The 65,909-nt window shown below is 46.1% G+C and overlaps 2 protein-coding genes across 2 annotated transcripts in view; both read left to right on the top strand.

Moving 5' to 3' along the window:
- Window positions 1–18,747: 18,747 nt before the first annotated feature.
- Window positions 18,748–48,938, top strand: HEG1 (heart development protein with EGF like domains 1). Its single transcript, XM_018072717.2, has 22 exons — window positions 18,748–18,999; window positions 19,997–20,227; window positions 20,597–20,881; window positions 21,498–21,686; window positions 22,186–22,488; window positions 22,926–23,216; window positions 23,729–24,061; window positions 24,946–25,251; window positions 25,964–26,281; window positions 26,985–27,284; window positions 27,772–28,113; window positions 29,069–30,424; window positions 32,682–32,801; window positions 34,425–34,519; window positions 35,814–35,872; window positions 36,304–36,464; window positions 38,139–38,273; window positions 43,643–43,685; window positions 43,788–43,825; window positions 44,330–44,417; window positions 45,891–46,065; window positions 47,637–48,938. Exons 1-22 carry the CDS (start codon window positions 18,807–18,809, stop codon window positions 47,784–47,786), a joined length of 5,511 nt encoding a protein of 1,836 aa, XP_017928206.2. The 5' UTR covers window positions 18,748–18,806; the 3' UTR covers window positions 47,787–48,938.
- Window positions 48,939–55,405: 6,467 nt separating this feature from the next.
- Window positions 55,406–65,909, top strand: part of MUC13 (mucin 13, cell surface associated) — a 25,472-nt gene continuing 14,968 nt past the window's right edge. Inside the window, exons 1-4 of the mRNA XM_029959892.1 lie at window positions 55,406–55,412; window positions 62,901–62,963; window positions 64,505–64,567; window positions 65,731–65,793. Coding sequence (XP_029815752.1) covers window positions 55,406–55,412; window positions 62,901–62,963; window positions 64,505–64,567; window positions 65,731–65,793 — 196 coding nt within the window. The remainder of the gene's footprint in view (window positions 55,413–62,900; window positions 62,964–64,504; window positions 64,568–65,730; window positions 65,794–65,909) is intronic.

Raw genomic sequence — 65,909 nt, forward strand, 5'->3', positions numbered from 1 at the left:
CACACCGTGCGGGTCTCTCGTGGCGCGGGACCCCGTGCACCCTCTGCCGCACCGCGACTGCTGAGCATCCCGGCATCACCCAGAGCTGATTCAGCTGCGAAATGTAACACCAGCAGCACCCCACCACTCCCCACACTCCTTTCCCTTTTTAATCTTGCCCAGCTCATCGTGCTACAGTCAACTGCTTCAGTGGGTGAAGGTTTGGGATGGGAGTTGTGGGTGGGAAAGTGTAAACACGTTGTAGCTGCGTGGACTGACTAGGAAGGTGAGTGGTGGAAACTTCACAGAGGAACTTGAGAAAGGTTTTGGGGCATACCAGGATACTGGCAACACTCTCGACCCACCAAAATGCTGACCAGGTGGGAAATTGGTGGTTCTTGTCGGTGGCCTTCAGAGTCTGGCTTGCCTCCTGCTTGTCTCCAGACATGCCCTCATCTCACCTTAGGTGCTGACCCACATCCAGGTGTGGGGACAGATGCTATTAGGTCTCTATAAATACCCTCTCTTTCTATGTCTCCTAGAGACTGTCAGATTAGTCATGTATAAAGTCACATTTTTCTTTGCGTGCTACATCTACAGTGTAGTTATCAGGAACAGTGATTAGTTTCATGCTTTGCAAATTGTGCTGAATTTGGTTTCAGTACAGGACAAACCATATTTTTCCCAGAACAAGCTGGGCTCATTTCAAGTGTCACTGAGTAAACTGGCTCACTGAAAAGGACACATAGCTCTAAGGGTGACTAATTCTCAATGAGTTTGGAAAGTGCTGGGCATCTGCAGGTATGACATATTGTCATAATTTGACATATTATACCACCTGCAGACAATATGTCAAATTAGTCCTACACAGGTTTTAAGTAGGTTTTAGGATTGATCGCCTGCCTGGGCTGGACTGTCAAATTTCATCTTTTAATTATCGTGTTTTGGTACTTGGGGTTAAGTTTAGTTGCATGGGGCTGTACAATTTCAGGAAATGTGACAAATCTACATTTATAACATTTTAGTTTTCTTCACAAACCTAAGGCGTGCCTTTGTTGGATGTATCCACACTAGACAAAATGTACAGTTGAGGATCTCAGCTGGAACGTACCCTGCAGTGGATGAGAAAGCTCTTAACTAGCTGTGTTTGTGTGAGAGCATCTTGGTGACTAGGATATTGCCTCAAAATGAAGGAGATTTGGGTCTGTTCCCAGCACAGCCACTTCTTTGTGCTACTCCAACTATCGGTTTGCCCTCCAAACTGGGAGAGAATAATGCTGTCTTACCTGCTACCAATGTTGTGAAAATAAACTCTGCAACTTGCCAGCAAAGTGCTCACCAATTATTTGATGAGAGCTGCACAAACTCCTCGGTGGACAGAAAAAAATATTTAATTTCATCTCAGCTTTCGATCTGGCATCTTTTCCTGTGACCTTGATGACTCCTGAGAGTCAGCGGAGGAATGCATTTCCTTTGTTAAGAGTCTGAAAAGCTCAACTATCTGTCCACATGCTGGAAAATCCATTTGTCAGGCTACCAGTGTCTGGCTGCCTGGCTCAGTGGTGGAGGCTTTGCTCCGTGCAGCTAGTGCTCAGCAGCTACAGGTGCTCGTGAATTATGTCAACCCCATCCAGAAGGAACGGGGGATGCATCATGAAGGAGTGATAAATAGCCCAGCAGTAGCTCTCTCCCCAGCAAACGGCATCATGAATTACGCTGGGTCCTGACAGCTGCGATTCACTTGCTGTTAGCTCCAGCTCTATGCCTGTCAGTCAAAGGAATTGTTTGGTGTTATGGGGGCAGGCTGGGGAAATCTCCTGAATCACTCTCAGGTTGAGTTCCAGGTGCTTGAGAAATCCCTGTTTGTCTCACCACTGCTCCTGCCCCTCGGAGACATTTTCCGCCTTTGAAAACACTTGCTTGAAGCGGGGGGAGCATTTCTTGTGAACCCATCACCCCAACGCTATGTGGAAATGAAGATTGCATCTCCCTTTGAGACAGTCTGAGACTGGGAGGCAAAAGCCCTTTCTCAGGCAGGGCTTAGCGAGCAGATGGTGAGGCAGTGGGTGTAGAAATGGGGCTTTTGAGTCTCTCACAAAGCGTGAGGCAAGGGAGCAGGGCTGCCCTCAGAGCCTCACTGCCTTCCTGGCCAGCCTGTGCCTCAGTCTGCATCTGCCGCCCTCCCTGTTGGGCAGAGAGATGAGGACAGATGGCTTTTGCCTGTGTTTAAAATACAGTCTGAACCCAGGGAAAGGAACACAGGAAAAAAAAATAGATGAAGTAGGAAGCAAGAAACCTGGTGGTAGTAAAGTTAAAATATTGTCAAAGCCCTGCATGAAATCCCTCCTGGCAACTACTTCACATGGGTGCCAATCAAATGAAAGGGCACTGTCTGCTGCCAGCCTTGGGCAGGTGAGGGTTTGGTTACAATCTCTGTCCTCCTGCAGGTCTCTGTATTCCAGGCTTCCCATCTGTGAAGTGGTAATAATTCCAGCAACACCACAAGGGCACCAGAGGTGGGACTGAGCCCTGAAAAAGTCCCTATGGCTGGGGTCACCCCCTTTTTCTTCAGTGTCCCTTTTCCTGTTACTTCTGACCCACATGGGTGCCCTGCCACTGTGTCCAGCACAGCATGTGGCTGCTGGCAATGGGCTTGCCCTGAGAAGCTGATATGCTTTTCTGCCATCTGTGTCTGTCCTTCTGTCCATTCTCCCTCTCTCCCATGCCAACTGTCACTTTTCTTTGCAGCTCCCCTGGTGACAGCCCCAGAAATAAGGTGTGAAATCACCTGAGAATGAACCATCTTTACTTGCAGCAGAGATTTAGGCTGGCTGCTGGAAGAAACTTTCCAGCCCTCCTAGAGGGGATGAACAATCTGTATTTATTTATGTCTTCTTTAACTTTCTTCTGAAACTTTCTGCGTGAGGAAGAAGCAAATTTAGGCATGAGGGACGAAGATGCTGAGGATGCTTGTTTGCAGAAAAGTGTGTTGCCTCCAAACCTTTCTCACATTTTGCAGTATGTATTTTGTGGCTCCTGGGGGGCAGAAGCCTGGCTCTGCCTGCGGTCACACCGATGCAGAGGAGTATAAGACATTGCTGTCTAGCTTTGATGCAATTTCAGGTGACTGTGGTGCAGGAATGATGCTTCCTACCCCTGAGGTGCAGGGACAAGGAGGGATCACCCCCCACGCCTCCGCATCACTATCAAAAGGCTGCAGGGTTTTCCTGCCTTGGGCATCTTCGCTGCTCCTCTATGAGCTGTAAGTGTATTTGGTTGGTATGCTGTGAACACGAAGTCCCTGGGGTTGTATGGATTTAGCTCTGCTCCTTTGGGGTACATAATTAAAAGCAAAAAAGAAATGAGAAGAAAAAAAGGTATTTCAGAAAAGGAGGGAGATTAGAGATCATCTTTTCTGCCCGTTTCCCATCCCAAGCCCCAGAAGGTAGCAAGGGTTGTGCACTGACCAGCTGGGTTCACATCAATCTGTGGAACCACTTTGCGCAATATTTAAGTGCTAAATGAATATGGTCTGAGAGATAATTGTGTAACCTGGCTGTCAGGGAGCACACAGTGATGCGTATTGATTTACACCTCGCTGCGCAGTGAACGTGCGTGCTAAGCTGTGAGCAGGGCTCAGTGGGTAAGGGGAGAGCTGCTGTAGCTAAAGAGGTATTGGGCTCTCCACGAAGTTTAATTTCCCAGTACCAAACCACCAGCACCAGCCTGTGCCTGTTCAGCAGGTGTTTGCAGTGTGTGCTGCTCCAGAAGCTGTCATCACTTTGAAGGGATAATTTAACTTGCTTTAAGTTTTCCTTGTGGCCAGGAGGACGAGGGATATGGGCAGTTTCTGCCGTGTCTGCAGGGGCTGATGCCATCTTTGCTGGTGCAGGGGTGCCTTCCTCAGCAAATATTCTTTTCAGTATGAAAAGTTGCAGATACTGAGGAGTTTAGGGGAACATGGGGTTTCTGGGACAACTTGTTTCCTTTACCTGCTCTTACAGATACCAGTTTTTGGGCTGGCAGTCAGAAACTCTCTGTGATTGAACTCCCAAGCTGTTCTATGTGCTCCATCCTCCTTTCTCCCTATCCTGCTCTTCTGCAGGGGACATGTCACAGCTGGTGAGGCTGATGGCTCCATCACCATCTCATCTCTCAGAGGTGGCAGAGGATTATGCTTATTTAGCAGAGGGCTGTTGGTCTTGGTTGTTGCAGTGCAAAACAAGCGGATGCTGCTGAGACTGGGACGGTGGCTGTGCAACCAAAATGTAAAATGTAAAACATGAAACTTGGTAGCATCAGCCTAGTTGTGATGGTTTTAGTGAAGCTAATAAAACAACCCCAACAGAATAAAGAACTATGTCAATTAACAAGCTAATCAAGGCAGTAAAATCTCTCAGAATAGTGACAGTTTCAGTGCTGTGGTGTAGAGATTAAGACACCACCAATGTCTGTGTTTCCCAGAGACTCTTCTGGAGTCTCTGCTGGAAAGACTACTGGCTGGCACTGTGTGTTCCCCATTGATGAGCACTATGTACCATTTCCAAAACAAGTATAGTGGCAGGGCTCAGCTGTGGCTCAGCCTGCTGCCTTTTTGCAGCACAGAAATGCTACCTTTCTGCCTCTGTCTGAGCCTTGCCCAGCCCAGCTGCCCCTGACATGCACGGGGTTCTCCAGGCAGGGCTGCAACCTGTGAAATACCTCCAGAGAAAATAGAGCTGGATGGATCATAGATAGCCAGTGTAAACCCTCTGGATTCTGGATTTCCTTTCCCAAGTAGTTTCAAGAGAGTTTCTATGGTGTGGGAGGTGAGGAGGGTCTGAGGGGGTCAGGTTGTCTCTGGGCAGACAAATAGCACTGCTTAAATCTGGGCTGATCCACTCAGATACGCACAGAGCTCTTCTGGAAAGAGTCATGGCCAGATCCTGGCACCTGTTCTGGTATCTTTCTGCTGTTGAAATGGTACAGGGAAACTTTGGGGCAGTTGACCAGCCCCAGTGTGTCAGAAGGTGCTCCAAGCAAATTAAAGGTTGGTTGTTCAAAATATTTCCCTGACAATGTTCGATACAAAATCCATAGTCTGTAGCTTGTGAGCAAACTCGTCACGAGGCCTGAATACCCCAACCACAGGCCTTGTTATTTACATTCAATTGAAGATGTAGGTCATACAATAGGTTTTTTTCTCTTTCCTGAATGGCTGAGCACAGAAGGCAGAATCCAATTTTCAGTGGCAACAGACCTGATTACAAATTCAAATTTTTATTTCTCTGAGCAGTTTTGTGATATTTGCATTGTAATTTGCTGTTTCTGTAAATACGAGAGGTTCATTTGCTGGGATATTCATCTAGAGGAGATGCAAGAGAGCTACAAGCACAGGCATTGTGAAAGAATGAAATCTGTGGGTGCCTATAAGGAGAAAATGATTTTGTCACATCTGACAACCCTTCCCTCTCACCGTTTTCTGCATACATACAGCTGATTTGTGTTTGTGCACCCATCACCATATATTTTTTAATGCCCAGGTGTTATATATATAACATCCTGCTGCTTCAGCAGGGGCACAGTTCATGCAGAGTCCGCGTTCATCCTTTCAGGCTGAAATCATTTGCATCAGAGGACAAGGAGAGAACTTTCCCACCCAAAAGGGAAATGATGTTGCATTACTGAACGACCAGCCCAAGTAATAATATAATCTTAGAAAAATGCAGTTCCCTTGAGTAAAGGAAGCTCTGTAAACTTCAGCTTCTCCAGGCTGTTAGCATAGCTGTTGCCTGTGCTATAGTAACGCTGCTGTCAGACCCAGTCTACTGAAGTGCTCTGGAGAGAACAGGGGGAAAAGGGAATAAGAACCAGTTCCTGCTTAAAATGAGCGCCTCTTGTAGGATCTGAATACTGTGAGGTTTAAAATACAGATTTTGGGATCTTAGGTCACATCCCTCCTTTGCTGTTAATTTGTTTTTTTATCTCAGCTGTGTGCTGGATAGGGTGATGGCCACCCATGGTCCTGAAGAGCTTGGAGAAGGGGCAGGCAGAGCCAAGGTGAACAGAGGAGGGTAAAAGGATGCAAGGTTTCCAATCACTGGCAACAAAAGCCTGGTTGTATAAAACCAGGGGAGAAAGAGGCTCATTTTTGGAGTTGTCAGTGTTTGGGCAAACCCATGGAAGAGAGAGACATTTGAGAAATTTACTCTGTGAACAGTACCTGTGGTTTGTTCTCTTCTGCTTGCCACCAGGGTGGGTGGTGTTAGTGTGTACCATGGTTTATTTTCGACTCTATGGGTGCTAAGTGTGTGTGGGTCCCATGGCCAGGACGTTCACTGAGCCCTTGGTCTGGGTGCAGCAGCTCCCCAAGTCGGACACTCACTAGAGTCTTCTCTAGTAGAGTGCTTGTCTTCACAAAACCTGTAGGAACTTGCTGTCTTGGAAGTTTCTGCCTTCCAGGTTAATTTGTTTCATTGTAGGAGGACAAACAGAACTGTCTCAGGAGCTTCATCTCTTCAGAAACCAATATGAAACGCATGAGGTATAAAAGTATAATTTAAAGAGTGCCTGAAATGCAAAAACAGGGTGTAATATCCTATAAGCTGCTTCTGCTCCCATGCTGCTGCCCCCTGTCCCTCTGTGGCTTTGGATGGAGCAGTTTCCCATTGCCTGTCCTCTGTGCAGGCAGGGCAGTTAAGGAGGATTATATCTGCTTTTGCATCTGCTGTGCCCTTGACTTGGAGTCATTTGATAAATAGTTTTGCAGTTGGTTACTTAAGCATCTCCCAAGCTGCAGTCAGCATCTCAGCTGTGGGCGAGGGAGCATTGCTGCCAAAAGTCAGGATCTGTGTCAAGAGCCTCCTAAGATTTGGCTGTCTTTCCTTAAAACCCCAACTCCTGGAGTTGTCATTACAGGAGAATCACTTAGAGGGGTAGAAAAAGACCTTCTGGCTGTTGAGGTGGTAGATAAAAATGCCTTGGAAACATTAGCTGCAGTTCCAGGAGTCACTCAAGAAGCCCAGGTTGGGTGTATTTAAAAAATACCATTAGCTCAAAGCTGATCTCCAGAGGCTTTTGAGTCCAGACAGAAGAACTGTTTCAGACACCCCTGCCTGCAGGGCTCTGCCCATGCATCTGCAGGAGGAGTGTGACCCTCTCCATTGTCTTGCTTCCCTAGGAGAAGAGAGGGTTTGCAGAGACAGGCAGGGTAACACAACAGGAACACTGGGTGCAAACCCAGTTGCTTTCTGTCCAGCAGTCCAAATACCCTGTGCAAGCACCTTGACTTTGGTAGATTGACTCTCTGCTGGGAGAAGCAAGCTCCATCTGCCTTTTCACTCTTTACAGGAACATGAAGCTAGGACAACCTTTAGAATTGCTTTCACAGCATCCTGACTGTGGTCAGGCCAGTTTAAGCTGTTTGAGGGTGACCGTGTCACTCACAAGGGGACCAAATGCTGCAGGTCCTTTCCTTTACCCTCCTGTGTGAGCACCCCATCTTGGACTGCCAGTTTGGTGCTTGGAAAAAGTCCTCTGGAAATGCCATGACCTTTGCAGTTCTTTTGCCAAGGCAAACATGAAGATGTTTGAGGGACCTTTTACACAGTGGTCTGATGGCAATGAGGACCTCGCAGCTGAAGTTTGGGAGGAAACACCCTTTTCTTTTTAACTCTGAACTAATTTAGCTCTGAGATGAAATCATGAGGAACAGAGTGAGGAGGAATTTTAAGTGGTCTGATAAAAAGGCATGCAAACTGTGCACAAAGGGTTAACTCAGCAGGGTTAGCTGTTGTCCCAGGGGTGCAGCCCAGGCTGGGTTTCCCAGAGGACATCATGTTGCACACACACATTTAGGGCGTTTTTCTCAGCATTTTTCAGCAAGCTGTGATGGCAGAGGTTTTAAAGGCTGTTACAGGATCAGTCTGACCTCTTTCCTCTATAACCAGGCAGACATCATTGTCATTTCTGCTACCAGAACCACCCTTAGATTCCCGCAAGGATCTCCAGACCATGAGAGAAACCCTGTGCAGGCATTTTGGACTGATGGGCAGGGTTCTTTGGTTGCTGGTAGCAAAGGAGGCCTCTTTTTTTCTTGAAGAGCATGCTAAAAGGCACTTCTGCATCTGGAGTGACAAGAGGAATTTAGATCTATAGAGCACAATTATTCACGTCACTGCTTGTTAGGATGCTGGCGTTAACACCCTTCCTCTTGTGGAAAATCTCTTAAGCCCCGAGGACCGATGTGAAACGTCACGCTCTGGTGAACTTTGCTGAAGCAGGGATGAATCACACTAAGTTGAAGATTTGGCTTTAATATATTATCTGAAAGATACCTTCTGTGATAGCCTAGCAGGAGGGTACTGCTGCCCACCCACCCAGGGCATCAGGATCTATTTTAGGGGGAGGAGAGCAGTTTTTGGAGTATGTGTAAGTTGGGGGGTGGAAGCTGGGATTTGGATATTTGATGGGTTTTTCATTTGACCTTGGTTCTGAGTGCTCTATAAAAGCAAAAGGCAGGTCTGGAAGCGATCTCAAGACATCTCCCAAGGGATCTTGAGATGTCTCCCCTTGCAGGATCACCCCAGAAGATATTTATCTAAACACGTTTTTAAAAATGAGAAGAGTTTCACAGCATCTCTGAATAACTGTCCTATTACAGTTGTGCCATTATAGGTAAGAAAACACTTTCTTATCAGGGAAACTGTAGCAGCTGGTAGTTAAACCTTCTGCAAAGAAATATCCCAGACAAATGCTGGCTAGGTTTGACCCTGCATAACTTGTAAGATCTCACAAACTGACAAGGTAATTTAGCAATCTGGGGGGAAAACGCAAAAGATAACCCTGTCTATTGAACTAATTTCTATCCCTGTGATGGGAATGATTTCCAGGAGTGAAAGCATCCACAAACCAACTGCACATGATTTGCTTTCCTTGTCAATTGGAATCAAGGACCCTGATTGTGGAGCATAATACTGCTCTTGTAATTCAGCCTTTATCTTCGTGCCGGAGCTGGGCATAATTGTATCTGTGTCTGAAGGGACAAGGAGAAGGGTTTTAGTAGTTGGTGCTCACAAAGGCATCTTTAGAAAGCTCCCTACCCCTGGTACAAGCTTGGTAGAGCTTAAATGAAAATACCCCTGAGTAGCTTTAGGCGTTTGAACAGTCATCATTGTTTGATTCAGATTTGGTTACAGGGCTAACATCTAAATGTTAATTCTTTTTAGGACATTATCAGCTCTTTCAGCAAATGCAGAATGGGGCTGCAGTATTGGACTGGCAGCCAACCCTGCAGATAAAAGCCTTTTGAAAGGATGTTTCTTAGGAGGGAAACGTAATCAGGGTAAGAATAATCAGAATAATCATAAAGATGGTCTTTTCTTAGGGACACGGAGCAAATATGATGCACGAAGAAAGCCAAATGAGCACCAGGAGGCTTCTGACCTTGGGAATGGGAGTAACAGCAATTTTGTGGTCTCTGAGAACAGTCCACACCATGCAGACAGATCCTCATGATCCTGTCCTGTAAATTGCTGGTAAAACTGGAGATCGTACGGTGCTGGGTAAACTGTGTCACGTGCTGGGTTAAGACTGAAGTTGATGGTCACCTGATGGCATGAACATGCCAGGACAGTTGATGTGAGGTGGCTCTACGCTGAGTAATCTGAGTTGGTGTGTGGGCAGATGGGTTTTGGGTACGGATTTCTGACCTCTTGCTCCTCTTTGCTTCCTTGCTCAGCACACTGTGCCCGTATGCATCAAGGTAGGATGTGACCTGACCCTGACTCCCTGTGAGTCCTCAGTGACAGCTTGGAGGGTGACAGACCAGTTCTGCCCTTCTCTGTCACCCACTTCACTGCTGGCCACACCTGAAAGAAGGTGTCTGTTTTTCAGCCTCCCCAAAACACGTGCAGAAAGGCACTGGAAATGGTAAATCCCTTCCCCCCTGGTTCTCAGAAAGGAAACATGTGACTGCAGAGGCACTGGGAGAGTGGTGCAGGGTAGCAGGAGTCTGCTCCAGCTGCCTCCAGGCATGCTGTTTCTCTGCATGTCAGTAATGACAGGTTGGTGAGTGCCAGTGGGGAAGGACCTGGCTCATCCCCTGGAAGAAGGAGGTCCGGCGCCATCCTGAGCACTGCCACCTCCGCTTCCGGCGTCAGATCGGTGTGGTGTCATCTAGGAAATGCGATTTAGATCATCATCCTTTTGCAGCAGATGGGGGAAGGGAGGTGGGGGCCCTTATCTCTTCTGGGGATTAATTTCTCTTTAAGCTGCTTTATTTTTTTGCCTATTTGCTCTTTTTCTCCATCCCTTCACAAGTCTCACTGTCCCTTGCTGGAAGAGTGGGAGCTATGGGAGCATCCGAGGTTCTCACTATCGTGATATCATGCCCTGCATCCCACCTTCAGCTGGGGGGTGAGAGCTGGGTGTAAGGCTTGGGCTTACTACCAGTTTTCCCCTGGGATGGGATTACATTTTGCTAGTTTACATGGCGGGAGGAATCCAGCAAACCTTTTATCTGTGTGTCACCAAACTGCATCTACCACTTGTGATTCTCCTGCATCCAGGAGAGCTCTTCATCCCTCTCATCCCCACCACGTCCTTGAGAAGTTGCTCAGTTCCGAGGTTGGTCATCATCCCTGGTGTGACTGACAGTCAGCAAACCTCTTTGGCACGTGCTTAATGTTAAGCACAGGGAATAGTTCCCTAGGGAGCAATTCTTAAGTGCATTGCTGGAGTGAGGCTCTGGTCAAGACACCTGGACCAAAGCCCGCCTGCATCAGTGAGCAGCATGGCTCGGCTGGGAGACCAGGGATCCATGGCAGTCCCTGGCTGCTCCCAGTGTTGCCTCTCTTCATGGCAGCACCCCTTTTCCCACTTCTTCCTCCATCCTCCCAGTATTTATTGTCCCCTCCTGGCTGTGGGAAGCAGCTCCTGGGCTCAGACCACTTCGGAGCAGTGACCTGTCATTTTGTTTCCAGAGTCTGACTTGAAAATACCGTCTTGTTTTCTCCTTGGTCTGCAAAGGGCTGAGCTCTTGGCCCCTGGGGCAGATGGCTCCTGCTGCATGTATGCTTCACACTCCCAGGCATCGCTTTTTTGATAGGCATTGAGCTTTTGTGCAGAAAAATCTGTGCTTCGACCCATTGGTCTTATGGCTTTAAGTAAAATCCCAAATAATCACAAATACCAATAGTTTGGGGGTTTTTTCCCTTGAAAGATCTGTTTAAATCAAATACAAGTCACTGAGCTAATACTCGAGTAAATAAGCTACATGGAATGACTTAGGTTATCATGAGGTCAGACAGAATGAGCTAATGCTCCCTTCTGACCCTGAAATTAGACTTTTCAGAAAGCTAAATTTTATCCTGCAGCTTCTAAGTCTCTAGCACCTTTTCTTACAGAGGAGCTCGAACCCCAGGTCTGTGTGGTACTCTGCCCCTCGTGAAGCTGCTCCCCCTCTTATCACTGAAACACAGCCAGGCTTGGAGGCAGGTTTCTTATACTGATATATGCATACAGTTTAAATGACTATGGGCAGCTGCCGGGGTGCATGAGAAAGTCATCCAATGGATTGTGATGCCTGGCTAACACGCAAAGGGCAATTAATCTCTCCATAGCAGCAGCAAATTGCCTCCCCTGGAAATATTGTCCCATGTGAGATTTTCACCAATTGCAAACCTTGCAGACAGATTCCAGGTTTCTGGAATTACTTGTGTGAGAGCTCTGGAGAAAGATCCGTATTAGAAATGAAGTCTCGTGCTTGCAAAAGTGGACAGTGGCATGGTCCTGCTCCCTCCAGCCTCTCCAGCCTGTTTCTTTCCACTTAACCAGCACTGTACACACCACCATGGATTTTTCTTTTTTTTTCCCCCCCTCTCTTTTTTGCAGCCAGGATGTTTTTTCTTGCCTTTTTATTGTTCCAGTGACCTAGCAACTCCACTTTGGTGGAGCCCTGCCAGGAGACTTCCTCCCGAGCCGTCTGACAGTCTCCAGCAGCACTACCCTCGGATGGGAGCAGAAGTTAAAACGACACGGGGCTGGGTCCCTGTGTGGCTTTTGCTCTGGCTTCATGAGTGCTGGTGAGGGCACAACTGCCTTCCCGATGAGAAAAGCTTCCAGGGGACTTTAAAAACCCTGGAAAGCAGAGGGAGAAGCAATGCGTGGGTGATATTTTGTGTAACATTTCTGCAGGACATTACAGAAAAGCCTAGAGGGTTTTAGAAGTGAATTCGGTGGTGCTGGGATTTAGCATTTGGGATCCACGGTGCAGGCAGGGTAGTTGGAGACATTTCAGCATAGTAGGGCAGCAGAAAAGGGATTGGAGAGGAGGTGTGAGTGCTCTGAGAGCTGTGCAGTTTGGGAGATTTATTTTGGCTTAGTTTTACTGATGTTTACTAAAAACAGTGAGAAAGAAATCCCTTTGGTAGTGCTCCTGGGACCCGTCAGCTGGTTCTGCCTTCACCACTCCCAGGACTGCAGGGGCTTTTCCCACATTAACACCAGGAGGCAACCCTGGAGGGACACTTCTGAGGTAGAATATAAACAAGCTGTCAAGCAAGAAAATACAGCTATGTCAGGCTTTCTGCTCAAGAAAGACAGAAAGGACATGGGTCCCGAGGTGCTGGAGGCTCAGTCCCCTCTTCACTGAATGGACAGATGGATGGATGGATGCACGGACTGGGATTTTACTGGAACCTTGGCATGTTTATGTGGTTTTTAGAAGTATGGGTAGTCATGAGGCAGCTTATCGCTGTTGGAAGTGGGCTTGTATTCGAATATATTTTTCAAAGACTCAGTAATAAAACAGGACTTTGTTTTTCTTTTTTTTTAATTCAGTTGCTAAAAAGCCATTTAAAACCAAAAGTTAACGAAAAGAGGTTTAAGGAGTTGCTCTGAGCCCTGGGCTGGTGGTTTTCAGGCAGCACAGGTGGTGCCATGGATCCATGTGGTCCCAGGGATCTGTGGATTGAACCAAACTGTCCAAGAAAGATGAGTAAGAAGCTTAGGATTTCATGGACTTGAGCTGGTGATCCGGGAGCCTGCCGGTCCCCAGGGAAGTGTTTAGGACACCAAAACTAAGAGGATGTAAACCACTTGATAAGCGGAACATTATCCTGTCCCTGCACTGTGCAGGTTTTATCCCCAGTTGTGGGCACTCCATATGCTTGCATCCCGTGCTTTTGGAAAGAACCACAGATATCTGTGTACTCTTTATTTTGGAAAACCTGTTCCCCTGCTTCTGGGTACTGCTTGTAAGAGCTGTAATTGGATCCTTTTTTTTCCTGTGGCATCTCCAAACATTAGGCTCTGGGATAATGATAAAAAGTGTAGGAGGCAAAAATGGCCTTTGGCATCCTCCAATGTCCTGTATGGGAGGTGGTGTGGAAATGCAGAGTGTTTTTGTCTCATAAAGCAGCACTGCAAGCAAAGTGCCATGGCCTGGTACTGGGAGGGGCTGAGGATGATGCCAATGTCCCCACCCTCATGGGCACCCATTGCTGGTAGTGGCCAGGTAGGCAGGAACCACCTGGACCTTGGCACTCAGAGCTCCCAGGGGCTGCTGCTGGCATTAAGCCCCCATCACTTTTCTTGAGCTGACACATTAATGCTCGAGTCACCTTTGATGCCTGCATAAATCCTTCCTATTGTGGTTAAAATGATTTAAAGTCCTGTGAATTGCTGTCCTGCTTTGCTTGGAACCCAGTGGAGAGAGGGCAAGGAGCGGAAGGACCAGACCAGGGCACTGCCAGAGGAAGTGTCTATAGGGTACTGCATCCAAACCAATCCCCACAACAGGGTGAGTGGCTCTGTAAAGGCTTCTTCTTCTCCATACACCCTGTCTTGCCATCTTTCTTAATCCAGCTGGAATAATTCCTTTTCTTGATATCAAAAAAAAAAAAAAAGGCAAAATAGGGCTGACCGCATGTGGCTAAAAACCTCTTGCATTTTTCCCGTGCTTAGTGCACACGAGGGACCTTCCCTGAGCAATATTATCAGTGTGTTTACGCTCAACTGACCCATCTCAAGTATGAATTTTTTTTTAAGCTCCATTTCAGCCCCCCCCGTTCTCCCCCCAACTCGAACTGCTTCTTTCAGAGCAAGAACAAGGAAGGAAATTGAAAATCCCAAAGAGCCCTGGACGGTCCAGATTTAGGGCTTTAGCTTTTGTTCGCACAAACTCACTTGGCTCCTAACCGGCCTCCACCCATGATCCCGACATCCGCAGCAGCCGTTCAAAACAGAGCACAGAGCCCGGCCCCGGCAGGGACCGCAGCCACCCCTGCCACCCGCTGCGGGGCCAGAGCCCCGGCTCTGCTCCCCACTCCTTCTCCCTCCTAGCCTGCCTTTCTTCCTAACCTTTTCCTACAGCCCGCAAGGAGTTTTCCAAGTTGAGATTAGCTTTTTTTTTTTTTCCCCTCTGCGAACCTCGGATGATGTTAAGATTATGCAACGTTAACAGATGTGGGCTTTGCAATTATAGCTGCCTGTCCTCGGGAGGAGCCTGCTTTAGCTTCACGCGCGCACAGCTCTGCATGGGATGCTCCCGGGGTGGCCCATTGCCCTGGCAAAACAGCCGCTGCATGGGCGGCCGTACCGGGAATGCTCCCCAGGGAATCGCCGCCCTCCCCAGGAGGGACTGCTCCGGAGTGAAGGGCTACTCTGGGCAGCCGATCTACTGCTCTTGGCTTTCCTTATGTGCAAAGTCGGATTAAATTTGTGTTCCCCAGGCAAGAAAGCATTTTTCTGCCCTTCGAGGAGAAAAAAATCCCATGTGCAGGAAAGAAGTGGGGCTGGGATAGCTTATGGTGTGCCTTGGCTGGCTGCAGTGCTGCTGCCAGGTACTGTCTGTGGGGATGCTGCTCCCGGGGTGTTAGCAGGATACATCCCTCCTCTCTCCCTGCCCTAAAATATCTGTGTGAGATCACAGTCATGGCAGAAGAATTTTGGTGTTGTGCTGACCCATGGCTGAGTCTTGAGCATCACCACGATGCTGCCCCGGTAGCAGCCACCTCTGGAACAGGGCAGTTCCCGTGCTGCATCAGGAATGGAGTCAAAAAATTGTTGGTCCAAAAGGGAATTTTCAGGAGTCTCACAAGGTAGATATCCAACTGGGCTGCCAGGGGCAAGCCCAAAGCCTCCAGAAATCAGCTGGAACTTGATCTGTTTGTCCTGGCTGAGCTATAACTCAGCTCGCAGCAAGCTGTGGACTTGTTATGCTTGCAAAGAAAAAGTAACTCCGAGCCTCGACCTGTCTGGTGAGCATCACTGCTAGTTTTAACTAGGAAGGAAAACACGGGTGCAGTGGGTGGCAGGAGGGTTTTGTGCTGGAAGTCAAATACTTGTCAATGGCTGTGGTCATGTGGAGTTAAACTGTGGAAAGCAGTTGGCAGCTTAGGATGTGACAAAATTGTTAGTGACAGATCAGCACCTGAGTTAAAGGGCCGCTCTGCTTAAAGCCTTTAATGCATCAGGGGAGGCCAGATGGTCTTGTGTGGATTTTTTTGGAAGAAGTTTGATCTAGTCTATCCGCTCCAGAGGAGGGTTGTCTTTGAAGTCTAATGTCTGCAGGCAAATCAAAAAAGAGATTGTGTTTGTCTTGCACTTCTGGCAGGCTTGATGGATGTGTGATCAGCTGAGATTTCATGTCTATTTTGTTGAACAACCTGATTTTTTGGGGTTTCGTTACTACATGCTGTGGGTTGGATTTTCCAGCATGACTCATGCTCTGCACCCAGTGAACTGGGGAGCTGAGCCCCTGCTGGCACGAAGTTTTCCTCTCTGCACCAGGACCTGGCATACCTTGCATGGCAGAGTTAAAAATGCCAGATGACTCTAAAAAGCCTGTGTAAATAATACCTTCTTATTCAGCCCCTCCACTCCCTGGCTGCACTAAAAGCCAGGTTTGCTGGCGCCCACGATAAGGGGAAGGGTTGTGCTTCAGTTTATTCCCAGCAGCTCTGCAGAGCCAAAAGAGGATAGAGAAAACTCTGAGGTGGATTTCCAGGGCAAACAACCACCAGACAAGAAACCAGCAGTGTTTTACTTTTGAACTAGTTGCATTCAGTCAAGGTTCGTAGCTGAAGGCACTGTTTACCAGCATTTCCAGGGTTACTTTTTAAGAAGGGGCAATGGAATGCCTGCTGTGGTGTCCTGCTATATATTTTAGCCTGCCTATCCAGAGCCCTTGTTGACAAATGACTTGGCAACCTGGGAAAGCAGATTTGCCTCTGTCTATACTCATCCCCTAAGGGTTTCTTTAAGCATCTGCTGCTTTGCCTTCTCTCTGTGCAGCAAAGCTGGCCCCTGAGGTTTTACAGTCAGTACGGGCTGCACAGCTGAAAGCTTTTAGTGAGAGGGGAATGGAGAGAAATTCAGTGTGCTGCCCTCCAGCACGCTCACAGTTTTCAGGGCTGCTATAAATGGACTTGTGGGCTACAATTACAGGCTGGGTATTGGCTTGCAGATGTACATAGCAAGTGTCCCCTGCCACTTTGCATCCTTTTGTCAAGATCGTGAGGACAAGAAGGTTGTTTCATGGGACAGGAGGTGGCTCACAGCGGGCTCTGGGTGGCAGCAGCTGCTTGGTGTGCTCAGCAAGGTGGGCATCACAACCAGTGCTAGGACTGTCAGTAAAGGTACCCCAGTGGCTCTACTCCATTACAGCGCTTCTCTCCTTGGCCCTCTTGGTGCTCAGACTTCCAGGATGAAATACAGACTGTCCCACGTACACCTCTTTTTTTTGGTGAGTTCCCACTGGAGCTGTTGCAGATGGATAGAGGACAGCATTTCGAAAATTACCACTTCAGTCATGGCAGGTGCAGCAACTCCAAAGGAGACATACAAGACAAGGGAGAGGTGTCCCACCGGTGTTTCTCTGAGATACAATTTTTTTATAGAAAATGCTCCGAGGCCAAAAACAGATGCAAAGCTTAGCCTTCAACATCAGAGCTTTTGGGCAGAGATGGTGCCTTTAACTGCTGCTTGTGTATCATCCATAGCCCTGTTGATGCCATGCACATGACATGCAGGACAAGTCCCATAGCCTGGTCTATCTCTGAACTGCAAAGTGGGGAGAGTTCTCCTCCCAAAACTGCAGCTTTCTTAGCCAGGCTCCCATTCTGCCTACTCAGTAAGAAAAGTGTGTGTTGGGCTACTTTAGCCCAGGGGCTGTGTTTTGGTTATAAGGAAGACGGACAAAATTGGGATCTTGTTGTTTCAGATTTGGACTTGCTTTGACTTATTGTGGGCTTTGGAGATCATCTGAGGCTGCAGTGCCAGCCAAGTCTCGGGGCTGTAAAGTAGATGGTGGCTGCTGGTTTTTGTGTGATTGATGTGCAGGGAAATCCTCACACAGCCCTAGGTGGTACCACAGGCTGGAAACCCCAATTCCTCCAGCAAATCTCACAGGAACCACTCAGAGCAGCTGTTACTAGTTGCTCAGCTCCAGGCTGGATGACAGACCCCAGGCTGAAGCTACAGTTACTGCACCAAGTCCTGCTGCTGCTGGCAGTCAGTGTCAATGACTGAGATGAGGAGTTGGCTATCGAGTAACGTCTTCAGTCCTTTCTTAGGACTTATTTGGGGAATATGTTTGTATTCCAGGGATGCACACAGCTACCTGTGTACTTTGGAAGATCCCTTAAAGCATGTAATGCCTGTTGATGCCCCTGTGAGAAGTAATTTTTGGGTCCATGAGATAGAGCTGATAGTAGAAATGCAGAAGAAACTTGTGCAGAGAGGGGAGGAGGTTGCTGCCATTAGACATCACCATGGTGGGGAGCAACTGGAGGCAGAGGAAGAGCTAGCAAAGCTAAAGGGCAGTGGTGGCTTGGGAACCAACATTTATTCCATAAATGTGTTTCCTTCATTTTCTATTGAAAAAGGAAAATTACTATGAATGATGGGAGAGGTGGGGATTTGGAGCAGCCTTGTATCAGGAGCAAGAGAGCAGACTGAAACAAGGTTTATGCAGGGTGAGCAGGGGCTATGGCCATGTTTACTCACAGAAAATGGACATGTAGATGCACAAACTTCGTCTTGTTTCTCATATTCTGATAGACATTACTGTCAGATATGCCAAAATGTCCATCACCTTGGGGTGCTTCAGTGCCTGGATGGGCAGTATAATCCCCACCATACACTGATCTCTTCTGTCCCTGGTCCCTTGTGGTGTCTGGATGGGTTATGCCAACCCTCCTGACTCCCCTACATTTCTCAGACAGCTTCCCACCAGCTCTCTGCAGGTGATGGAATTTGAGGTCAGGTGTGAAACAAACATCGACCAAGTGCTCATTGTGGAAAGAGCTGTGGAGCCCTCTCCTCTCCCATCTTACACTCAGGATGGGGCACATGGGCTGTGCTGGGCTCCAGCTGCCCATCAGCTCAGGAGACCTACATACTCTTCCCATGGACTCTACACTGTGCCTATCTCCATCAGTTATTTGTTTCAGACTTTTCTTTTGCCTCCTTTAAAGATTTATTTCTCCTAACACACGCACACACAAAAAGGTATGAGGGTGCTGAATTGAATTAATCTTGTGCACAAAGGTGGGTTTCGGCATTTGATCCCACAGACCAATCTAATTTCCACAGGTGTCAATCCAAAAATAAATGTCAGGTCTCTGCTTTGATGATGCAAATTTTTTCTGTCGTGTAAGTAATTGAGCTCAGAGCTTGGCCTTGGTGTTACTGCAGTGAGCCGAGCCTGCACATCCAGTGCTGATGGGATCTAAATTCTTTTCTTGTTTTTCCTTTTAGTCATTGAAAGCAGCTATCAGGAGGGAAGAAGTTCAAACACAGGGATAAGGACTCCTGGTGCTCCGGTGGACAGTGTGGAGCTGGTGATGATGCTGGCTGGGAGCAGGGAATGGGCATCACTTCCTGCCAAACACGGAGCGGTGCCAGCGGGGAGCAAGGTCATGGGGCACATTGGTCCTCTGGCTGGCAATGGGGATGTCACCCCACCGGGAGCAGGACCCCCAGACAACCCATCTGCTGGGACAGCAACCCACCTGCCCACCCACAGCCATCCTCCTGGTGAGTTTTATTGATGGGAGGGTCCCGGTTTGCTGTGCCCAGCCCATGGACTGAGCATAGCCAGTGGGTTAGGAGGTGTTCCTGCCCCACGGCTACAAATGCAGACTTTTGGAAGAAATCCAATCTCAGGAAAGCTGATTTTTTTTTGTTTTGTTTAACATTACAACAAAGATGATTCTCAAGAGCTGCCACTGTTTTTCACTACCCAGCAGTACCCACAGAGTCCTGCCCATCCACAGAGCTCAGAGCAGAGACCCCTGGGCATTCCCACACCTCCTTCCCAGGAGGAGCTCAACCCCATCACAAACCCAACCCAGGTTATAAGAGCCCAAGTTAAGGATGCCTGACCAGCTCTGTCATGATTTGTAGCTGAGGTCTTCACATGGAAATCCTGCAAGTGAACACTTCCCTTTGGGCTTGTTCATAATCTTCAGCCATAAGTAAACCAATGTACTCTTCTGAGCACGCACTTAAATCAAAGCCTGTTTCCCACAGTAGCAGAATAAGTCTGTGCTGATCATCCTGTCCTCACCTCAGTTTTTTTTTTCTTAATGTCTCCGTCTGAAATACATGTCTGAGATGTGAGCATAGAGGTTTCCTTTAATTTTTTTAATTCCTTCTTTTTTTTTTTTTTTCTACTTAGAGACTAAAATGTGGAGCTGGCATGCCCAGGCTGCCAGCTGCTGGCTATCCTGGCATCAGCTCCTTACTGCTTTCTGCATTTTTAATGTCTTTAAAAAAAATAAAAAAGTGTTTCTTTTGCCATTCACAAATGAAGACAAAGTTTGAAATGCCATTAATTTTTGGTGGCAGAAACCCTCTGTTCCTGCCAATTCCTCTTGCAATTAAACTGTGCTCTGTTAAGCAGAGGGATGCAGCTGTGACCCTACCTATTGCAGGGTAGGGCTGGGTACCACTGCAGGTGATGCTGCTGCCACCCAGCCAAGACGAAATAACTTTCCAAGGGGAACATGACCCTCTCTGTGTTGCTTTACAGATGCTGGAAGCCATCACCATGCTGTAGGCAGCCAGGAGAGAGGCAAGAGGGCTCTGGATTTTCCCAACAGCCCTGCAGCTTCTGAAAGGACACCACCAGGCTTGGAAACCGTCAGCACTGATTCGGCTGAGGGGACACAGGGTGGGCACCGTGGGGTCTGGAACATGTTGGGGTTTAACAACACGATGAGGACAGTGCTGCTACCTTCATCTTCAGAATCTCATCACCCAGGTGAGCCATCCCAGTTCAGCCTGGGAACACTGAGCAAGTGTTCCAACACCTGGGAAAAAGGTGCTGTTGAGCAACTAGGCATTGGTTAAGCGTCACAGAGCTTTGTGGATCCAGCTCTCCACTATTTGCTCAGGGCAGTTTTCTGACTTGCTTAATGCATGAGGGCAGAGAGAAGTACCCATATGGCTTCTCCTGGCATGGAAAAATATAAATTACTTGGTGCAGCTCCGAAACACAAAGTTGCTGTGAGCATAGTGCAGGCAAGGGCCTGTGGTCTGTGAGGCAGGTGGAGGGTAACAGCAGGGGATGCTGGGTGGGCAGCTAAGCCCATCTCTGGGCTCTCATTTGCTTTCCCCTGTTCTCTTGCAGGCACTGACAGCCCCTCTCGACTGGTGAGCAGCTGGGTGGGCACAGAACTGTCCAGCAGCTCCCCCGTGGACACTGCAGCCACTTCACCCAGCCCCTCCAGGAGCAGTGGGGGAACCAGCCTCGGCACTGCCCTCCGTGGCTCCCTGAGACAGCCCCAATCCTCCCCCCGAGCTTCAAGTACCCAGACTGGTGCAGACCAGGTCTTGCTACACCTCAGGGGTGTCACAGGGAACTCCACAAGCCCTTTGCTCACAGCATCGCCTGCCACTGACAGCGCTTTCAGAGGTGAGCTCTGCTGGCCCACAGCTTTGTTTTATAGATTTAAAAAGCCTTTTTATAGCTTTTGCTTTCTTGAAACAGAGAAGATGCTCTGTTTTGCATGTGCTCTGTTTTTTATTATTTGGATGGTTAGCTGAAATTCCCTGCTGAAAGCAGGAAAAAGCAGTGGAAAAAATAATTTGATCCAAACCCCCAGCACTTTCCACTTAAAAAAAGGTTCTTTGGACCTTATCACAGTGTTTTCTGCAGGGTGGGTGTCTGCAGCTGTGAAATATCTCCACTGGTCCAGTGCCAACTGCAGAGCCAGGGCAGCTCCCAGCCCCACCTGAGCTGTATCTCCCACCCGAGTGGTGCTGGAGTGGGACAGGAGGTTGGGAACCCACACTTATGGCCACACCGAGTGGGTTTGCCCTCAGCTAGACAGGGTGAGATGCCTGTGCTTAACAAATTGGCTTCCCCTCGCTTGCTCTGCAGCAGCCGACTTCTGGAGCTCTCAAAAACAGACTTTGCCCCGCTCCACGTGAACTTACTGAAGACCTGTGTTGCTGAGTCCTTATCCTGTGCCCGGGGCAAGCACATCTCTGGGGTTCTCACAGTGACATGTCCCTTCCCTCTGCCACAGCTGTTGGGAGCAGCACCAGGGCTGCAGAAAAGAAGAGATCTGGTATCCAAAGGACAGCACCTGGCTTCACAGCTCAGCCCCTGGCCTCTGTGCCCTCCTCAGTGGCCCTGGCACAGGGACGTTTCCCTGGGCCTTCCACGGAGCACCAACTTGTCCCTTCTCTCCCAGCTTTGGAAAGCACTGCCACAGGTGAGCTCAGTTAGTCTACAGTTTGTTCTTTTACCCTCTTTTGTGCTTCCTTAAATATTTTTCCCTGTGTCCTATTAAGCCCTGGGATGTGTAGTGAACTGCAGGCTCATATGGCGATGTGGCTGCACTCAAGTTTCCTCCCTTTGCTGTTTGATGCAGTTTTCAAGCCACAAAAAAACCACTAAGAGAGCCTGGGCTGACTTCCACCAGTCTTAGAGCAGAGGTGGGATTTAAAGGCAAGTCTCTGCAGTCCTTTTCCCATGGGGTTTTCTGCTGTCTGAGCCACCCTGCTCTCATGAAGCCTGGCAGCAAGCCCTGAGTTTTGTGCAAGGTCTTCCTGCGGTGAGGGGATTAATGCCTTTCCAAAAGAGCACTTTGTCCAGATTGAAAACTTCCCATGCTTAATATCTGTATGTGTGCTGTAAGCATCTGGGAAGAAAATGGATCCATCTGTTTATAATTTCATATGTATAAATCCAGTTTTTTTATTGTACTGTAGCCGTTGGAAGCAGCTACCAGCCATCCAGCAACTCAGCCACGGAGAGGAGAGCTTCGGATTTCCCTGCCACCAGTACCTCCATTTCCACAACAGCCACCAAGGGTGGAGGGAGGACGTTAAGGTCTCTGCCAGCCAGCACTGGGCTGGTCAGTGTGGCAGAGATTTCCACCTCTGGCACTGAAATCATCAGCTCTTCAGCCCAGACCCCTGGGATGTCTATGGGTGCCCAGGACGGTGATGGCAGAGGTTTCACAGACCCCTTGCTCACAGGCTTGCCACCTGCTTCACAAAACACTTCCACAAGTGAGTTCTGATATAGCTGTATATCTCAGAACGTTATTTAAAGATTTATTATTAACAAAATACATCCTTTTTATTTTAAAGAAAGGAGGAATAATATTGTGTTTGGCGCATTCTGTACATTTAAAAACATTTCACAGAAATGAAAGTATGGATAAATATTATTCCTGTTGGAAGGGGAGGATAGATTTTCCTTGAAAACTTTCAGTGAAATTTTGCTAGCAACAACTTCAGCAGTTCCTATTTAGAGACCATTTTTTCCCCATCTTAATGATTTCCCAGTATTAAATATTTCCGTATTGAACACATATGTTGTCTACATCTACTGATAGTAGATGAAAGGAGGTGAGGGGTAGTAGATGAAGTAGATAGGGATGAAAACTACCCAGGAGTTTTCATTTGTGTGTATGCAGTTTTGTGTTTCTTTTCTCCTTTTTCAGCCTTTAGCAGCAGTTACAAACCCAAGAGTGTCCCAGCTGCAGAAGAGGCGACGCTGCACTCAGGCACACGTGGTGCTGACGTGCCCAGCGTGGCAGTGGGGACTGCAAATGGCCACATAGCTGGGCTGACAAGAGGCTCTGCCACCAGCACCGGCCCCACAAGCTCTTTGGGGGTGACCTCCTCCTCCTTAGGGACTGGGACACATCGTCCCAACAGCTCACGGGAAGCTACTGATCTCCCAGCTCCTCCCAGGGATCCTTTGCTCACAAGCTCTGAAAGCACGTCCAGAGGTAAATCTGTCAGTCTGAAAGCTGTCTGCCTTGGGGCTGGATGAGACTTCACATCCCTGCTCTGTTTTTCTTTGGACACAGCCATTAGTCACTATTGGATACATGGATGTTTTTATTACTGTCTGCACAGGGCTGGCAGCGGAGTGGGTGGGAAGGGGGAGAGTGGATCTCAGCTTTTGGGTGAGAAAGTGAAAAACATCAGCGTTCTCATTGCTAATGAAACTCCTGTGCTGGGAAGAGCATCAGTTAGAAATACATGCACACACTTTTACCATGCCAGAGACACTTGCTGGGGATTTGCAGCTGTCGTCTCATGCTATGTCTGCCGTGCAGGCTGGTCTGTAGGACATGGGGTTTTGATTTTCATGGCTTTTAGTAAGGCACATGTGCTTGAACTTGAGAGATTCACCTCTTCTCAGAGCAACTCAATGAACAGTTTAGAAATGCAAACAGTCACTCAAATGTATATAGCTCTGTATGCATAAATCAAACCCTGGTTTATTGTATCTTAGGTGTCAGAAGCAGCCAACGACCAGTTAACAGCTCAATGGCAGAGAAAAACCCCCTCCTTTCCTCACCCACCAGCGATTCCATTTCAGCCACGGGCAGCAGCAGGGGTGGGAGGACCCCGAGGTCTGCCACGGGCAGCAGCCGGTGGGCAGCAGAAGTCTCCACGTCCAGCAGTGGCACATACAGGGCCTTGGGCACAATCCGATCCTTGTCCACATCTCCTGTGAGAGAGACCTACAGAGTTCACGGGTCCACACAAATGACGGTTTTCACCGAGCGGGTGGTAGACTCTTCCCTAACACACTCTCACTCTCCTTCGGAAGACCCTTCCCCAGGTGAGCTCACATTAGAAAGGAAATACCATTTTTCTTATAAGCCAAAGGAGGATTGTTACTGCAGCTTGCACTTGCCCGACTCTTTTCTGCTGTGCATAATATACTGTTTGGAAGGATGCAGTGTGATTTTGCGTCTGAAATATTTCAGCTCTTGCTTGACTAAAAATATGTGGTTTAAATTTTTTTACAGAAGGGGCACATGTGTGGAAAGTTCCATCACGCCAAGAAAAATAATTAACGTTCAAATAGCAATCCTTTTTTAATATCTCCAGTTGCTATCTCCGTGTTATAGGCAAGAGAACTAAGCAAGTGAGGATTAGATCATGTCCCTGCAGTCTTTGGGATCAGATTTCAGTTCCTACCTTCTGTCTTGCCTCTTGGACCGTGCTGCTTCCCAGAAATTGAACCAGCTCAACAAATTTAGGGCTGCTTTGAATGTGGTCTCTGAGGTCCTTCATGCTGCTTTTGGTCCTTCATACTGTGGTGCTGAAGGGTCTGATCGCCCTGATACTATTTCTTCAGACTTCTCAGCATAGTGCCTTGTCTGAACTGATTGCCAGGCTTTTCTGGGTTGTCACGATATTTGTTCTAGCAGCGTGGAGTGCACTCAGGCACATAATGGTAAAATCAAGTGTACAGCATTAGTATGTCAACAGTTTTTATATAATAGCACTTTTCTCAGCATAAAACTATGTTTTTTAGAAGACAAATTTTTCTAGGAAGGATTTATGTATTTGGAAATTTCCTGTTTTCTCCGGATTGACATCTCATATTTTCTACTTGTGTTTGTACTTGCTGCCTCTGGGTGTTACTGAAAGAAAGTTCATTTTTATTTATAGTTTCATATGTGTAAAAATGTAAATTGTTTCTTTATCACATTTTAGTTCCTGGAAGCAGCCATGTGTCATTCAGCATCCTGTCAACAGAGAGAACCAATTTCCCCACCACTGGCACCTCCGTTTCCGTAACAGGCACCAAGAGTGGAGGGAGGACGTTAAGGTCTCTGCCAGCCAGCACCAGGCTGGCCCAAACGACAGAGATGTCCACCACTGGTACCGAAACCATCAGCTCTCCAGGCCATTCCCAGTCTTCTTTGGGAACCCCGGGTGGTGGAGACAGAGGTGCCACCATGACGTCCACGAATCCATTGCTCACAGGCTCACCATCTGCTTTGGAAAGCTCTTCCCCAGGTGAGCTCTGGCCACGTCTGTGGGGCTTCTGCCTGTAGACATTAGACTTCTGTGGAGAAGTGAGGATATGCTAGAATGTGCTGGACAGTGGTGTTGGACGTTATGGATGAAAATTTCAACTTCCAGGGAAAAATGGAAGTTTCTTATATTTAGTCACCAGAAAAACCCAGCCTTACGGCCAGAGCAGTCTGGCCTCGAGATTTGCTGTGTTTTCAGAGACAGCACAATTTCAAGTCTGCCCCATTGGCTTTGTTTATACAAGCAGAAGCAGCACCAGTCATTCCTGACTCCCACCCTGGGGTGCAAAGGCAGTATATACTGATCCCATACAAGCCTGCCATGCTTTGTTCTGAGTATCAGGAATTTGGGTGCTGCATAATCTCACCTTGCTCATTGCGGGTGCTGAGGTGGCAGTGTGGGCACGTGGTACCCATGGTGGGACTGCGGCACCAGGAGCAGTACTGAAGGGAAGCAGACCCAAAAGTGCTCCCATGACTTGTTTCTAGTACCCTCTTCAGGGTGTCTTCCTGTGAGCAGCACCTCCTTGCACAGAAAGGGGTTGTGTCTTCACAATTAGTGTTTTCTCCAGGTTTGGATCTTCTGACACATTCTATCTGTGCTGTCAGCCTGAGGGCAATGGTGGAAGAGAGCACGCCTGCCTGTTCATAGCTTAGAGCGCATAAATCCATTTTGCTTTGCCCTTTCTCAGCAGAAGGGACCTCAGCAACGGGAGGACACCTGCCTCTCACCAGTACACCCAGTGCAGGGATAATCACCACTGGTCAGGAGAGGAGTGCTGTGCCCATGTTGGACACCCATGGAGCATCCAGTGCAGCAGGGAGTTCTGCTCCCACTCCACCCCGCACCAGCACCTTGGACGTGGTCCTTCTGCTGTCCTCATCAGCAGAAGAGCCTGGGAAACAGAGTGACGTTTCACAGGGTGATGCTGGACTCGGTGAGCTTCCAACAAAGCTGCTGCCTGCATTTTCTCCCAGCATCTCGGTGCCTTCTCCTTCACCAAGTGCTTCAGGTGGGTCTTGTGATTTCCCAGTTTGCTGTGGAGGACATCCCTTCTCCTCACTTGCCTCCCAAGCTCCCACCCTTCCTTTTGTAGCTTTAAACTATATTTGCAGTTTTAGTAAGCCTGGTTTATAGTGAAGGGCATCTGAGCACTGCACGGTTGGTGAGTTACTCACCTCATGGCACTTGAGGCAGAGCTCCCTGTGTCAGGAGCTGGACAGCCAGGCAGCTCTTCTGGGCCACTTGTGAAGGCTGCCATGGAGCCTTGGCCTCAGCCTCAAACCTGGGGAGTCTGGCACGAGATGTGGTGGAGGACTGGTAGACCTTTTGCCTTTCCTTGTATCCCAGTTATTGTATGTTTCAGCCTCAGCTCTGCTGCCAGGGTCCCACAAGAGAATGGTTTGAAACTCACTGATCTGCCCAAGGGAATTTTCTGCAGGACATTCAAGACCATGTTCTACCTCCCTGCCATGATTCTCCTTCAGAAAAACCATGCACCCCAATCTGTTTTATTTTTCTGGTGTAAAGGGGAAAAGTACAGACAATCTGGGAATCCCCCTTAGAAAATAAGTGTTGTTCGTCACCAAGTGTCACCTCTGCTGTGGAGGTTGAAATATTCAGATTTGACTACTGGTAGAGGCCTCAAAGGTATTATTAATACACAATGTGTGTATATATATATATGTATGTATATCTGTGCTTTGCAATTTCAGGGAGAGGCAGAAGAGTTTCTGGTGTTCCTACTGAGACCACGTACATCTCAACCACACTCTCCAGCCACAGGGAGGGGACATCTCAAGCTGCGGCTAGCCACAGCATGTGGAGCACAGAGGCAGAAAGCCTCACACCTCACCTGGACACAGCTGGGGGGACCCGCATCGACCCCCTCCCATCCTCCACAGCTTGGCCTGGGGTGAGACACATGCCATCTGGCCAAGCAGGGTACCCAGAGCCCAAGGTCACCATCTCATCCAGGGTCTTCACCTACTTCTCAGCTGCTGGTGAACCTTCCAGTGAGTTTTTCTGAACTCTGGGATAGTGTTTGACTGCTGTTCCCTTCCCCTCCTCCATGGTGTTGATATGACCACTAGCACCTGTCACAGCTGTTGCAGGTGTCATGGGTAGGATTTATAAATGGTGGTGGTTCTGCCCATTAGTGTTGTATATCCGCAGCTGTTGATGCTCAGCAGGAAAGGCCTCAAGAATGAGACGTAGCTTGTCGCTGTAGGACACATCAACTGCTTGTCTGGGTTGGAGTGATAATTACAAATAACATAAATATACTATTATGACTCTAATGGTACTAGTTGTCCCTCTGGATTTAGTCCTGTTTTTTGGAATAGGCTTTTTGTGTCAAATCCACATTTAAGATAGATAGATATGTGAGATCTACTTCACATGTTTTTAATCTGTGTTTATCTGTGCAATTTTATTAATCTGCATTTCCAAACAGAATTATTGTAGAGCTCACAGGATGCCTGCTTTTTGATCCTATTCCAGCCATTAGCAGCAGCCATCACTCCCTAAGCAACTCAAGTGCTGAGGAAAGGGTGTCCAGCCCCGTCACTGATCCTGTGTACAGTTCATCCACGTCTGCTGGTGGTGAAGAGAGGATACTGCACTCAGCAATGGATGGCACTTTGGCTGGTGGCATGGAGAGATCTTCTTCCTATGCCAAAGCTGCCAGCTCTCCAGGACCAGCTAAGCCAACATCAGTGGAACACGGTGGGACAGCCAACACCTCTACCAACAGTAGGGACTTCACAGACCTTGCAACAGAGACTGTCTTTGTACGTTCTTCCAAGATACCCACTTACTCTTCTTTCCAAAATGATCTCACAAGTAAGTTGATGTTCCCTGCTGTACATTTTGGGGGAATTCATGTTTTCCTGTTTTTATCTATGTTGTACATAAAATTCTTATTCATTACTACATGCAATGCCACCTGTGAGTTCACTCAGGGGGTTATTTTCATCAAAGGACTCAAAGTCAGAACACACATAGATGGGAAACTGTTCCAGAAGTGAAATCACGAACCCTCCTTTTTTGATGGTTGCATTACTTTTTTTGCATCCTAACCAGTCTCTTTTGGATGATGCTTTCAGAAGTGTTTCATGATGACCTAAGTCAATTGTGAAATTAAACCAAATTTTCAATACCTTATTTTTTTTTAGAGATGGCTGTACATTTCTATTATGGGATTGACTTTACCTTTTATGCTAAATAATCTGAATTTTTTGCAGGCGGATGTACTATTCATTTACGATTTCCTAACTGCAAAGTTTTGAATCAATGAGTTTATGATAAGCTGGAAATTAGCATAATGTAATAATTTCATCTTGCAGAGGCATAAGTTCACTGTGTCTAAAAACAAATTGAAGAAGATGGATATTCTGTAGATGGGAATGGAGGATAAAAGGAAGAGGTTATGAGTTTTTTAAATTACGAGTGATAAAGAGAACAGATGGGTTTTCCTGCTTAGCTTGCAACAAATATCATGGAATGTTAAGTGCTCAATCACTTTAGAAAAGCAATACGTGAAGAACAGTGTTTTGGAAAGCTACACGTTTCACTGGAGCCTTGTGTCTGTCAGGGCTCCCCATTTTAGAACCAATTAAAGAGTGCACAAGACCCCTAATTCCATACCCATGCTTGGATGGCGCTCCAAATTTTTAGAAGAGCATGGACCAGTTCACAGACAAGAACATCATCTGTATTTAACAACTGGTTTTAATACAACATCAAATTACTTTCATATTACTCTGTCTTTCTAATATATTTTGTCCTTTTACTCCAGACTTTTCAGGTAGCCATCAGCCAGTCAGTAGCATTGATGCCACTGAGAAAAGGACCTCTGTTTCTCATACGGATGGCACATACATTTCAACCACATATACCAGAGGAGGAGAAAGGACCCTCCTGTCTATCTCCAATAACAGCACCTCTGCTGACTCCTCAGAAAGTTCCACCTTTTTTTCTGAAATTTCCAGCCCTTCTGATGCATCAAAATCTTCTGTGTCTCAGGACAGGTGGACCAATGCATCGAGTGATAGCAGTTTTGTTGAACCATCTACAGAGCCACTACTGGTACACTCTTCCAAACTGTCGACTTCTACAGACAGCATAGAAAATACAACTGTCTTCAACACTGACTCTGATTTGTTGGTCACTAACAGATCATCTCTATCTTCATCAGCATTTCCAGTGTCTTCCTCACTGTCATCGCTGCATCACTCGCTGTCACCAACACCACCACCAAGTCATCTGTTCACACCGTCAGAATCACCTGAGCCACACTTGTCCTCTGTGATGGCATCTTCACCCCCTCTGCAGGCTTTGTCATCCTCCTTGCCCACTTCCTCATTACTTTCCCCATCTTATTCATTAGCATCTTTATTGCCTCTGTTTTCATCACCCTCACCCATCTCACAGTCCAATGACAATGATCAAGCAAGCATCACTGTAGCTACAACGGTGGTCAGGCAGGTGCCCTCCACAGCTGCCACGGCTGGGAGCTCACCCAGAGAGACCAACAAGCACAGTGTCACACACCAGCCCCAAAACAGTACCACCTTCAACTCCACCGTGTCTCCTCTCCCTACGGCACCTATGGAGCTGCTTGGTGGACACACTGTGTCTGTGTCCACTCCTGTCACAGTAACAGAGACTGCCTTGCCTAGAGTTGCCACCACCCAGGAGGGCAGCTCTGAGAAGGCAGCACCACTGCTCACCACAGCCAGTCTTGCTCCACGGGTTGGTCCAACAGCCCTTAGTCCCTCACCAAGTGCAACAAACCACAGCAACATTGACCCTGCAGTGGCACTGACCACGGTCAAACCTCCTGTGCTGACAACACCGGCCAGTCGCCGGCCAACCCCAGGGGAAGCTACCACCACGAAGGACCACAGAGCTCAAACACCCACTGCCACTAAGCACATGTATACCACTGGTGAAAGCACAGAAGCTGTGAATCCCACCACTGCAAAGCCTGGTAAAGTCACCGAGGAAAACATCCCTGTTACAAGTCCTTCTGAAGCCACTCCAACCATCAAGACCACTGTGAGAATTGCAACTACTTTGGCTGCTACCAAACCAACCACTGTTCCTCCATCCAGTAGCACGGCGGGGCTGAGGACATCATCTCCAGCAACAGGTAACGTGTATAATGGCACACTCATCAGTGGTGGGGCAGGGACGAGGAGGGCGGGAACACCTGGGTCCCAATTTTAAGCATCATCAAAGGGTTGTGTACATATGTATGACATGTCTGTTGTCAGCAGGGTTTGAGGGCAAGAACTCTGTCTCCATGTTGGTATTTTTAAGCTAAGGGTTTAGCAATCAAGTTGAACTGCTGGAATAAGGGTGAGCACTTTGGTGAACTTTTATGATAGAGAGGTTAAGCGGAAATTTGACAGTTTTGAGAAAATAAAGCTGACTGGCCTTCCAGGTAAGCATAGGATACATTTTATATTTGATGATAAGTTAACAATATCAATTGATATCAATTAATATCTATCTTATTAATGAGAAAATACAGTTGGCCAGCACTTGGTATTTGTGTTGGAACTGCTTCTGTTATTACAACTTATGGTTGTTTTCTCCCCATCTCACTAAATAATCTCATACTCAAGGGCCCATTGCTTCTCCTGGTAGACTATGTACCATAGTCTTGCTCAGTGGGTCATTAACATCATTTATTACCACTGCCAACCTCCTTATCTTCTCAAGTAAATACATTTACTGAAGTTTTATATGAATGGAAATTGGCTATGTGTTTCAAGTTCAGAGCCTGGCCTTCATGCTGCTGTAGCATATTGTGTGCACTAAAGGTATTAATCTGAGTAAAATACTGGCAATAATATATATGCCATCCAATAATTAAGTATTTAAAGCTTATTTATCAGGCTGATTAGTTTTAATTATAGCTATGGCTTCATGAAAAAAAAAGTCACTGTAGGGGAATGAATTTTTTTTAATTGAAAAATTAAAGTAGTGTATCCTTTTTAGCAACAGATTCACGCTTTTGCCAAATTATTCTTTCCCTTGAATACCGATATTTGCCATTTGTCAGAATACAAAAGAACCTTCTACTGCCTTGGACATGGTGCTTTGTTCATGGGCACTCACTACCACGAGAGAAGAGCTGCCCTAGTCCCTGCAAAAAAAATGTACAAAGCACAAACTGAAGGATGGCCAAGTGAAAGCCATTGTTTTAAAACACACCCACTCATTTCTGGCTGCTTAGATTAGAGACACTAAATGGCCTCTTGCTGATGCTGAGGTAGCTGTGCCAGGCTAGTTGAGGCATGAGATTACATCGAATGGTGTTTCCCACCGCAGAGGTTGCCTTTGGAGTGCTGGTCTGCAGAGCCTGTGTGATACCGTGGTGTACCGCAGTGCCGTCAGAAATGGACACGTGGGTTTGCTCTTGTGCCTCATGCTTTAACCACAGACTCAATCCTTCTTGCCTCTGTTGCAGTACTCAGCAGCAGCCACAAAATAGGTATGAGTGCTGTGTAAGCTGTCTTGTTTGTCTTGTAGCACCTTGTTGCTGACAAGTCCACAGCCCTGCCTGTGGTCTGCCTTTGCACACATGTGTGACATGTGTTGGTGCTCAAGTGAGTGACATGCACAGCAAGAGCCTTTTTGACCAGGACATCTTTTTTTTTTTTTTTGAAGGGAAGTATTGGATATCTTCTCCAGAATTTGCAATTTGAGTTGGCTGATCTGTGAATGATCTGAGACTACGGTCATTAATCCCCTGATACGCCATATATCACAGTGGTCTCTGCTCCCCAAGCCCTTGCTCACCCAGCAGAAAGGGCATTATGAGTGGTGGCACAGACAGGTATCACTGCTGTGCCCATCCCCAGGGTGGCATGGAGGAGCCCTGGAAAAAGAGGTGATAGCAGCCAGGGCTGCCTCCACCGTAACTGGGTAATCTACAGCCTGTATCAGTGTTCAAGCACTAGCTTTGGATCACAGAAACAGGACTTGGATGAAAAGGGCAGGACTTGGTGAAGCAGCCTGTGCTCCCATGTCTAGCTGTGGCTCTCGAGGTTCATTCTTTGGTTTCTCCATCAATAACTGGTGGGTTGTTTGTCTTCAAAAAGAACTCTGAGATCTTCTGATGAGCAGTGCTGTAAACAAGCTGAGTGTTCATATTAACATGGATCCACATTGGACCTCAAGGGCTTTTGAATAAATATTCAAGTGGCTTATATTTATTCTTTCAGCTCCAACAGAATAATTAGAAACAGGGTAAATAGTAAGTGCAAATGATGCAATGAAGCATCTGATAATGCTCAGGGAGTCACAGAAGGAGAGCCGAGCTGATCTTTTTTAGCCCAAAAGTTGATGATTTTTATGATTCAGTAACTGTAACCTGGGATTTTTTTCTGCTTTTGTAGATGTGGATAAATGTCTTTCCAATCCTTGTCCTGCGCTGGCCACCTGCAACAACACCCATGGCTCCTATATCTGTCAGTGTCCTCTTGGATATGAAATGGAAAAAGGAAAGTGCAATTTAGGTAAGAAAACAAAAATGAAAAACCAGGGGAGGACAAGATGGAAATAATTATCTGTAATCTTCTAAAATAAATTAACTTGGGCTCAGACTAGTTCAGGAGCTTAATGTTCCTTCCAGCCACCACTTTTGTCAGAGCCTTTTACTGTTTACCCGAGTATGGTGTCTGATGCCTGTTGTGTTGAGCTGCCCGGGGAGCAGGCGCAGAGATAGCTGAGGGATTCTTGAAAATACAGCAATGGAGCAGTGGGCTCAGGCTTGTTAGTAAGGACAGACGTGTCCCTTCTGTTCCCAATGTGTTTCACAACCCCCCAAAAAGCATTCAGCAGCTTATTGTAGCTCCCAGCCGTGCAAACTTCGGTGACAGCACTTGGCTTGGGAGAAGTGAGCAGGGCTATTGTGTAACCTGGCTTCAGTGGGATCAGCCATGTGCGGAAAATTAAGCAGCCGTGAAAGTCTTTCTAAGATCAAGGTCTTGTCTCATACCTTTAGCATTTTCTTAGAAGCACAGTTATTAGTTGGAACTCAGGTTCTGACCCCCTCCTTTCTATTAGCAGACTCTCAAGGATTTACAATGTCCCATTGTATAGGGGAATTTGTTTTGACAGATTTTCTTCTGACCCTTAATCAACAAGGATTATAGGCATGGAAATTTTACTAGGGAAACATGGGTGAGGTGTCCCTGAAGAGTGTTTTGAAACATTTCTTCGAGTTGGAATGTGTCAGCTTCTAATTTAGAGAGTTGTTTTGATTATGCCTTGAAATGGGATACAGGCAGATTATATAACTACTGTGAAGGTGATTCTCATTTTATTTTTTGTCCAGAGTTGTTATATTAAAGCTGTCTGATATAAAATTTGTGGTGAAGATAGGCTCTGGATGGAAAAAAAATGGGAAAGAATTATAATGTTATCTGCAACCATATTTGTTTTTCTGGTGGAACATAAAGCTGGAGCTCTGAGTTCTCATTTCCACTGAGTATCTCATGACACTTAATACAAGATTTAGGGGTATTATCTCTCCAAGTCTGGACAACTCAGATTATTGCATTCTGCTGCCGTGAATCAAATATGAATCTAAGCACAGAAAAATGCATCTTTTGGACCTCTTTTCAAATGTCATTGCTCATTCTCTCCAACAGTTTGAAAAATAAAAATGTCCTTTCTACGGTGCTTTATTTTGACTTGCTGGTTTGCTTTCCTTCCATCGCAGGGAGGGGTAAGAGATTTGACATGTTTACCCCAAATTATCATAAATAACTTTGGTACCTGTAACTTATTGTCTTGTTACTAATTTTATCAATTTCTCTCTGTGTTCAGGAATCCTTTTAAATTAGTCTGTGTTCCTATATGAAATGTATGAACACTGCAATGAAATGCTGGCTGTTCAGCAGCATTAAGCTCTGGAATTTGACTGGGACTCTGGGAACATTGCAACAACACTTGGGAAAAAACCCAAGGCTGTGACTCTGCTTTACTGGGGCAATGATTCTCAGACGCGAGTTTTCTGTTTGCTGTGTAAAGATATTTTCCATACAAACAGCCTCTCATGTAAGGCAGATGAAACCACATCTACATAAAGCACAGAGACATGTGTTCCAACTATCTTGTCTTGTTTTCCTTTTCAGTGAGAATATTTATTGGCCAGGTCCCCTTGAAACCTAATATCACCCATGGGAAGTATGCAGAGCTCTTCCACGTTGAGAGCGAGATCCTGGCCGTGGTGAGTGTCCTTGCTGGGACTTTGGCAATGCTGGTGGGACAAGTTCCCTTTGCTCCTCTTGTGGTTGTCATGGGAAGCCATGAGTCTGCAGCATGGGTTTAGCCTTTTCAATCATTGAACTACCCTAGTCTGGTGTAAGTAGGACTGGTGAATGTACTCTTTTAAACCCATCATGCTTCTCTCCTCTGCCCTGCCCCAGCTGTCAAGACAGCAGTGGAGAAACCTGGCTCCTATGGGGCTTAAGGCAGCATATCTGCCTGGAAAATCCTGGATCCCTTTTCTTGAAGTGGTGTGCCTGGATACACGCTTCAGTAGCCTCCATCCTCTCCTACTGTCTTCTGGCTTCATTGTTTTTTCCACATCTCAAAAGGGCATCAGTGCTCCTCCGAGGTCAAACATTAAAACAGTAACTCTGGGCCCCACCATTCATTAGTAAATCTCATGGATGCTGGAGCAGGTTGTGCTGCAGCCACCTTGCTCTTAGCAACGCTGTGGGATGAAGCCCAGCAGCAGCACCCACCCAAACATACCTTCCTCTGGGTGGAGTTTTTCAGCCATTTGATTGTAGCCGTGTGACCCTCAGTCAGTTGAGCACAAGCACTGGATGAGCTGTTGGCTGCCCCATAGGCTGAGCCATCAGTTGCTCCAAAAAGACCCCTGGGCTGCGGATAGGTACATCTCTGTACATTTTTTAGCCAGTTCATTGCATGCACAAGTTCATCCTGTTAGCAGTTCCTGGACTGGCTGCACTTTATTCCAGCTCTTTGGAATAGGTGGAGATGCTGCCAAATGAGGGAGGAGTTGGGGGGAGTCACCTTGATGCTGCCCACACAGCTTGCGCTGGGGAGTAAATACAAACAACTGCACAGATCCAGGGTCAGGGAGGCTCCTCGGAAGATGTTCAGTCTCTGAGGTGCTGCTTTGAGATCAGCCTTGCATGGTGCTCTCTCCCTGCTGACATCTGGCTCATCCTTGGCCTTTGTGGTCACTGCCGAGTGGGGCCTCAGGCAGATGCTCATGTCAAAATCCCCAATTCTTTGTTCTTGTCCAAGGCTGCACGATAGTGACTTTGTCCATCTCTTACTGGCAACAGGGCAGTGCATCTTTCTTATAGAGCAAATGAACTGCTGGGATGTACAGAGCCCCCATGGTCTCAGCAGGCACCTCTGGCAAGCACAGGGGATAGAGTCAATGACCCAGCAGGAGGACCATTCCATGCTATGTCCCACTGGGCTGCCTCCCTCCATAATCTTCTGGGGCACTAACAGCTGCTCTCTCCTTCCCTTCCTTGCAGCTCAATGCATCACTGTCAGGCTTGCCGGGGTACCACCACTCCACTGTTAAGGCAAGCAGGTAAGACTAAGGCTACCAGGGGAAGAATGAGAAACTTGAGCATTTGGGATGTTCAGCTTGAGATCCACATTCTCCATTTTGGGTTTGGTGCTGGGCTTGATACAATCTGTCCTGGCAGTGGTACAGGGCATGAGGAATGCCTGACCATCTTGCCTGGTTCTCCTGGCCTGAGCAACGCTGGGACAGGCTTGGGAGCTTCCCAGGAGGGATTTATGGCTGGTTCCAAAGTGAGCTACCAGCATCCCTTCCAGCTCCAAATTTTCTTCTCTGTGTGTAGTTTTTTCCTGTTTTTAAGGTCTGTTACAATGCATGTAATGCTGTGTCTGTGATAAACATGGCTTATGTTAATCAGAGTCCTATGTATAAGGTGCTAATGATGACATCAGAATTACCCATGATACTCAGGGCTGTTTTGTTTTGTTTTCTGTTAGGGAGGCAAATATTGTGCATGTTTCAGTGCAATCCACGTTCTCTTTAGCATCCAACGTGACTTTCTACGATGTTATCAGCAGTGTGAAAAGCTACATTCGAGCTTGCAAATCCCCCACCGAAGCCTGCCAATTCATCTCCAACCTGAAACCACTCCACAGAGGTAAACAGCATCTGGAGAACTATGACAGGAGGAGAAAAGGATGTTTTATTTGGCTTCTTTTATAACAGAGGGAGAAAGATTTGGCATTTGGAAAAGCCCCTATGAATCATTTTATCTTATTTAAATGGGAGTCATCTTAAGAACCTCACAGTACAAAAGGGACCCAGATACCGAGCCTTATCTTTGCCACATGTGTGAGAAATCTGCGTCTCTGTGAAAACATCACACAGCACCGGATTAGAGGCATTGTAGGGCAGCCTTTCATCTCTGGGATGTGACACCGGGCCCAGCCAGATCAAAAAAGCATAAGTCTTAATTCCACCCACATGGTTGGGAGCTGAGAAATGGTGTGAAAGCCAAGAAACAAAACCCCTCCAGTGAAGTCGATTAGAGCTGCTGGAGGCTGCACAGGGAGCTCGTCTCTCCTGCCTGCCCAATTTTAGTGTTGCGGGGTGTAAAGATGGTTCACAATTAAGACCTTTTGATTTCTGTACTGAATCCTCTACCTGCTAAAGGGGAACGTGGATGCAGCACAGAAAGATGTGGAGAAGGACACCAGTGTTGTGCGTGATCTTCTCAGGTGGATCCGGTTGCTGGTTGTGGCTCTGGTTCTCACTTCCTGTGGGACTGATAGAGGAGATTTAGCTTTGAGAGGTACCTCAGGATGCATGGAGTGAGCACCCTTGAAAGATGGTCTCCTGCACGGAAACTGCTGCACGTGGAGCTTTGTGACTTTGGGGTTCAAGGCTTCGAGGTTTGGCTTTAAGGATGAAGGGTGACAGTGTTTAACCTGGCTGTAGAGGGAAACTCCTTGTATCGTTTTGGCAAAGTAAACATGAATATGAGAAGTTTAGTGTGCTTTTATTGTAATGTGCTATATTTTAAAGCCACACTGCACCATGGATTGCATTAAATTGTTTGCTAGACCCACTCAGATTATACCTACACATTACCTCTGATACAATGCTTCTGGTAAAGTCTATTTCTAACTTGAAATAAGCAGAATTAAGTACTTAAAAGTAAGTACTTAAAAAAAAAGATAGAAAAAAAATTGGATCTAGCAGGGAGTGGTCTATATAAGGTGAGTGCCAAATGAGTGACATATTTTCCATAAAATCATATTTCTCACGAATATTTCTTCATTCCATTTAGTCTGACCTCCCAGGAAAAAATGTAAATTTGGTGACAAAATTTCCATCATTTATCCACAGTTTTGCTGAATGCTCGTTGTAACAAATCTGACTTTCTAAAGTAAAACACTGCTTCAAAGTAATGTAAATGAAAGGACAAATTCTTTGTTTGAAAAATGAAAAAATCCAGTGCTTAATATTGAAACGGAAAAAAATTGGTTTGGGCTGAGCAAAATATTTTGCTTGATATAAACTTAAAACCTGATTTTTTGAGTTGTCTCATGGGGTGAATGTGTTTCAGCTTGAGCCAAACCAAATTTTTCATTTTCATTTCCCCTTCTGCCTCAGAGCTGAAACATTTATTATCCACAAGAAATGGTGATATAGGGTAATGTTGCCTCTCTCCTAATGGCGCAAACACTGTTAAAAAAAAAAAAGAGATTAAAGCAGCACATGAGCTGAATGTGATGCCTGGGGAAAGCAAATATGCATAATGGTGGGTTCATAAAGGGCCATGCTGATGTCGGCCACCTCTTCCCAACAGTTGGCAGCTTGTGCGGACAGAAAGACCCTGAATGTGACAAGGAAACTTCGGAATGCACTGACTTCGACGGAGTTGCACTCTGCCGGTGCAAAAGTGGGTACTTCAAATACAACAAGATGGACCACTCCTGCAGAGGTATTGCTCTCTGTGTGGTGCATTTTCCCTGAATTTTGCTTAAACTTTTTGTTCTGGTGGAAATGAGTGTGTGTGCGTAGCCCTGTGCATGCAAGAAGCTCAATATTATGAATAAATATTAGCAGCTCAAGTTTCTTTTATTTAGTTAGGGGGCTTTTCAGCAGACACTGAAGACACAGTCTCTCTCTAGGAATAATATTATCTCTTTCTGGTGCATGCTGTGAGTCACAGCGATTGAGGAGAGGGAGAAAGGGGCCTGGCTGCTTTGGGCTCCAGTTCAGTGGCACAGAGCAGAGATGACGTGTTTCTCTGCCTGTTTTGATTTTGTCTGAACTCTCAGTGAACTTAAGGGAAGTGCTTTAAACTCACAAGCTTATATTAATACATCATCAATATTTAAAAAATTTGTATCCGAAAATGATTACAAATTTATTTTTCAGCTGACTTCCTAGTAGAAATTTTAGGCTTAAATGTTACATTATTTTTTAGCTGCTCCTCAGATCAACAAATCTGGTTTTGCTACATTTTAAACAAGGTCTTTGCATGCCAGTGATCAAAATAACATCTGTAGGATCAGGGTGTCCATTCCCTAGTTTCAGTGTTTGTTGCAGGGCTTCTTAAGAAATGCAGTTTTCTGATGACATATCAATAAGAATTGCAATAGTGGTTATATATTGCTTCTGGCACTGTCTGCTGGGTTGCTGTTGAAATAGGAGGAGATGTTTTGTCAATTCCAAATCTGATCAGAGAGTGAGAAAAATGTGCCTAGAAATAACTCATGTGCTGCAGATTCTGGGATGGACATCTCATAGTCCTACCTCTCCTCCACTCTATGGCTCCATGCAAAATCTTTCTCTTTGTGTTTTCCTTCCTTCCCTTCATCTTGTACGTTGGAGGAAGGATTTCTATTAGGAAATACTGACCATCTCCATTGACCCTAGAGAGTCAGAGAAGGGCATATGTAGTGGCTGGAGAGCTGAGCTGAAACTTGGAAGATTTTTACCCAATTCTTACTCCATCATAGACAATGGGGACACAGGGAAAGTTACTCTATTTGTCTTGTTCATATCTCTTACCAAGCAGTGTTGTGAAGATAAATACCTGAAAGGCTGTGAGGCACTTGGATGCGATGGTTGCAGAGGGCTAAGAGATTTAACATCTTGTACATGTGGTTACTCCCTACTTATGGACCTTGTTTTCCGTGGAAAATATAAAAACCCCACCTGCACACAGTGAGACCTCAGTTCCAGCTTCAGCTCACTGCTGTCAGTAGGAAACATCGTACTGACCGGCTTCAGAGTGTCTGAGTGACAGGTTTGATGTGGGATTTAGGTTGTAGTGCATGAGGATAGTTCCAACTGCATGGTGCCACACTCCGACAAGATACCAGATTTTCGGTATCAGTTGTTCCCATCTGGGTAAGCCAGGGGGTTGGGGTTTCTAAAGGCCTTTCCAGAAGTCAAGCTATGGCCCTCATTTGATATTTAGGGCTATTTTGCTGATGAATATAGCATACAATATGCTAGCCTCTTTGAAAATCTCTGCTCTTCCAGTGCCTAAACAGGAACTGAGGTCTCGTGAGCATCCGACCCTCATTGTGGGTCATGAAAATGCGGTGCAGTAGCTCCAAATATAGCATTTGCAAAGAGGGAAGTGGCTATTGTGCTGCCCTGTCCGGTCTCCCCCGTGGGAAGGCAAGTGTGGCTGGGAGAGCTGCTGGGGCATGGGGAATTGGCTGCCCCAACCCCCAGGTTTTATTCTGTCCTGCTTTGCAGCATCTGTCCTCTGGTTGAAAAAGCATCTCCTGGACCAAGGAAGGGTTGAGTCCCTTGAGTCACAGCAGTTTCAACATGTTGGCCAGGGTACCTCTTGATGTGCAGTTCAGTTGTCTCTGGGTCATTGCTGGTTTTCAACCTTTTAGTGTCTTCAGGGCTATTTCAGTAACAGAGCAACAAACCCAATGTGCCAACTTTTCAAGGACATGCTATTTTTACTAGTACAGAGTGTTTCTGGAATGAAGCAAGGAGCAGCAAAGCAGGTTTCCAAAGAGACCTCTGAGAATCTTTTGGGAAGGCAAAGGAATCCTGAAGAGCACAACTCGATAGCTTTGGTTGGCCCCTTACACTTAGGCCTTTCCTTTGTTCCCTGCTTATGTTTGAAAGCTTGCCAAGTGAGTGTGACAGTGCAAGGTCTCCTGGGGACATGTTCAAAGGAGCAGGAAAGATGCCAAAGGAGAAAGCAAAGTGGCAGGAAAAGGCAGGGTGAGGAAAGGAAAAGACATAAGCACCAAGTTTTTAAGTAAGAGAGAGAAATGAGTATTCAGGATCTTGCTTTTCCTCTTTACTGCCCCTATATCCTCCTGGCCCGAGAAGGGTGTGCCAGTGAGGTCCCAAGGCTGCTCCTGCTCAAGGCACAGCTCCAGCTTTGAGACTGCTCAAGGTGTATGTGCCCCACACATGTTACTGGGCTAGGGCTGAGGTTAGGGTGGCCTCCAGCATCTGCCTGCCCACTCCTGCAGGCCTTCCCAAAACTCCAGCAATGAGCTGGGGCTGGGATACATGGGGCTGCTGTGCTCATTAAAGAAGGCAACTCCAGTGAGTTCTCTCCCTTGCACTGCAGATTTTTTTATTGCCTGATCTTGTAGTTCATTTTGGTAGAGCATTCACTCCATAGTGTTTTCAGTCTGCTTTTGTTAGCAAGTGAAAGGAGTAATCCATCCAGTCATCTTTTGCTAATGCCTCAATGTTATGAATGAGCCCAGCAAGGATCCTTTGGGATTTACTGCCCTTGCCCTGCTGTTTCTTGACTGAGGCTCTTAAGTCTTGCCCAGTTACCTCTGGTCTCTTCCTTCACTTCAAATAAACCATCTTAGAGGGAGAAAAACATACCCAGTACAAAAAGTGTCACGATGAGATGCAGCATGGGGCTGTATAATGAACTTCACCCTACTCATCCCCAGCTATGGCAAAATAAATGTAATGAGGGAGGTAATGAAGGAGTAGTGGGGCTATATGGGGCAAAGAAAAGTGTGCAAGACCAGGTATCATGGGCTTCAGCATCCCATCATTGTTGGTATCAGTGGCTGCAAGTCTATGTCTGCAGATGCAATGTTCATGATGTGAGTGCATCACTCATCTGTGTCCACACATCCTGCAGGGAAAATGGCTGAGTGACATGGGATGCTTTGTAAATGGTATATAGGCAAACAGTTTTTTAATATGGCCACAAGCAAGGCCAAACATCCAAGAGCAGAGTGCCAGGCACACTGTGTGTTGCATCTCCTGGAAAGCAGAGACTTGGGCAGAGCTGCGAAGGGGGTCCGGCAGGTAAAAAAGAGATTCCCAGCTCTGGCTTCCAAGGGTAATATGATGCCAGGGTGCATTTAGGCATTATGGGCAGGCAGAAGATGGGAAATTTTGTTATCCCTGGGCTTTTGACATCTATTTCTGGGAACCGAAATCAAGAGGATCAAAGAGAACTGTTTGGAGAAAAGCTGCAATAATTAGGGAGACTCAAAGATCTCAGTGCCCTTGGCTGTATTCAAGGTAAAGGAGTTATTTGGTGGTGAGGAGGAGAAATGGGAACATATAACCTTTACCAATCTGGTAAGTAATCATCCAAAGTCTGGAATTTGACACTGGGATAATTCAGACCAGAAAGAAGGTGAATGTTTTTAATGGCTGGGGAAATTAACTTTGTGAGCATCTGAACCCAAGGTTGTGGTTGATTGTCTGTCACTGAAAATATTAAAATCAGTCTTGGCTGTTTCTCTGAAATGTAGCTCCAATTCACCTTCTCGATTTGAAACTGGAATTAAATTCAGGGAAGTTCTGTGACCTGTATTACAACGGGGAGGTCACAGTCCCATGCTCACTGCTGGCATCAATATAATTTGTTATTGGTGCTGGAAGAACCATAAATTTCTGAATCCATCCAGAATGCTAGTTCTGTCTTGGTTTACGGTGATTTTACGAACCCATTTTAATAGACAACATTTGTCTGTCTTCTCTCCTTTCCTCCCCTCCTGCCCTTTGGGTTTTTGACAATACAATCACTGGCTGTTCCAGTGGGAAAAGGCATCCGGTGTGCTAGGAGCAGCACAGGAGGGGGAGAGGGCTTTGCTGCAGCTTAGCTGGGACCTCTGCTGGAAGCTTCCTCTTCTCCCTGCTTGCTGGTGTTAGAGAGTGCCAGAGCTTTTGGCTATGGGTTATCCCCACAGTTAGAGAGCAAGGCAGAGGGAGTAGGGCTTGAGAGCTGCTGCCTCACCCGTTTTAAGCACATAGTGTTTGAGGGTGAAAAAAATCCATGAACACTTTTGTTTTCACTTAACAGTTCCCTGTGGAGTGTGATGCAGGGGTTTCCCAGACCTCTGGGTGATGTCTTGGAGACCCCCAGGGGCTGCTGCATGTGCTGGCCCTGGGTTGTCCCTCTGCCCAAAGCAACTGTGTCTGTGTCACTCCTGCTCAGGTCTTTGAGTGACCACCTTCACTGCCTCTGCTCAGGCAGCAGATCTGCAAGAGCTCTGGCAGCATTATTGCTGAGAAAAGCAGTGATCTCATCAGTAGTTTGAATCTTATATTTGTGTGTCCAGTGTATCATCTCCTTTCCTGTTCATCAGAAGGGTAGTATAATTTCCTCAGATAATTCAGTTGATGGGATAGCTGTCCATAAGCACAGAAGTTATTTTATTTTGAAACAATGGTTTCAGTTTTCCATCAACATTTTGCATGTAGCAGTTTTCTGGGTTATTTAGACCTAAGAAATTTAATTTCTATTGTACAATAAAATGTGATATCTCAAAATTTGATTTTGCTGCAAATTTGAAAGATCAGAAAAGAAAGTGACACAAGAAAAAACCATTAGCATACCACTTTGGGTTACCATAACTGTGTTTGCACAACTTTTTGTAGCAATACTAACATTTAAAAGTAATTAATAATGTGCACCAAAGTGCTAAAGTAATACTGTTCAAATGAGGTTTCAAAACAGAAGCTGGAGGCACTTGCAGATTTTTTTACACTGCTATTTTGTGGGAAGCAGTACAAGTGTGCAGTGAGTTTTTATTTGGGCAAGAAGAAGTTCTGCTGGGAATTACATTACCAGCTGCCCACCCTGTGCCAGACTCCAAGCTGGCTCTGCCTGGAAGCCCTGAAATGGTCCTGTCAAAACCAGCGGGAGGTGAATTTAAGTGCACGGTATTTTGCAGAGGACATACTGCATCCCATCAAAGTGCATCGCATTCCTGCTGTGCAGCGGTGCTGCTGCCGGGCCCCAAGGGTGGTTGGGGTGGGGCTGCCGTGGGAAGCAGTGATGGGAAATGCCTCCCTGCACCACTACGTGGTGCTCATGGCCCTTCTCTCTGTTTTTAGCCTGTGAAGATGGATATAAGCTGGAAAATGAAACCTGTGTGAGGTATGGTGACTATTCTGCCCTCCTCCTACCCCACCATCCTTGCTTTGGTGACCTGTCAGCACAACTAAGCCGCTGAAACTCCCTATTGTTTTCTGTTCTCAGCTGCCCATTTGGCTTAGGTGGATTCAACTGTGGAAACCGTGAGTAACAAATTTTCTTTATTTTCCATGGTGTCAGAAATGGGAGATTTGAAATAAATAATTGCAAATGACTATGTCTAAAGTGCAGTAGGTACACACTGCTTTTGTCAGTGTTTTTTGGTTCTTCATTTTCTGTTGAAACTAATTTTGTCGACCTTATTTAACAAAGCTGTCTTAATGCTATGTCTTAAGGAAAGATCTCCTTTCCCTGGATACTCTGTCATGAGTATAGTGGGCACATATAGTGGGCAGTCTTGAAGCAAGATATTCCAAAGTGAATCTATGAAATATAATTTGAATTATTCTGATCTATCAGTGAAGGGAATCCATACTTCCTTCGTCAGGAGATCCCCAACACCATCTGTTTCACTTGAAATTTCAGAGGGAGGGAAGATGGGAAATAGACAGTTAATCCCTTTGCATGAGGACTGTGGATATGTTGACTTTAGTGTTTCAAACCCACACCACTGTTTCTAAGCGAGTCTCTGTCTTTCCTGTCTGCAGCGTATCAGCTCATCACTGTGGTGATTGCGGCTGCAGGAGGGGGACTTCTGCTTATCATGGGCATAGCCCTGATCGTCACCTGCTGCCGGTAGGTACCACCACCAGGCCTGGCTCACCCATGGTGTCCTCTCAGTGGATTACACCACACTTACTGCTCCATGTGTCAACTCTGAAGGACCAAAACATAAGTGAAAGCATAGGGATAGCTAAGCAAGTGGGTTAATCAGAGACACTGAGGTACCACATTGTGCTTTCATTTGGGGCGTATCTTCTTTTTTTTCCAGCACCCAGGCTAAACAACTGAACTGCTTGTCCCTTAATGATACACCTGGAAATCATGTCCTGCAAGGATGGAGAGGCAAAGGAGTCCTTCCCACTCAGAGCTTTAAGGCTCTGAAGCCAGGAAGCAGACTCCAAAAATGCAACCTAAGAGGAAAGGGAGGTTTAGGCAACAGGGGAGGTTATACTTGCCATTTTTCAAGTGCTGTTTGTGTGTATTTATGGCTATTTTCATTTTCCTTCATGGACAAATCCTGCATGTGTTCTTATTCTGTGTGTCTCTCCCTCTCAGACACACACATGCACACATACATAGTTCCAGTACCAACAGGCAGCTTCAATTTGGAGGCAAGATATGTTTGCTGAGGAAGCTCTGCTTCATGATTTATGTATTCTGAAAAGGGATGCCTTGCAGTAGCACCCTCTCCCCACCATTCCAGTTCCCAAATCTAGGATTTCAGAGCTCTCTGATAAAGTTGGCAGCTGGATTTATTGGTAATATAGATGTGGCAGTGGTTTGGTTGGCACAGTGGTGTGCCCCTGTTACCCTGTGTTTTGAGCCAGGGGGACCAGCAAGCCCCATCCAGGAGGTGAGATGGCCAGTACAACTCCAGACCCCACAGTGCAGATCTCTGCAGGGGTGGACTGACCTTCTAATGAGTCCTCACCTTTGGCAGCTTATGTGGCTTCCTGGAGGGTACTCTGCTTTGAACTGGAAGTCCACTCACACAACATGGTACTCATGTAGGGGCATTTGGTGTCATTCAGACAGGGTCCTTGCAAGTCTTCTTTCTTAGGAATTAACATAGTGCCTAGAAGTGCTATAGTTAATCACTTGGAGACTTAAATAGCGTGGGGCCTCCCATACATTTTTCTTCCTCAAGAAAATTGAGGATTCTTTTCATTGACTCAGATGACCACACGCTTTTTTAAGAGACAAGGGGTATAAGCTGGAACAGGAGAGGTTCAAACTGAATGTAGGGGAAAATTCTTTCACCAAGAGGACAGTAAGGCAGTGGAACAGGTCGCTCAGAGAGATTCCCATCTCTGTCTTTGGAGATTTCAAATCCTACTAGACAGTGCTCTGAGTATCATGGTCTGATTTCATATCTGACTTGGCTTCAGAGCAGAAGATTGGACTATAGTCCTTCTGAGGTGACTTTTGTTCCCAGTCAAGTTCATAACACGAAGTGGTGATCTCTCCTGAGATCATGTCAGAAGTGCATACAAGATAGCGGGATAAGTTTTATGTTTTCACTTTCCCTCATTCTTTTATAAACAGGAAGAATAAAAATGACATAAGTAAACTGATTTTCAAGAGTGGGGATTTCCAGATGTCACCTTATGCTGAATATCCGAAGAATCCCCGGGCACAGGAGTGGGGCAGAGAGACCATCGAGATGCAGGAGAATGGAAGCACCAAGAACCTGTTGCAGATGACAGATGTGTATTATTCGGTATCTATCCATAGCTTAACTATTAACTCTTTCTGCCTGATACAGGAAAGAGATATTCCTTTATTTTTGAAAGTACAGATCCCTTTCCTGCAAGATAAAAGGGCAAAGCAAATGTCTTCCATAGACAGCAAGGCATCAGGAGTCCTATGGGCTCTAACTATTATCTGTGCTGAATATCACAAAGAGATGTCATTAGGAAGAATGGTAGAGAAATGTCTAGGAACATGTTGTTAGAATGCCCAAAAAGCCCAGTCCTAGAGAGAGAAGGACAGTTAAGGGTTTTGGATAGACTGCTGGGATTCACTGTAGGTAGTTTTCTCCCGTCCACCCTCACTGATGATGTGGAAGGTTGAGACCCCTGACTGGGGAACTTCACCCCAAAATGGGAAGATGCTGGTCACTGAGGAGCCCTCTTTTCTTCTACTCCTTCCCTCTCCAGGGTACAAAAAGAGCATCCCTTCAAATCTGAGGGAACAAGGAGTAATAGGCTGTGTAGGGCACAGAAAGGAACAAACATAGGACTTGCTGTTATGGTTGGTACCATCTGCTAATGTTTGTATCCAGAGCTGTGATGCTGGTGTGTCATCTGTCACTTATCTACAGCTACATGTACTTAAAGTGTGTGTGGGTTACTCCTGAGAGTGAAGGTCACAGGATTTCACCCACATCACACATTCTGGACTCCCTGCTTTCCAGAGCAGAGAACAGAAACGTTACTTTTTTTTCTGGCTTGTATTTTAAGTTTTGCAGTAAGCAAGTTTACTGGGTTGTGCAGCATGAAAGAAAATAATCCTCCTTCATGCTTCCACTAAGAATGAAATATTTGGAAATGAAAATGCATTTCCTAAACTATTTTTTAGACCCTTATTATGCTGAAAGGGGAACTTTTTAGCAAGCAGTGGGTGATGAGGGCTTTGCATGGATCTGCTCTGTAACAGATCAAACCAAGTGGCTTGTTGTTATTCACTGGGTGAAAGGACTGTACAGTCTTGGTCTTAGACATCAGCGTTCCTCAGCCAAGTGTCCCCAGGGGATTACCTTAATTAAGAGAAAGGAAGAGAAAGGAAAGTCAGATCACTTTGTATTTGATATATAATTTGAGGACCTGTGTTGGGAGAGGAGATATCTATCGTTAATGGGGAGAGAGGTGCTCCTCGGTAATACTCAGAGCAGGAGACTAGCTTTGATTTTCTAGAATTGTTTCCTTTAAGGATGGCTCTGGGACAATATTCTTTTTGTGAGAGTGGTTTCGATTCCTGAGCTCATGGTAGAATTCTTTTGGATTAAAAATTAACTATGTACTTAAACTGCACTTGGTGGAGTCAGGTAAACTTCAAGTCTGTTCATTGGCCAGATGTCGATATCAAGATTTCGTCAGAATAATCCCTTCAGGCAATACGTAACTCCCACAGTAAAAATGACTATAGGTAATAGAAATCATAAACACTCATGTCGTTCCTTCTAGCTACTGAAATAACTGCTGGGAAAGGTGGTAAAGCTGTGCCTGAAGGAGGATTTGAGTGTGAGAATAAGACCCTTTTTATTTAATTTTTTTTTTTTTGCTAATACAGCCACCTGGACTGAGAAATCCTGAACTGGAAAGAAACGGACTTTATCCTCCCTACACTGGTTTGCCTGGATCTCGACATTCATGCATCTACCCTGGACAGTACAATCCATCCTTCATTAGTGATGAAACCAGAAGAAGAGACTATTTTTAGCAGAGAGTGGAGAGGGAGTGGCAGATGGACACAGTTTTGTGGCCCTTGGTCCCCAGGTACAATCTGTTTCCTGGGTAATTCAGGCCACATCAATCTTACTCTTCCCATTTAACAGGAAGGACTTTGAACTTCGTGCGGAGCATTGCTGCCCTGAGGTATTGTTACACTTGCTGAGCAGCAGAGGGAAGGAGGAGGAAGAGGAGGGAATGGCTCAAGGTGCATATCCCTAAAAGACCCAGATGGAAGCTAACACATGTACTCCAAATTCGTCCTATGCTGCATCTTCACTCTTTAAGCTACACGGCAAGCATGGATCAGTACGGGCAGATGAACTGTGCCCAGCACTCTGCATTGAATACCACTAGGGAGTGTTTTGTTTACAGATCTCGTTCACTGTTGACTGTGCTTGTCTTCTTAGCCAGCCTTCATGCAAAGATTCACTGTGCAACTGTGTTTGGTAGGGCAAGTTTGTCCACTCCCTTTTACGTTGCTGCATTGCTATCTGCTTTGTGCACAACAGAGAAACTGGTTCAACTTTTGGCCCTCACCTTTTTACTGGTAGAAGTTCTCCAGGTGGCTGGGTCCTTGCTGAAGCCCAGTGTCTGGCAATATTGGCTGAATTCATGGGTTGATTGTCTCCAAGGAGTGTGGGAAGGTTAGTCATACCACTGCAATTTTGACTGAAAAAAGACATTTGTTCCTATGTGCTGCTTTGAAAATCTTCTATATATAGGGAAGAGTCCAAGTATATTGTTGTTTTGTCAACCAGTGTTGTTCAGAAGTGATGCCACTGCACATCGTCATGGCACTTCCATATAGGATCCTTTGGGGTTCTGTATCCCTGCAGGGATTTAAATGCCTGTAGAAACAGCAATATAATATTGAATAATTGCTCACAGGGAAGAAAAAGATGAACTGTGCATTCAGCATGCTCTTTAAGAGGAATCTGTGAAAGAGCAGTAATGCTGCAGCCTTGGCTGGCAGATGAACCTGAATTCTGGGCACTGAGGATGAAACATTGCATTTTATAATCTCCACAGTCCACCTTGCCTTCTGTAGGAGCTGTGGAGGCTTTCAGGACATTGGAAAATAAGGCTCACTGCAGACAGTTGCATTTAACAGAGAAAAAACATGATGCTTGCACTCCTAGCATCACTTATGTTGAAGTGTTTTTCTTTCTTACATCCTAGTTTCGAGTGACTCAGACCAGGCAGGTTTACTCACCCAGGTATGTTAAGTCATATTAGCAAAACCCTGAACAGACATCAGACTGAAAGCTCATGGAGTGTATTCTGACCTGAACTGTGTACTTAAAGAGATCTTACTAATTATAGAACCCTAGAATAGTTTGGGTTGGAAGGGACCAGGTTGCTCAAAGCCCCATCTAGGCTGGCCTCGAACACTTGCAGGGATGGGGTAACCTCTCTGGGCAACCTGTTCCAGTGTCTCACCACTCCCATAGTGAAGAATTTCTTCCTTATGTCTAATGTAAATCTACCTTCTTCAATTTAAAATCATTCCCCCTTGTCCTATCACTACATATTCCTGTGAAAAGTCCCTCTGACTTTCCTATAGGCCTCCTTTAGGTACTGGAAGGCTACTCTGGAAGCTTTCTCTTTCTTTCTCTCTCCAGAGCTTTCTCTTATCCAGACTGAACAGCCCCAACTCTCTCAGACTGTCTTCATAGGAGAGGGGCTTCAGCCCTCTGAGCATCTTCATGACCTCCTTTGGACTCACTCCTTCTTATGTTTCAGCCCCTCAGAGCTGAAAGGAGCACTCCAGGTGGGGTCTCACAAGAGCAGAGGGAGAGAATCACCTCCCTTGACCTGCTGCCCACACTGCTTTTGTTCCAGCCCAGGACACAACTTCTGGGCTGTGAGCACACATTGCTGGGTCACACTGAGTTTCTCATCAACCAGCACCCCAAGCCCTTCTCCTCAGGGCTGCTTTCAGTCCATTCTCTGTATCTGTGCTTGGGATTGCCCCGACCCACATGCAGGAAATATAATGAAGTGTATTTACCGCTTATCTTTACTGCACTGTTAATCTGAGTGATCCATATTCCTGTCCAGATACAGGGTCCAGATGCGGATCCTTCTCTTGAAACCACCTTTTAATTCAAGGTGGCTGCTTGTATGAGGATAACAAATTGCACAATTCCTTAGCCATTAACCCACCATCTCTGTAGTGTGTACATAAGCTGATATTCCCTTCTCCCCTACCATGCTTTAAAAGACAGTGCCTACAATTAAGTTTGTGAGGTAGCTCAGCTCACTGAAGCACTAAGGATCACAGGATGTGTCCCCCAAAGTGCCTAACCCCAAGTAAGAGCAGCAGTTCAGATGCTCATGTGTTGTGTGGTCACTCACTGGAGGCAAACCTGGGGTGATGAGGAGCCCTCTGTCAGGGAGCAGGTACGTGCATCCTACAGATGGTGTGAGTTCCCAGATCCTTTCCCAGCACTTCAAAGTCTGTTGTGTTCCCTATCAAAAGTGAGTACCAGGTACCCAGAGGAAGGGAAGATAGCACCAGGCAGTTATTAGCTGTGTTGGCTGAGAGGTTTCTGGTCCCTGCTCAAGTTGCTTTTGTTTTCTCAAAACTACAAGACAGGAAAGGCACCACAAGTGTGCTTGAGAAGACACAGTTTGGTGCACCAGCCATAGCACACAAATGAAGTCTTTTAATGCCTTTTATCTACTATGTAGAAACAGCAGTGTGGGCTTTCAGAAAAGCAGAACTGCCTAGGGCAGTATCCTTTGCACTTACATGAACTTATGGTGACAATGCATGCAACTTCAAGCCTGTCTGATCCATAATCAGCCTTGCAGCTGGTAGTACACAGCTTATCCGAGATGTAGGAAGGAAAGGAATGGATGCTTATGGGAAGTATTGCTGCCTAGGGAGCTGTATTTGAGGAAATCTTTAATTACAGTATCCAAAATGATGTAACAGGTAAAGCACAGGAACTAGCTGTTCCCTGCCACATTTATCAGTGTTTCCAGTCCATGAATGATGTTCTTCCCCCTTTCTTTAGCAGCTGATCTCTTAATTGCACAGGATTCATTGGCTGATGAGAACTAAGGACTTGACTCTGCTGTGCTGTGGGATCCTTCAAAGAGGAGATTGGCAGGGTCATTTCTGTGTGGGTGAGTTGCCTCTGTTTTTGAGAGTGCCCAGGACAGAAAGGACTGCCTTTCCCATGGTATGGAGGACGGTTTTGTCTCTGTTACAAAAGAAAAGGGGAAGCTGGGAATCATGCTAAATCTAAATCCAAAGCATATAGACGAGCACTGGACTTTGCCCCTATTTACTAAAGCAGCTTGTCAAAAAGGAAGTGTGTCCCAGCAATGATGGGAATCCTATGATTTGACCACATGTCAGCAATTCCTCAGATTGGGAAGCAGTTAGGCTTATGCTAAGAGGAAAGGATATTTAATTGCTTGGTTAGTTCAAAGACTGGGTGATGCACTCGTGTGTGTCAAGTTCAAAGTAGGAAATACCAATTTACAGTTGCAGGTCAGTCCTTCTATGCAAAGAGTAACATGAACTCTGTGAACAAAACTCCTGGTCTGTGTCTCACAGCACATTGTAAATTGCAAGGGATTTTAGTGAAATTGAGATAGGACTATATCTAATTGAGAGCACACAAAAGTTTGTAAGTAATTAATTTTAATTTCTTAATGATCTTCAAATTCTTCTTAAAGCCCCATCTGAGGAGAAGGGATCTCAATAAATGCAGCAGGATTTTCTGAGTGAGGACTACAAAACTTGGTCCCAAAGTAGAGAATGTTATTGCACTGAAATTTTCTCTCTGCCAAAGAAGGTAAACACTGGGGCATTTCTTATGAGGAGTTATCCATTCAGCCTGACCTTCTGTTTAGCTTTGTTAAGAAAGGAATCACAGAGCCAATGCGTAGTCCACAGGAGGAGGGAAAGGGGCTCTCCTGATCTGCCACACCTTCTCTGGGTGTCCTATGAGGTCCTGCTCAGTAGGCAAGAGAGGGTTTAGGCAGGAGGAGCCAGCACCCAGATGAGTGCAGGTGCTTTCCCACAAAGTGATCCAGGAAGTTTTTGTGAAGGTGACGGATGCAGCCTGGGGTGATTCAGCCTCTGGGTCTCTACCAGCCCAGCTGCAACCTGTACTGTGGTGCTTCTGTCTTCAGCCAAGTGCCACCCACTCCCAGCTCTGCTGGGACAGAAGGAGTGAGTGCAGGGCCCTGTGTTTTGTCACAGTCTATGGTGGTTATTTTACTGCAGTTGTTTACTGCCACACCCCAGCATGGACTTGCCCGGCCACAGCAGGGATGTGTCCTGTTTCAGTGCAACTTGCCCCTGTGTAAAGCCGCCATTGGGATCCTCTCTGCCTGTATGCCACAGACTAAGCAGCCTCTGGCAGTGGAGTAGGACTTGTTGCTCCTGTTGGGTATAAGAAGGGTGTCTATGTGTCATCAAACCACTTTCAAATGTGGGTCCTTCTCTATTCACTACCTAACTCCCCATGGGATGTCTAAATAAACGCAGCTCATTTCTCAGACTATTTAGATTACTGGCTACCCCAAATTACAAATTTTGAGCACACTGGGTGGTTTTGCCAAGGGGAATCGCTCTCCACTATCCAAGAGGATAAGAGCGAAGTGGCATGTTTTTTGTAAGGAGGATGCAAGTGGTTCAGCCAGATGAGGGGGAAGGAAGAAAAACTACACCAGCACTGCACATAAATCTGCTATTGCTCCTGTCTACTGTGGAAAGCTAGGGGAGCAGTCAGTAAGGGCACATGGGCAGTTGTGGGGGTGTATTTTTAATTACTTTTGGAAAAATGCTAATTCTGTTGCTTGACAGGAAAAGTTGTGACAGGCATGTATTTGCTGCTATGGTGCTCTGCCAGTTGTACTGACAAAAACCCCTCACCCATAGAAATACCCCTGGCAGTCAGCATAGGAGAGGCAGTTGCAGTGAACAGATCAGCAAAACGCGTATTTGAGGGATCATTCAAAAGGCAGTTCTAACACACACCCTTCCTGTGTCCTTGCCATGCACTGCTGCTTTTCCCTGGCCAGCCCTCCAAGCTGCACTGGGAAAATCAGGGTTTCTTTTCATGCTGTTGAAACTTCGCAGCACTGAATTGGGCTATCTGTGATAAAAACAGGACACGTTGATGCCCTTTTACCTCCACATTTAAAGCATTACGTTTCACAGCAGCAATGCATCTCACTGCTATTACAGCACTTCTTGTAAGTCCTACTGTCATAGTCACAAACTGAGTCACCTCTCGTGAATCAGTATCTGCCTCCAAACTGAGTGATAGTAGAAGGATTTTTAAAATAGCAATAAATTACCGTTAGAGAGAGGTGTTTGTCATTGTGAAATTATTTGTGCCAATACTTGTAAAGGTTATTTGCTGGGACCTGAGTGAGCCCTAGAGTGAGTTTGGACGTTGCTGCAGATACACCAAGTGCTGAGACTTGTCTCTGATGCTGGTCAATGGCCCTATCCATTCCACGTACAGCTGAACTTTTCATTCCCCCCATAGTAATCTTTAATCTTCAGTTTTCAGCCTTAAATTAACAAGAACAGATGCATTTTAGTTAAATGCTCTTCCTATGCCTAATGTTTTTTCTTCTTAACACACAAAGGATATAATCCAGCATCCATGATAATGACTGGGGTAACTCTCCCATGGACTGTATTGAAGTTTTTTTTTAGGCCTGAATTATTCCACCATCAGAGTCACCTGGGTGCCTATTTTTGTAATACTGTTGCTGCCTTTCCATGTTGTATCTAATTTTTTTAAAGTATACTTACTGCTGTAGCAAGACCTGTATTATGTGAGATTGAACAAAACAGGTTAAAGATCTGAAACACCCTCCCAAGAAGAGAGTGAGTGTGAATTCTATGTATTTGTTTTACTGGTCAGCCAACCTGTTCCCTATCATGTAAGATCTTCTAGGGATGTAGAGATGTTTCCTGCAGTCACACGTAACAACTACTCTTCAGTTCACTCTTACTTGTCTCTCTAGAAATGAAGCAAGATCTCCTAGTTTCAGAAGGGGTATGTGCTATGTGCTCATAAGAGTTTGGGACCTTTTCAATGTGTATCTAATTGTTTGTTCCCTTGAATTGCTGAAATTCAAAAGCAGGGGAGATGCTCATGACGGGGTAAGAAATAAATAAAAAAAAGGAATACACCTAATTTACAGAAATGTGACATCAGTACTGCGAGGTGTGGGATGACACCTCTTCTGTGTCTAGTCTGTATTGCATGTGCATAATATCCTTGTTGAGGGAACACCTAGAGACAGGGGCTGATGTTTCTCAAAAGTGGTATGTAAATGCTAAGTCTTTATTCTGGTAAAATGCTAGAAGGAATGGGAGGCTTGCTTGGCTTAATGACTGCAGCAGGCAGCCCCCAGGTCTGCAAAATCCTATATGGAAAAGTCCTGTGCAATACAGTAAACACTTATCACTTCTCTTGTACAGTGCCCTAGAATTCACCTGACAAAAAAGGTCTCCAATAAAAGCTCCTAGGATAGGTTTGCTATGAAAAACAAAACAAAACAACAGAATAAATACTTACTAGTTTTAAAGGAAATTCTGTTAAACTCGGTCATTTGCTTTAAACCCTGTTAAATTCTGCAGGACTTTCTCCTATCAGAGGATCAAACTTGTGTAAAAGCATAATGGTTTGTTTGAGCAGCTTTCAGAATTGCAGTAGTAAAGCTCAGCTTTTGTCACCTCTGTTTCAAAAGGTAAATTTTCAGCATTTGTTTGTTCTTCTGAATGTAAACCTGCTTTCTGTTCTTGACATTGCTCCATTTCCTTCCCTTTATCTCTGAATGTTTGCTTCCAAGTCGCTGGAGTTCTGAGGATGTTTTCCAAACCAGTATTATTTAAAGTTGTATCATATTTTCAACCTCCACTAATTATACAGTACTGTAGTAGCAAATATAATTTTTAAGGATTGGATTATTTTTATACCTGCATCCAATATTATTAAATCTGGCGTTCTAGTCAGTAATATAAAAGGATACAATAAAACAATGAATATTACTATGTCTCTGCTTTTTTATTTTCTTTAGCTGTGCCTGTAAAGAAAAACATATGCAATTTTTAGATTATTTTAATTATAATTAGAAATCTAATCCCAAAAATAAGAAATTGTATGGTTCTTTTGTTCTTTGTATGGTGCCTCCTGATTGAATAACTAAACTGAAAAGCAGTGAGGAAATGAGTATGTTCTGTTTGTTGTGCCAAACAAACTTCTGCTCAGCTGAAATACTTGTGTTCTGATACATTTATTTTGGTAGCACTGAGCAACTCAGTCTAATTTTAATTTTTCATCAGTTTAATTTTTCGTCCTACTGGAATTGGTGAAGTTGTGTGTTTATGTGTGTGAGTGCATGTTGAAAGGGAGGACAACCTCAGGAGATGCAGGTGCAGCAGGGCTGTTTGCAAGGGCAAGGGACTGGACCTGACCACAGTGAGATCACTCCTGTCTCAGTAAGTGCTGCTGGGGACTGTGAAGGATATGCAGCTGAGTGTCCCTCAGAGGAAGAAGGAGGGCACCTTGAATCCATGAAGGCTGCTGGGAAAAACCATGATGTGGAAGAGCATTTGGAGCAATGGCAGGTATGTTCAGCTGGGTCAATTTTTTTCCTATATTGCTCCAGAGCAGTACAACATGGCTGTGATAGCAATCAGATGGGACTAAGGTGGGATTCATCTGTCCTATCAAAAATTAGGTGGCCAGTTTGAACCCACCATCTGGCTCCTCCAGTAGCCATGAAAAGAGACAAGCATCCATAGAGAGCAGCTCACCCCATGGTAAGACATCCCTCACTCTTGACCCAAGATCCCACACCAGACAGCTGCCTCAGATGAAGTGGGTGCTACTCGCAGAGCAATGCAGAGTGTAAGACATACTTCCTGCTACATCCTGAAACTTCTGTCTACTTTCTGTTTTGATACAGTACAGAATTGTGTTTTATGCCTGCTCCTTGTCTAGTAAGACTCTGGTGGGAAAATAAAGGGGAGAGAAACATGATGAACTCTGCAGTTCTGTTCATTTGCAAGAGAAGGACTGTTAGCTGTGCCTCAGTTTTGTTACCAAGACTCTTGTAAGTTATTCTACTTTCTATGTGACATTGGTAACTTTTAAGGAAATTAACAGCAAGAAAGGATGGGTCACAACATTGCCATGGGACTAGGTAAAAGATCTTTGGAGTTATGGACAAGTACATGATTTAACAGTCCTGCCCACTTCAGATTTGCATACCAGTGCCTCTGAGACCACTGAATGCACCCACTGTGTGTGTCTTCAGCCATCTTGGGAACCACCTGAAAAGAAGTCAAAGTGCATCTGCTTTCCCTGATTATGCATGAATCTGTATGTATAGCACTTTGATTTAGACTTTCTGAAGGGTTTTTTTTTTTACTTTTAGCTAATTACAACATACATTTCTGCTTGTGTATATAATATATAGTGGATGAACCAAATTTACATGAGATAGCAAAATGTAGAGGAATCCGGTAAGGAATAGGATTGAAAAATATGTGGGAAGAAAGTATCAAGATGACACACATGAAGAGCTGTAAAAGACACTTGTTCCTACTTTATTGTATATCTTCTGGTAGCATGATAGCCCCTTGATTACATGCAACTTATATAATGAGGTTACACAGGACTATGAACTTCCTAATAGATAATAAGGCCTTTTACCTCTGATACTTCGTTTTGCTGGCATAAACAAGCATTGACAAGAGCAACTACTGTGTTTGTTACTAAACATAGCATAGTTTCTATTCCATGACAATTTTTCAGTGTTCAGTGTTATATCTGAGCTTTGACACACCAATTTGTTTTTACAGCTTCTGGAAAGTTATTTAGTTATTTCTTCAAAGAAGGTTTTCTTCATAATTCCTTGAAGGACATCACAACTATTGTGGCTGTTGAATTTGTCTGGACTAGCAGTCAACTATCTATTGTCTAAATGTGTGCCTAATGACTTCGTTAATAACTGTACCTGCTGATGTTTCACTGACATCAGTTCTCCTGTTTTGGCAATTCTCTGCATCTGTTCTCCTAAACCACTGAATCTCTATTACTAATTCCCTCACAAATCGGCAAGCAATGGGGCACATACAGCCTGTCACTCCCCTTCTTCCTGGAGAGGCCCTGTTGTGACCACTGGTGTGTCACAAAATGGACAGGGAAAGGCAAGTAGAGACGAAAATTCTGGTATGTGAAGATGTATGTCTGTTCAGTGCATTATTTCCTGGAGGAGCTGGTGCCTTTTGCATTGCAAATGATTCACTCTGCCAAAACTGTGATCGTAATAGATATAAACAATCAGGTAGGAATAGAAACAAAGTCAAAAAATACAGGTAATACACCAGCTCCTGATGTGCATTTACTGTAGAGAACAGTTTTAACGTGCAGGCTGCATGCTCAACCTTTACACACTAGTATAGGCAGCAAAGCTGCACCATTTACACCTGCTGAAGACCTGACTTTCATTTTCAATAGTGCCCTGAGAAGTTCTCTTGGTCCTACACACTCACTTCACAGCCAACGGGAAGATTTCAAGACCTGGGTTAGTCTAGCTGCAACTAGACTTGAGTTACCTTGAGGCAACACTGGAAAATCTGAATGTATTGCAATGACTGAAGAGTCTAGATCTGGGACATGGACATCCCTGGACGATGAGTGGCATACAGCTCTGCCAAACACCCTCCACAGTCAGGTTTGTTCCCTCTGCACACCCATTTCCACCTGAAGCCCGTGCTGCGGCTCCCTCGGATGGCTGATGTCTGAGGGGATCACAGCACTGAAATGTGTTGTTCTAATGAGACTTTGGGATTAGTTTTTGGATGTCCCCTTTGGATGCCCCTGAATCTGGGAGGGAGGTGGTGGCCTGGGGTGGAGGCTGGACGCTGATCAAGCAGGGAAGCACAGCGCACAGGGGACAAACACTTCCCAGCCATTTCCTCCCCTTTTTCTGTCAGCTCCTTGGCAAAGTGGAGTCTTAAAGAGGGGCCTGGAGGAACTGATTGGGCGACTGGTATGGGAGGGAGTAGCAGCAGGGGCAGGAGCTGAATCCAGCATGGCCTGGAGAGGCAGCCAGAGTGGGAGGGGGGCTGAGGGGCCCCCATAATGGCTCAGGACTGGCTCTGCCCCAGCCATCCTGGCAGGACAGCCCTGCTTCCCAGCTGGGGGCAGTGCAATGGGCCCTGGCTGCTCCTGGTACCCCCAGTGCCCTCGGCCCTGCAGCTCCCTGACAGCAAGCGTGGGCTGCTTCCAAACCACCACATCCCCCTCAGCACCAGCTCCTGAGGGGTCTGGGGTCCTGTCCCAGCCTGCCATAGGAAGGGTAGGTGCTGCCAGGGTATCACTGTGGAGATTAGGAGTAGGAGTGGGGAGCAGGCTGCACTGGAGGGGCTTCGGGGACAGAGGAGCAAAGGAGGATGCAGACAAATCATCCCACATTTCAGGCTCCACACCCTGAGCAGGTTCACATGGCAGAGTGAAGAGGGATGAGGCAGTTCACTCCCTGTGCCAGCAAGAGGCATACCACCGTTTTTACTACCTGCAAGCCAACAGTGTTTCCTGGTTCAGTGCAAGGTAAAATTTTAAGACAACCCTAAGCTGAGAAATTACTTGCGTAATACTTCTGGTCTCTCCCACCCTCCTACATACAAGGAGAACCACCCCTTCAATATAGGAGATTAGTACCTGAGACTTCATTTCTTGTTCTTAAAACAGAAGATCAAACAAAAGCAGAAGGGAGAGCTGTTTAACACACAGAGCTGTTACCTGGAATTCAGTAGTGTGTTTATAACCTGCCAGTGTTTCTGGCAGCTGAGTTTGCCAGAGACCAGCTACATAGCCATTAGACATGACTTTGCAGGGGATAACCAACGGGTTGCTCATCCTTCTTGTCTGTGTCTGATAATGATGGGATAATCTGTGTTTACTTCACAGAAAGACTTTACTGGCAGTTGTGGCACGATACAGGATCACCCAGACCTTCAAAGTGAGAAAAATTACACCTTTGCCTGAAAAGGAGGAACTGGAAACCACTGTGGCCCATCTGATTTCTAATGGTCTCAAGCAATGCATTTTACTGGAGCACAAAGCAGAACAAAGGTACTGTTCAGCTGGAGAACTTAGGCAGGGGAGGCAGCTAAAAATAAGAGAGTTCGAGAAAACCAAATCCTCCCCAAAGAGACCTTTTTTCCCATCTTGGTCTCTATCTGGCAATTTTCAGAGGCTTCCTGGCATGCAATGTCAAAAAGTCTCAGTCTCCAACCTATTTTCCCTGCATCACAGCTGTGTTACCTGCTTCATGGCCTTCTGGGTTATTTGTCATTTCTAGATCTGCTATAGGCTTCCTGCTCCAGCCTGACCATCCCTACTTAAAAATGTCAACCCAGCAGGAGAACACTTCCTCTCAAGAAAGGAATGCTGCCACTTGAACACAAACATCTGCTGGCTGTGCTGCCTGCTCCTCCTTCTCTTGGTCCACCACTTTAGCGAGCCCACAACACACATAAGATGGCAGCAAACAAAACAGCCATAATCACTACCAGAAAAGCCAAGGTCAGTCCTGCTTCTTTGATGTCAAAGGTGCGGGTGTTTTCTGTTTCTTTTTACCCTGTTAAGCAGTAAGAAGTGCTTTGGCACAGGATTTTGCTTGTAAGAAAGAAATAATCAGAGTTTGAGGCATGGAGCTTGTCTGTGCTGGTAATTTATTGCAAGAGAAGTGAGCATGTGGATCCCAGGTACTATTTTCCAAGTGCATAATAAGCATGCCTTCGGATGGGGTCACCTCTTCCACTTTAAGAACAGGTTATATGGCACCCTCCATTTAATTTGCACTGAAGGTGTTGGTATAGAAAACTAGCAGGGGATAGCTGGTGTGCTGTCAGTTCCCATGTCAGCTTATTTAGTGGTAACTTCCTTGTGTCAGATATTTATGACTTAAAGGAAGAACGCTGCCAGTCCAGAAATCTCCTCCCAGCCTGAAGAGGAAATACAACACAGCTTGAATCTATCATTTGCCACTTGCCACCATGACGTCAGCTCAGGGCTGAACTTTCTACCTGTGGCTGGGACCTTAAATGAGCTGACGCCAGAGGAGAAAAGCACTTTCTCTAAGGTTTAGCAGCAAGTAGCAGCAGCAACAGAAGCAGCAATGAGACGCCGTGTATTCCTCGCTGTGTTGCTCAGCCTGGTGTTGGGCCTTTTGAAAGGTAAGAAACACTATCTTCTGTTTTGGGATTTATGAGAGCAAGTATTGTGTGGCAGTGAATGGATTGCTTAGTACTTTCAGCAGCTGCTGAGAAGTCAGTGGTGATACACAATTCAGCATGTCTAGATTTTGATTAATTAATGATGAAAGATGTCACTGCAAGCCAACAGTTTTCCTTGTTCACAGAACAATTCAAAATCACTGGTGCCTGTGATTAACCTAATTTAGCCTATTCCAAGAGCAGTTTGCAGGACTTCCACACTAAAGCCAGGTAATTCAAGCTCTGTTACACTCATAACAAAAGGTGCAACTGTTCCACCCCAGTGCCCTTCCGGCCAGAGGCTCCTTGTCTGGAAAGCAGTGTCACCTGAACTGGCTTGCAGAGCTTTCGTTCCCTCCTGTTGAAATAAATTAATGGAAACATCACCACTAGCTTGCAAAAGGCTTGTACCGTGGTCTGTTCAAACTAAAGGGCAGGTATCATTCCTTAAGCCACTTACTACTTTTTCCGGCATTGTGACAAACTTGGTTGTTGTGGGTCAGAGCCTCCGCCCAAACTTGCCTTTCCCTGATACTCAGATATGAGGGGGTGAAGGCATCAGCAGGAGTAGAATTAAAGCAACTATATGAAGAGTTTTGTGGCAACTTGAAGCTGTGAGAGGACAGGAATTCCCAGGTAATACAAAGATAAAATTACAGAGGTATGAGCCAAATTAGGACCTGTTAAGCTTGCAATTGGTGACAGATGGTTGTGGGGCTCTGTTGACTACTGTGAGTGAACATATGTATTTCCAGCAACATCTACAATATGCTACAGACCAATTTTCAGCTATAAATCATGAGCATAGAAGTCTTCAGGACTGTTGGTTGGTTTTCTGTTTGGAGGCTTGTAGGTAACAACAAGATGTGAAAAATCTTAACCCAAGAGTTACTGAAAGCAATGTATTTCACTTTCTTCAACAGACTTTGCATCAGAATGGGTCAGCCCAGAAACTTTTTTCTTTCTAAGCAAACATTGTTAAAAGCCTTGCAGGATGTGTCCATTTGAATAGTACTGGCAAGGGCCCTGCCCTGCTCAGCAGCCAGATGTCTCTGCTGTTCCATAACCTTGGTCCTAACATCCATTTCTTTATTGCCGCAGTAAATGCTTAAGTCCATTAACATATCCTGTTTCATTACATAGAAAGCTAGGTCCAGGCACACAGAGCCATAAATCAGCCATCTTTGCTCAGGTTACCTTTGACAAGTTCATCAGAAAGGTTCAATTGTAGCTCATGTGCTCTGCTGTCACCACGGATGCTGTTCTTCCTGAGTCCAAAGGGTACTCCTGGGCAACTGTTAGCCAGAGCCTTTTGAGGCTAACAGTCATTGTAAAAAAATGGCTAGTTGTGTAAGGGATTGTTGCCCCAACATCCATGGCTTGTGGCTAACTTAGATTCATATTATATCATGGTTATAGGAAAAAGTACATTTCTTTACATTGACTGGGAACACATAATGCTGTATTTAGAACTCAGTGACCAGTGGAGGCAGAAGCATTGGCAGAGAACTGGTACAATTGCTCATGTTTTCCCTTCATGTAGAGGAGACAAATGGATTACTTGTCTTTTTCACATGCCTTTTCTACATAAGCTTTATTGACTAGGAGAAAAAGGTTTAAAAGATTTTCCTCACTTTGGATTTTCAAAGTACTACAAAACTCCAGAAAAGTGGGGCCTACTTTTCAAATGTCTACTGAGATTTGCAATATTTTTTAATATATCAGCTTGAAGAGTGTGATAGTGACACAGATTTTAGCCACAAATGCATTAGTCCCACAGCTGCATGCTATTAATGTTTTAGATTAAATTATGATTGCAGCAGCATAACTCAGAGTAAATAAGTTTATTCCTAAAATATATTAACTAATTCATATTAAAGTTAGTTCATATGATCCAAACTGGCCATTTGTAAGTATCACACATTTATCACTAAGGCTGGTTTAGTATTTGTTTTCCTTACTTCTAAGAAGAACACCGCAAACCAAACCAACCAACTAACCGACCAACCAAAAAAAACCATCAAACCCCCAAACCCCCAACACATTTATACCAAGAGTTGAGAATTATACAGTTTAAATAAATTAAAAACAAACAAACAAACTTTAAAATAAATATCTGAAATACTTTGGAAGAGTAAACACAATGATGGAATGCTGAAACCAAAGTGTGAGGAAATTTTTTTACCTATTGTCTGGTATCAGCAAGGTTTCTCTTTATTTAGAAAGAATTATAAAAGGAAGGAAAAGACAAAAAATAATGAAAACTGTCATAACTGCATGGAATTGTGATTCAGGAAAAAGGGTCTTGATACCGCTGACGATAATGTAGCAGAACAAGCACTCATTGAACAGAAATTGTCTGCTTTCAGTGTCCACATAAATTTGCACAAGAGCAGGTGCTAGCAAAGGCAGTCATCCTTCCACTGCTCTGAAAGAGTCTACAGAGAGTTTTCAATGGTGCTCCAGTAGTGCTCAACCCAGGGGTCACTTCCTAGTGAATGGGATGCCCCAGACCTTGCTCTGACAGTCTGCACTGCAGGGAGAAATGTGTGTGCCTACAACTCACGTAGAGGAGAAAGGCAGGGAGAGTTTAAACCTGCGATTGGTAATAAGGATTCCAATGGCAGGGTCAGAGAAAATGACTGTGAGAGAAAAAGTAACACAATGATGCATGAGGCCAGGGGAAAGCCCAAAGGCAAGGTAAGGCTACCCAGAGTTCTAGCTGTTCAGCCCCAGACAGGACCCCTTGCAGGTATCTGCCTCCTAAGCTGTCCTGCATGCACAGAGTTCCCAGAGCTGCAAACTCTCTTCTTTTCCCTTCATCAGAAACCACTGCTGCCTCAGAAGGAGAAGAATCAGCAACTGTACCAACAACCTCAAAAACTCCAGGTAAGGAGAAAAACCATCAGACAGAAACTTCTGGGTACAGACTGGAGTAACCAAGTCCAACAGATCTCTGCAGTTCCCATAGAGATGTGTTCCCTTGCCTAACTTTCCCTGAGATCCTCTCCCAGGGGAGACAAAGGTGCCCAAATTATGGTTGTGAATACCCTCCACACTTCCCTATTTTCCTCCTGCTCTTTCCTGCAAGGAGAAAGTGTTGGGGAAGATATGAGATGCTTTCCTGCTTGGTGCCTTTGCCTCCTGCACTAGGCCTGGCTGCAAGAGGATCCCTGCAAAGACATACCCAGGGCATCCCCTGCCAAGGCTCTGAAGGCAGTTGTGCCTGAGGTTGGTCGGAGCACGGGCAGGAAGGGAACTGGGCCACACAGCATCACAGGGCTGAGCCCAGGGACCGGGTTTGGGGACCAGGGAGCAGTTCCTTCCTGAATCATCTAGGCTGGAAAAGACATCTGAGATCATTGAGTCCAACCTTTGACCTAAAACTACCTTATCTGCCAGACCATGGCACCAAGCGCCACATCCAGACTCTTGTTAAATCCCTCCAGGGACAGTGACTCTACCACCTACCTGGAAAGCCCATTCCAACGCCCAATCACTTTCTCTGTCAAGAACTTCTTTCTCATGTCTGACCCAAACCTCCCCTGGCACAGCTTTAGACTGTGCCTGCTTGTCCTGTTGCTGGTTGTCTGGGAGAAGTGACTGATACCCACCTGGCTACAACATCCTTTCAGGTAGTTGTAGAGAGTGATGAGGTCTCCCCTGAGCCCCCTCTTCTCCAGGCTAAAAAAACCAGCTCCCTCAGCCACTCCTCAGAAGGCTTGTGCTCCAGTCCCTTCACCAGTCTCATTGCTCTTCTCTGGACCTGCTCCAGCACCTCAATATCCTTCCTGAACTGAGGGGCCCAGAACTGCACACAATACCCAAGGTGTGACCTCACCAGCACTGAGTGCAGGGGAAGAATCTCTTCCCTGCTCCTGCTGGCCACACTATTCCTGGTACAGGCCAGGATGCCATTGGCCTTCTTGGCTACCTGGGCACACTGCTGGTTCATGTTCAGCTTCCTATCAGTCAGAACCCCCAGCTCCATTTCTGCCTGGCTGCTCTCCAGCCATTCTGTCCCCAGCCTGTAGCGCTGCAGGGGGTTGTTGTGGCCAAAGTGCAGGACCCGGCACTTGGTCCTGTTGAACCCCATACTACTGGATTTGGTCCATCAATCCAGCCTATCCAGGTGCCTCTGGAGAGCCTTCCTGCCTTCCAGCAGATTGACACTCACCCCCCTGCAACTTGGTGTCATCTGTTAATTGCATAATGGTAGGCACAGTGCCCTCATCCACACATCAGATGACACAGGCATCACATGCAGGGATGCCCAAGGCAGGGCAAGGCTGCTCAAGCTTTGGCTGCTCAGCCCCTCATGGCTCCCCCACCACCTACGTGCTCACAGCTTGTCCTGCACGCACAGAGTTGCCCAAACTTTTCCAACAGATAATGCTAAGCAGTGCTGCCATGTTCCTTCTTTTCATCAGGAAGCGATAATGAAACTGAATCAACGACTGCTCCATCGGTGAATACAACCACAAATAATCCAGGTAAGGAGCAATCTCTTCAGGCAGCCCCTTCTGGGCACAGATTGGAGGAACTGAATTGCAAGGAGCTCTGCAGTGCCCCCAGAGAGGGATGAGTGCCTGTGCCAGGTTTCCCTGAGATCCTCTCCCAGGGGAGTCAAAGGTGCCCAGATCAAGACCTTGAATACCCTCAACCCTCCCCCATTTCCCTGTTGCTCTTTGTCTCAAGGAGCAAGTGTTGGGGAAGATTTGAGAAGGCTACTCTTTTCCTGCTTGCTGCTTTTGCCTCCTGCACCAGACCTGGCTGCAAGAGGATCTCTGCAAAGAAAGACATGCCCAGGGCAACCCCTGCCAGAGCCCTGAAGGCAGTTGTGCCTGAGGTTGGTTGGAGCACGGGCAGGGAGGGAGCTGGGCACACAGCAGCACGGGGCTGAGCCCAGGGACTGAGTTTGGGGACCAGGGAGCAGTCCCTCCCTATCATCCTCCATCCTGGCCAAGCTGCCTGTCCCAGTGTGGAACTGGGAAGCCCCATCCAGGTCGGTCGAAGCTCCTGCTGGGGTCACGCAGAGGAGGGGCAGCCTCCCCAGTCCCTCAGCTCTTCCTTCATGGGGGGCTTGGAGGAATGCAACCTTCCTGATAGTTTCCCATTTTCCCATCATGATTGCCCAGTATCATCAACAACCTTGTGCCTCCAACTTTCAGAGGAATGTTCTTGAGGAATGTTCTTGGGGAGAAGGCCTCTTTTGGTAGCGGAGGGTGTGCTGGCTGTATGAGCTTGATGGACCTGCTCGAGCTGCTCTGACAGATGTTCCCAGATGTGTGGTGCTTCCTTGGGAAGCTGGAGGGAGCTTTCCTGCCAGGTGGAATACGTGTGTGGTTGTGGCCAAGACAGCTGTGGCCAGGGAGCACAGCTAAGCTGTGGGCAATGCAGTGCCCGTGTGGGGCACGTGTTCAAGCCCTGAGAGTTGGGGGACAAGGGGTCACAGACACATCAGATGACACAGGCATCACATGCAGGGATGCCCAAGGCAGGGCAAGGCTGCTCAGAGCTTTGGCTGCTCAACCCCTCATGGCTCCCCCACCACCTACGTGCTCACAGCTTGTCCTGAGCAGACAGAGTTGCCCCAAGCTTTTCCAACAGACAATGCTAAGCAGTGCTGCCATGTTTCTTCTTTTCTCTTCATCAGGAAGCGATAATGAAACTGAACCAACGACTGCCCCATCAGTGAATACAACCACAAATAATCCAGGTAAGGAGCAATCTCTTCAGGCAGCCCCTTCTGGGCACAGATTGGAGGAACTGAATTGCAGGGAGCTCTGCAGTGCCCCCAGAGAGGGATGAGTGCCTGTGCCAGGTTTCCCTGAG

Source organism: Manacus vitellinus, unplaced genomic scaffold, assembly GCF_001715985.3.
Source record: "Manacus vitellinus isolate BGI_N305 unplaced genomic scaffold, ASM171598v3 scaffold_22_pilon, whole genome shotgun sequence".
NCBI classification, from domain to species: domain Eukaryota; kingdom Metazoa; phylum Chordata; class Aves; order Passeriformes; family Pipridae; genus Manacus; species Manacus vitellinus.

What these genes read in the sequence shown, in the direction of transcription:
- HEG1 (XM_018072717.2), top strand. Translation starts at nt 18,807, where the DNA reads ATGATGCTGGCTGGGAGCAGGGAATGGGCATCACTTCCTGCCAAACAC. An exon ending in AGCTGCTGGTGAACCTTCCA is followed by an intron (nt 27,285 to 27,771) that starts GTGAGTTTTTCT and finishes ATCCTATTCCAG; the next exon opens with CCATTAGCAGCAGCCATCAC. An exon ending in AGAGCGAGATCCTGGCCGTG is followed by an intron (nt 34,520 to 35,813) that starts GTGAGTGTCCTT and finishes CCTTCCTTGCAG; the next exon opens with CTCAATGCATCACTGTCAGG.